Consider the following 72089-nt stretch of genomic DNA (forward strand, 5'->3'; position numbering starts at 1 on the left):
TCCCATATACAGTACATTGACCACAATCTCTTGTATTTTCTCTGCCTAAGTGGTCGGTCTGTTCTACTGAGTCTCTGTGTTAACAGATACCAAATATTATGTTTGTCAGATGAACGTACCTCTTCAGGAGCTCATCTGGCAGGGCACTGAATGTGCTACAGTTCAGATATCAGATACTCTCAACACACAGATACATAAACTTACTGCCATGCACAGAGAACTGGCTGGTTTGAGACAGACAAGAGGAGATGACACAAGCTTCCATTAGGATAAAAATCAGTAAAATTTCACTAATCTCAGTGGAGCAACAGTGACTGTGAACCACACTTCCTTATCTTGCAGTTCTTTGATTTTTCAGGTACATTTACATATATCCCTGAAGTGAGATATTATAACCCTGACCAGGTCTTTAATTTTATATACTGGTAGGGAAAACTTAGAGAAGAGCTTCTATGCATTATATACACATTTCATAGAAGAGAGGAACATATAGAAATGCTCCTAAGTGTGGGCCCAAATCCCTCTGCACAAATATGAATCTCAGTAAAATAAATGCGAAGAAGCCAGCTTCTTTATTATTTTACAAGCAGGAATGAGACAAAAAGCTTTTTAATCTGTCCCTTTATATAATAACTTTGGAAGGGGCATAATGAATGGAAAGAGGGAAAGAGTTCATACCATTCAACAAAATCCATTTAGCAAAGCTAAATGTTTGGTCTAACGCTTCATTTTGCATGTGTCAAGTAAATATAAGAAAATTGTATTTCCAGGAGGCAGCAGCCTGTGCTTGAGCCCAGGTAGCTACCTGACTGCAACCAGTTCCATTAAGTTTCTGTCCACTGGGACATTATTATGATGATCATCTGAACCTTTCAGCAGTTAATTTGATGTACTTTGCAGTATGGTGAGGGAGGCACAATGACAGGATGAAGTGCTTAGAGAGAAATTGGGCAATTAACGGCCTTTTGCTACAACAAGTAATTACAAAGTTGAGTATCTCAGATAGTCTGTGCTTTTGATGGTTATCATCAACATACAAGTTCTTTGTAACTGCATCATTTCTTAAGCACTGGATAAAGAATCAGACATGATGGGAGTCTTTTTGCTTTCAAGCATTCTCAGTCTCTACTTCTTTTGTCAAATCCAGGTGTAAAGCTGGAATTTGGGTGGATCTGTCCTTTAGATCCATTGAGCGGAGTCAACTCTAGGAAAGGGACTATCTTCTGCTCTTTCAGGAGCTAAACAAAGGCCAAAAAAGCATCGTTAATCTTTGTCATTTTAACTGGGATAGTCAGAGTAATAGAATGGTACAACGTTCTCTGTGCTATTAAAACCTTCTCCAAGAGACTCCTGTACACTTGCTTCTGCAGAAGGTCTGAAAGGACACATGCTCCCAAGAGTGCCATTTACAAGAGGAAGCTGCAGCAGCTATATCTGTACTAGCAAAGTGCTCCTCTTACATATTTGGCCTTGGATCCACACTCTTTTCTCCATGACTCAAGATGTTTCCACACTGAATCAAATGGATTTAAGATGCTACCTGGCTGATGCCTGAACTTGAAAACTGCTCCAAGGAAACTGTAAAATACATCTATTATAGCAGAGCCTAACTGCAGAAAGACTAAAAAAAACTAAACTAAATTAGAAAAAAAGATAGTTTCTTGCCATGATTAACATGCTCCACCTTTTCCATCACATGGATATCTGAATTTATATGAGAACAAAACCTACAATAAAATAAGTTCAGATCATAACTCAGTGAAATTGAGGCTGGCAGTAGGTGCCTTAGCTTTGCATCTCTGAGATGAAGCAGAAACAGGAAAGCAAGGCAGTTTACTTTCTTTCCATTATTGTGCCTGACAATGACAGGCTTTGCATACACATATGAGTGTGTGCATGCACATGTTGCTCCATAATAACAGATTTTCTGGCTTGGTCTCAAAGCTGACGTAAATTGGAATACCGGAAGTTTCTCTACCACTAGTCTATGGACTATGAATGAGATAGCTTCATAGAAGGCTCATTAGAATAAGTACAATCATTCATAACCATGAGATAGACTGTAACAAATAAAGGACACAGCCATACAAGTGAATCTGTCAAAAGGAGCCAACATATCACTCTGAACATGCCTGTGACACAACCAATGCCTGTTTGTCTCTCTTCTGCCTCTTAGTTAATCTAGTTTCTCTCTTTTCTAATTCCTTTCCCCTTTTACCTGCTCACTGGATGGAATCTGCATTGATAGGAAGACAGAGATAACAGCTGTTCTGCAGCTCTCTCCACTTATCTCTCTTAGGTCCCAAATCTGTCAGGTGCTTATGTGCATGCCTAACAGTAAGCACCTGCTTAAATCCATCCTTATTTAGTGAAACATTAAAAACTCATGTTAAGCTCCACTGATAACAAATGGAGTTAAGCACAGCTAGTGTCATGCTTAAAATTCAGCTCAGATGAGTATCCTTCATCAAATCTTTATATGGCACTGGATACCTTAGCAATGCAGACCTAAACCACATCCAAAACGCATATTATTACAGCTGTTCATAGCAATTAAAAGCAAATACCTTAAGGTGTAGTTAAGGAAATATACCTGACTTCAGATCTTGCTACTTGCAAGCAAAACTTCAAGGAACCCTAGAGAAGAAGGATTGATTGGCTCTCATAATCAGAAAAGCTCTAAGGAATAACGGTACAAAGATATTGCTTTTAAAGTTCTCAAGATAGCAGTTGGACATAGCTGCCATAAAACCCAGAAAGTTTCCATATATTTCATTCTATCTGCCTAAAAAAAAAAAATTTTACAAGTTGTAAAGCCTGAAGGCAACTCAGTGAGGCTGTTTTGTTTCTGCTGAGGTTCCCAGTGAAAACTAGTGTCTCATTTACTCTCCAGATCCATCATGACCAATAGAGGTAACTCATTGCTAACTCAAACAGTTCATTTGCATTTCAACAAAGATAAAAATAACCTCCTGGAGATTATAGTGGGCAGACTCTAAAAGGGTCTATGCTAAAGTACAGGGAATGAGAACTCCGAACTGTCCTCACAATTTATATATCCTCAGGAATATAAAAATAAACAAAACTATTTGTTTCTAATCTGAAGGAAATTTCATCTGTGGAATTCATAAAAGCCATCTGTTCCCCCAAAGTTCATCAAGCATTGCACAAATGGAGTGGCATGCCTAATGGGAGGCGTCTAATAGACACATGAAGAGAGAGCAAGGGGAACAGCTTGGTCTCTAACTATTAAAAACTGGCTTTGCTTGAGCTGCCTGGCTGAACCGCCAGTGCTTCGGCAGTTAGAGGGCTCAAGACGCTTATCAGAGGATAGGGCTCTTAATCGATTTTCAGCATGCTGAAGTGGCTCCTTCTAACAAGCTATAAATTCACCCTGATCTTTGAATCTGCCTAGAGCTTTGTGAAAGATCAGGCTAAAGCATCCAGAATGGAAAGTGTGCGAGAGTGATAGAAAAGCAATAGAACTAGTGAGGGAAAACATTTCAGTCTGTATTTATTTTCTCCCAGGCATAACTCTGAATACCAGTATCACTGGAAAACACCAAAAAAGTCTTTTCAAAATAAGGATTTTCTCAGGCCAGGTATTCTATGGCAATATCAGGATCCCAGCCCTCACTGTCGTTTGCAGGCCACATGCTTCAGTGCCACACTTCCTTCTATGCGGGAAGAAGTCCTACCCCCAAACAAGTTCACATGGAGCACAATCCCTCCACCTTGCAATACACTCACCATGAGCTTGCCAGGGATAACTCCACATTACACCACTCCTCCTACTTTCAAAATATCTGCTGAGATATTTATATTTGGCTCTTACTACCTGTGAAATCTCTCCTCAGTCTGAGTCCTAGTAAAGCAGCTTTGCTTCTTTGAGATACACCACTGAAACTTAGAACTAGTAAAACAAGGGTGGAGACAGGAGAAATGACTTTCACAGGAGGTAGATAATGACAGCACAGCTTGCAAATGATAGCAGAGGTCATCACACTCATCCCAAGCTTTCCAGAAAGCTCAGGGATGAGTTGCCTCCAGCACCTCTTCGCATGGACACAGCACAATTGCTCATGTACACAAAACCAGTGAACGACTGGATGGAAATACACATGCTAAAACCAAACTATGCTTCTCCTGCCAGCTGTAAAAGCAGAGTCAGAGTGTTAATTATTTTCCTATTTGTTAACACACATGGCAAACTATTAGGTCCCGTAACACTGAGGTGCCAGATAAGAATCTGTGTAGAAAAGATGGAGTAGTGTGAGGAAGACAAGAATACCTGAAAAAAGACTCAGCTGCTTTGCACAGGAAGAGCTGCTATTTCATTTCACTGCCTGCTGAAGTTGCAGATTCCTCCCTTGGTGTCAGCAGTGATTTTCTTTCCTTAATTAATCAATTACATATGTAACTGTGGTCCATTAGCAAGGCAGATGACTGTCCTCAGACACTGATTACTGGTTTTAAAATAGGCCAAAAATATTTTAGCAGGTTGAATAAATTTTTCTCTGTGACATTTTAATGTGACCGTTTATTGTGCTTTTTTTTAAAAAAAAAAAAAAAAAAGAATAACTGAAATGGGCATAATAAGCCAACTCCACCTGCATCATACACTTGGGAAAAACAACAGGCCCCAGTTTTAGACCTTGTCTGCTCCTAATTGTACTTGGAAGCGTTTATAATGGAGTACTAATGGTACCTATGCATTTAGTTCACTTAGCACCACAGAGGGGATGATTTCCTATGAGCAGTGTAGCACTTAGGTTTGCTGTTTTATAGGATAATGATCAGGACACATACATTAGTAATAGACTGCCTGGACTAGGGTGTCCTGGGTTATAAACCCCAGCTGGAATACTAGTTTTATAATATAGTTATTAATAATAACAGTAATCTACATTTCTAAAAGACCTCTGACTGCAAAAGCTACCAAATTCTGTTTATATAGTATACATATTACTGTAAGTGTAATTTGGTCTGTATATACACATATGAATATTTTTCAGTGTAGAGGCACATTTTCAGAAAAGCCAAAACTCAGAGCAACTTGGCATACTGTGCCGAACATGATAATGCAGCCAGGACAACAGCATTTACTTTTCTGACATCCTCCCATACTGTATGTTGTATATGTATTCATTTCATTAACCCATCACTGACAAGAAGGCATCAGGAGCTTGGTTTAAAATCTCATCTGAAAATCTGAAAGTCTCTTAGCAAGTGCCTGACCTTGGGTCACAGCTACTATTACATGCTGATTTGCATTTAGATATTTTATTTTGAGGCTGCACTATATTTGGCTTCTTCTCCTATCCACTTTTTTTCCTGACACTGATGATAAAAACAGCCATCAGTGTGGGATATCAGAAACAACTCACAACTTTCCAAATCCCTGTTACCTTCCCTCAGCCTTTCCTTCTTCTTTTTTTTTTTCCAGATTATTTTTTAAGCTTGAGAGGCTTAAAACCAGGAAATTCCTGTAAAACTAATTCTGTACACTAGTGCCAGAAGCATACATTTTATATAATGTTGAAAAGAAGACAGAGAGATTTCTATTCTGTATCTACTAAAGTATCTTTGTAATCCAAAGAAATTAAACAACTTTTTCCATAAGGATTACCTAGGAGATGGATACAAGCATCTTGTTCTCCTCCCATAGTGAGCATTAGATGACAAGTAAATCAGACATATTGTGGGATTCATTGTATTCTTTGTTTTAGCAATACTAAAGAAACACCAGTGTCTTTGAATCCTTGCTAGAGCAGTGTGTTCTACATCCCTGCTGGAACATCTCCAGAGCTTCTGGTGCTGCCCCAAGCTATGAATGCTGGGAAGCACAGCTGGGCTTTCACTCCTCTTTCCTCTGAGGATATTCAGACCACTGAGAAGTGAGAAGTCAGGAATACACAGATAAAATGGCCCAAAAGCTGGAATGAAGGCAGCTTAGTAAGAACTAATTTGCATTGTAAAAAAGTTTTATAGATATGCAGCCTATTAATAACTGCCTCTGTCTGTGACAAGTGTCACCAGGCTGATTTGAGTTGTTTTGGAGGCGAAACAGCTAGCAATTATGTATCACCACAGAGAAAGTGTCTCTCAACAAATGATTCAGATTGGGGGGTGGGAGGTTGTTTTTGTTTGTTTTGTCTTCTTGACTAGTAATTTCATTTCAATATTAAGTCCCGGTTTTCAGAGGCGTCAGACCTTAGATCACTTCTGGTGGCCATTTGCATCCCCCCAATCCATCAGCCGCACATTGTCTTTGCACAAATTTGAAAGCAAAACCTGAAAACAACAAAAAGGTAATGGAGAAGATTAAGTCTTCTGGTGTTTCACCTAGCTTTGGAGCTATGATGGCTGAGAAGTTGTTTGCTGAAACATCAGAAAAGATAACACTCAGCAGACAGGTCTTGCTCATTGGCTTGACACTAACTCTGGAGCTGGAAAATGGCCCATGTTATCACTGACCCCTCACAGAAGCTTTGCTTAGGTGTCTATTCAGTTCTGTCCTGGCATGGACGTAGATAGCAGCAAGGTGATGAAAGAGAAATACAGATACCAGTGTAGTCTACACACATCTTGCAATGAGTGCCATTGTATTGACTCAGGTTTTCTGGAGCTGTGTCAATATGTTATATAAAACTGACCCCTGAGGGGTTCCTCTTCAAACTGCAGAAACATAATCAAGAAAATCGAGAAAATTAGATTCTTCTCCATCATTTTCATTCAAAATTACATGAGCTATACACTGCACTCAATATGTTCAGTTTTGAATGTGTATTTTTGAAGATCTTCTGGAGATGCCTTTAGAGAGTCTTCAGAGAACTATACAAGCACTTGACCCTCACTGTAGTCTGTCATTTTTGAGCCATTTACCATAGAAGAAATGCTCTAATGAACCCAAGCATCTCTACTGGAATTTACAGCATTCAGAGAAAGAACCAAACTCCAACAGAAGGAAAAAAAAATCATTCTGATTCCCATGGTGGACTCCTAGCAAGGAGCTCACGAGACAGATCTACTGCCCCGTCCCTCAGTCCAAGACAGCAGAAATAGAATCAGTCCTTTATCTAAAAGTGGCTTTTGGTGGGAGATGGGCTGTCAGTCCTTGAGAGCACGATTCACAGAAGATAGAGTGCAAGGTCAACTGCAAAAGTTTCAGGGTCTTCCATCTGCAACAACACTTGCATCTTAAACTGGAATGATTGCAAGGAGAGCCTCATTCATATCTGCTAGTGACTAAATCTCCGATTTCCCAGTCAGATGCTGTAGCAGGTTGAGCTATTGCTTAAGTCAGTGGACTCAGCACTTTGTAGTACTGGGCTCTCTGCTGACAAAATGATCAGGCGAGATACTGTGACAAGCTTGTACCAGATTACATATGTATCTCACCCCAAGCAGACACTGACTACAGGCTTGAGCTGGCAAATTGTTTAATATCCTATTCTAAAGGTACCAGTTCCTCACTGCCATCCAATTCTCACTATTTCTCAAGCAGTTTAAGAGACAATAATGGTAAAGTTATCAACACCTTCACATTTTCTGTTTTGTTACCTCTAGTACAAATATCAATTACACAGTCTGACAAGAAGAAAATGGAATTGCAAAATGTTAGACTGCAGGTATTTAGTTTAATGATTGGAGCTGTCTTTAAAACACTATAATGACACCAACCCAGCCAGATAACAGAAAGAAGTGGCATTATGGGCATTCCTACACTTTGAATTTAATTTAAAATTCGCTGTGATTTAAGATGTTATCTGCTTTGAAGGTCTATACTTTCCTTGGAGAAAATAATTATTCCCAGCTAATAATGTGAGTCACTAGGCTGACAATTAGTGTTTTTGCAACAATGTAATTTTGCTTCCTATTGTTGAAGTCTTGGGTGCATTATTTACTGCATGATCATCTTGAGCTGAAATGAATGCTTGACTTGAAAGGATAGCTAGTCTTTAGAGCTCATCATCTCATTGATCTGCTTTCTGCTTATGCTTCAGATTGGAAGATGTATTTGTCTTTGTGATTTGCAGGAGTCATTGCCAAATGCTTAAAAGTCCATCAGCCAGGTTACCTTGATAACCTTTTAATGAATAGTAATAACAACAATGACAATAATGAAGCCAAGTTATGTCCAAAGAGAAATTATGTAGTCACTTGTGAGATGTCGCTGCAAATTTAAGTAGGAAGAAAGACAGAACTCCAGACTATAGGTACAAGCAATATCATACCCTATGTCTCATTTTGAAATCCAGATAATCAAGCTCCCAATCAAGGACTTTTAGGTCTAAGATGAGGCAACAGAAATTTGTTCCAGAAGAAAAGGGGAACACAAGAACTAGTAACTCAGGATTATGCAGCTCAGAACAGAAGATTCTAATGTTTTATCCCTCTCCCTAGACCAGCGAAGGGGCAGACAACAAGCTAACACAAAAGTTTGGATTTTCCCCACTGTTGGCTTTAATGGTTTGGGTGGTTGTACTCACAGGTGTAAGTTAAAGCAGCCTGGGAACTCTTCTATCTAACAACAGCAGAGAATAGTATCTAAGGGGTTATTTTAAAACAAAATATAGCCCTAACACTCTACATCTCCTCCTGCAGATGAACCTCAGCAAAACGGGGTTGTAAGATCAGCTCTCCATTTTTTTTTTGCTACCTGAGAGCCTTCCTGTACTTGGATGGTTATAGAGATATCATATACCGTAACCTACAGCTTCCCAGGTTCTGACAACAGGGCACCATTAGAAAGTAAGCTACGTCAGAGCAGGAAGTATACGTTCTTCTTATGCATGTGTATGGCTTGGCAAGGAGCAGAAAAATGCTTCTACGGTAGGAACAAAAATGTCTGTCCAAAAATCGTATTCAGGAAATCTTCCTCTAGCCCCTTAGAAGAATCCTGCTCCAGTATGCCTATTTTACTCTTTGAAAATCAGGGTGTTTGCTGTGGAAATCTCTGTTGTACAATAAATGTTTTACCTTGTACTGGTTCCGTGTTGTGGACGTAGAACACCTGGCCGAGACGTGCATAGCTGACCCCTTATTCTTTCCCTGGCACTCTCTTGCATACACTAGGAATTTCAGACTAAATGATTACGTTGCTGATAAGGGAATTCTGGGGACTACAAAGACTGGATGTATTGGATTTGCATAATCCCATGTAAAAATTAGTATTGCACTTGGATCATGTTGCCAGATTTCAGTTCTACCAAACAAGGTAGATCCTCAGAGATGTTATACTTGAAGATGAAGAGATAAAACAGAGAGAAAGAAAAAGAGACAGAAGCTCTTTTCCCAGATTTTGCTATGATGTGAATCATCTCAGCAGAGATCTGGTTCAGAAATTCTTTTGAAGTGAGAAAGAACTGTCAACCTTCCAGAAAGCCAGCATGATCCCTTTTTTCATTCAGAGAATCTTCCACCCATGCCTAGGGCTGGTTTGGAGTTGGCGTGCATGACAGAGATTCAGGTTGAGGTTTTTGTGTTCACTTTGCATCACAGTCAGTGTTGCACTGGGAGAAGCTATAACTTGTTGGAAAGCCCCATTACAGTGCCTAATATTAAACTGATGTCAGTGGTTAGAAAAGGGCCCTCTGATTAGCTAGATAATTGCTTTTGTTTTAGTCTCTTCTTTGAGCATAAGAGCACTCAGGCAAAGACTTTGTCAAAAATAGCCACCCTGTTTAAGCTTGCAAACTTCTTTAATTCCAAGTAGCTATCTTGTGCCCACAAGCTTTTGGTCTGTGTTGTTTCTGTTTTTGGAAATTATTTGAAATTGCTCTGTTTCTTTTGCAAGGATTCAGCTTTGTGCCAGAAAGACAATTCTGGAGAACAAAATGTTCTGTGCACCCAAAAAGGCCCAGACAACATCAAATTCTTCCTCTGCAAACTTGACTTTTAGTCTTAACCTAGCCTTCAGAAAGGAAGGGTAGTAGAAAGAGGATATAGACATAACATGGCTCATTCACTCTTTGAATTGCACCTCAGTTAGGGGTTGAGTGGAGCTGCTGTTAAAGCCACTCCTTTTGTCAATGAATTGACTCCTTTCGTCAAAACATTCTTGCCATGTGAACATGATTTCCAGCAAAGAGCTATGAGTTTCCCCTACAAACTCACAGTATGAGCTTCAGCAAGTCTTTCACCTGTCTGGTAACATCATTTACCCATGAAACAGTGGATATAAACTTCCCAGTTTGTCTCCCTCAGAGATGATAAGAGTTTTATCACCTTAGTACTGTTGATGGAGCAGTATGAGACAAGTATCATTAGTTTGTTTAGGCTATATTTGTGTTGCCATGGAGTGTGATGTCAAAATTTCCACACAATAATTTCTCCCAGGGTTTAAAATGGAATGACCATGAGAAGTAGCAACTGCAAAACCTCTGATGTTAAGACTAGATAATGACCAGAAAAGGATTTATTTTGAGTCTGGATTTTTTATTTGTTTTTTAACATCTTCCTGCATCATCTATGGATTACTTCTTCTTTGTGAAATCCTCTCTCTGAAGTCTATACCTGAGACAACTTTTCTTCCCCAGTAGCTATTGGAAGGTTGCAATGAACTTGATCATGGCTTAGGGACACACAACTTCATTTAGAGCTCCTCTGATTGTATTCTCTCCTGTTGCAGACATGAAGAGCTTTCCTTTGCTATTAAATAGTGATCTATTTTCTTACTTCTTTTTGTTTATCTTCAACCAATATTAAACAAACACAAGAGGCCAATCCTGCATTGGCAGGAGGGATAGACCAGATACTTCAATTAGACTATTTCTATCTCTCAGCTCTGTGACTCTAGAAATGTTAGTCTTTACAAGTTATTCTGCAAGAGAAAAGAGAGAGTGAGTGAATCAATGGATTGGTAACAAGACACTGAGAGTTTACTGCTTTAGCCCTGGGATTTTGAGGGATTTGGATCAGCAGTGACTAAAGATTGTCTCTCTTGGGATTGGTAATTTCAGAATCATTCCTGGAGTGCTGGTAGGTACTTAGGGCTAGTGCTTTAAGTATGCTCCCTGAATTGGACATTATCTCAGATCTACACTGTCCAGATGCTGTGACACTTCAATGCATAACTTAAGCAAACTTGAATTGGGAGAGAAAGCTTGGCCTCCAAGAGCAGAGCCAGACACATGTGTGCCTGCATAGTAGATGAGACAGACGCCGTCTCTAACCCTAAGCCCTGCCCTCCCCAGTGACAACATTATGTGTCCGCCTATGAGTATACAGTGCACATTTGCAAGAGCCAGTACTGCCAGTGGGGTATATCAGGCCCTAAAACAATTCTAAATATTTGAGATCAGAAAATTAGGCCTGTTCCCAAATCTGTCTAGTACAAAGAGAGCTGTGCTAGAACTTGTTATGATAAGGCACAGCACTACATACTGTGCCGGGAGAGGTCATCTGAGAGAGGGAGGGGGGAAGACAGAGTCTGGGCCCAAGGACGTTAAGCGATAAGTTAGTGACTGATGAGGCAAATGAAGGAAACTCTTTAAATAAATGAATAGTGGAAAGACTCTGAACCAAACTCATAGTTCTGCCAGAGGAACTGGATGTGACATTCACCGAAAGTTATTTTCTTTTTTCTCCTTGTACAGCCTTTGGCACCCTCAAGTTTTCTACTGGCCATTGACCTAAAAAGATAGAGAAGCTGGTTATGTTGAGTTAATTCTGCACCAGGTAAAAAGGAAAGCTGCTATAATTGATGTGGGATAGGAAAATGTTGAAATTTCAGAGATTAATTTCAGCCGAGTTACAGAACACTAGGACATTAGACAGTAATTGGCACATCAAAACCTGTGAAAATCTGCCTAAGAAGGTTTCCCAGGCCTCTAATGCAGCAATACAAATTATGCTAAGCAGTAATCACACACAGAGCAAGAGATCTACCCCTGCCCAGAGACAAACACAAAAGTGACATTATTCTTCTGCTCTTACAGACGGGACAATAAAGGAGACAAAGTGACTCAGACAGAGTCCTATAGCTGGTCTGAGCCAGAGCTGGGCGCTGTCTATGATCTCTTTGGATAAGGTCAAAGTGGGGCTGCAAAAAAAAGTTGTTCTGAAATATTTATAGGCCTAGGAGCTCAGTATGTGGTTGATTTTTGTGGAGCAGTTTGTTGTTAAGAAGTGTAAGAGAAGGAACAGTGCTGCTGGGAAGTTTTCAAAGCTCTTCTATTCCACTTATTGTAAACTTTCAATAAGAAAGGATAAAAGTGCAGAATTTATCATTCAAAGATATGTTTTGAAAGGCCAAGTACAATATTCTCTTCCCAGTCTGAAGCAGAAGATTTCAAAGCTAAGAAAGGGCTCCCTCTAGAGAAATATCATCATCCTCTTCTGAAATCATTCAGTCACCTCTGAGCCTGCTCCAGCTGCTGTCCCGCCTGAGGCAGTCTGCCACAGAGTGGCTGAAACCTCATGAAAAATATTTCATCCCTGGCATAATTCTCTTTATTTTGCCAGAGTTACAAAATAGAGGAACAGAGCCAGTTGAGAACTGGCTTTGTTCTCCTTATAATTAGATCTGTTTGTATTTACTGGATAGCTTTTTGTGTTTGTTTCCTACAGTGAAGCAAAAGCTTTCCAAGGAAACCTAGTATTCTGGTTCTCAGAGAGTAACCATCAATGCAAAACTCCTGGGGGGGGGGGGGGGCAGAGGGAGGGTAGCAGCTGAATTCACAAGTGATGTGAGCATGCTAGACAGAGTGGAAGTGCCTGAGACCAATGATAAAACCCCTCTGCTCTTGTACTAGACCCCATCACAATGGGACCCATGGTTTCTGGCTCAGACACAGAGCTCAGATCTTAACTGGAGGCAGCTACACTTGTACCAGAGGCTGGAGAAGGAGGAACAAGTGAGGTAGTGCTGGTGACATCTAGCCATGGTTAGCTCAGCTGGAGAGCTTGTCTAGCCAGAGCATCAACTGCAGCACCTCAACAGGCTTTCCGAGGAGTTACTGCTGATGCTGACTTGTTCCAAAGTCTCTCTTTAAGGCACTGTCCGACTTGGAGTTTTTCTTTTCCAACTGGAGTCCTAGCCACATTTTGACAAGAGATTTGCATCTCCACTGTGTAACACTTAGGAGCTGCAAGTCAAGAAAATTTGAAAATCATTGTACAAGTTGCTGAAGCAGAAACTCTCTTATCCATTCACCATAATTACATTTACTTTGCTTCAGATTTGCATATCTCTATTTCAAAAGCCTTGGCAATGGACAGTGATCTTTCCATTCGCTTTCTACTCCTTATCATCATTGCTATCTTTAGGTCCTTAGCTCCTCCCCGCCTTAGGATCCAGACCCCCAAAGGGCCAAGAAAGATAGGTATGATCTGTAGCTGCATGGCACTGTGCCTAATGTGAGGTCCTGCCCTGGCTGCAGCTCCTGGGTAATGCCATGTGCAAATAGCACGACAGCTGCTTATGTGCAGAGGCCAGCAGTTCCTTCTGTGTATAACTGCTGCCATCTTCTGGTACTATTGAGACTGATTTCAAAACTGGAACTGAGGCAGAATTAGTATGGTCATTCATGATAGTTTAGTTGGATGTGTAAATGCATAAGCATGCATATGTGTACGTGTAGGTACAAATAAGTTTGGCTAGGCCAAACAAGTACTGAGCAATTTATTTATATCTCATTTGCATTTTTTTCAAATAGAACTTTCGAGGATAAGTTGGGTAATAGCTATATTAGGCATAACTTTTTTTAAAATGACATGCAAGTCCTGTTTTCATTAGCATGACTAAGAAGACTGTGTGACATTCCTCAGTTAATTCTTCTGACTCATTGAAAAAAGTCCAAAAATAAATATGCTGCAACAGATTTGGTTAGTTCTTTTTGTATTGTACACATCTCTTACGACAAACTCATCAGAGAAATACAAACTCACTTAATATCAACCACAAAGCTGTACTGGGGTTGGTACATTGGCAGAATGTCCTAAATCCAGCAGTTTCTGCCACAAGCTGGAAAAACAGAGCTTCATCTCCCAGCATGAAGTGCCTGGGCCAAGTTGCCTTTCTTCCCATGCCTTTTGAATGAGAATGAAATCAAATTGCCAAATCTGATCTCAAGTCCCAAATCTAGTGAAGGTCTGAGATGTGGGATCACAGATAAAAGGAAGGGCCAATGTGATGCAAATCATATTCCTAGTGTCCAATCACCTCAAAATTCAAAAGCATCACCCAGACTTACTGCTGGATTTGGTGGCTGCTGAAAACACTTTGATTGTCATCTCTTTTCCTCCACCAAGAAACCTTTTGTGACAGCTTAGTTGAACCTGAGTATCCAGAGAATCCTGTCATTTATTGGTAATGTGAGAGTCTGCCAGAAGCTCCACATGCTGAGAAGCACGAGATGGTCAGGAGAAAACTATCAATATGGAAAAAAAATGGAACACAGACCTAGAAAGGGCTTTCTGGTCATCCAATCCATCCCATGCTATCTCAGGCAACCATGTTGTACAATCCCATTCCTGAGCCCTGCTTTAAAATTAGTCTTTTTTTTAATGTACAACTGATATCAAAAAACATTCCTTCACATTCAGATATGGCATTTCCCTATTTACTGAGATTTCAGCCTTATGCAGGATGTCAGCTAGCCTGAAGTAAGAAGCGCTTGAAAGCACCTGCAAGGCTTTCAGTGGAAATCTTTCTGACCTTTATTTAAAAGCCCACTTCTTGACTTTTTATAGTGGTTACTAATACATAGATTCCTGTATAAAGGCAGGATACACAGACGGGGCTTATGAACTGTTGACTTCATAGCTCTGTATTCTGTAGTCAGAAATAGCTGTTGTAAAATATATGGCAAGCAGCTTACCCCTGAGATCGGTCCTCACCAGCTCCCCCAGATTGCTACTGGCCTTTCTTAACCTGCTGAGACTGCAGCTTGAACCTGCTGAGACTTGTGGGATCCTACAGGGCCTGGTTGGCTCTAAGCTGAGGAAAACTCTCTAATTCAGTCTCCTGATGCCTCAGTTACCCTTACATTTCCTTTATGACATTTTCAATGCGAAATGATTCCTTATATCCGGCTTGAATACTAGCCTTAGTATGTCACATATGTAGTGTATGTGAAGATGGGACTAAACATTGAATTAAGAACCTTGAACCACCTACATGTCTTACCAGCAAGCCAGAGTTGAATTAGAGTCAAAACCATGCTGGTTTTCAGCCAGTTAGGGTCAGGAAAGATCAGTGCGTTTTATAGACTACATAAAGCTGAAGTTCATTCATAAACCTCAGAGGTCAGCCTAGCTATCTGCCAAACTATCCTCCACTGTTTGCACCATGAAATGGTGCTTTTTTCCTACTTAATTTACGTCACACAAGTCTTGAGCATCCTACTCTGAAAGCATGGGGTGGATAGTTGGAGTCATACACAGAACTGCAAATGAGAAAAGCGCACACATCCCCAGAAAAAACATCCAGATGAGGGTATATATTCTGATCAAATGGTGCACTTAGCTACAAAAAGAAATGTATTTTATTCCTGTTACAGAGTTTGGCTCACTGATTTTGTGGTATTTAAAAATATCCCACAAGTTTCTCCACCAGAAAACTTTTCATGCTATAGAGTTTTTCATGTAGTATGTTAGGAAATACACAGTGTGATAGAGTTGTGGTAAAAAGGAGACTTAACTGAAGGGGAATTGTTTGAGAGTGCAAGGACATACATATAGCAAACATCAGAGGAAGTCTCCACATTTTAAAAGTACAAAGTCACTGGCCACAGCCCTTCTAAAAGGACTCAAAGTGCACATTAAAACATGAACACGGCAAGTGGCGTTCTTTTTCTTCCAGTCTTTTAATGTGACAGACAGAACAAAACCAAAATCCATTGGAACAGCTGCACTTTCCAGTGACAATGAGACAGAGATTAAATGAAAAGAAAACAAAAAGAGGTTTCAAGTGAAAAAAAGGAAACAAGGAATTGAAACTGGCTATTTCACACAGACAGCCAGCAGAACAGCTGAATGAAACATTTCATTAATGCACAACACTGGGTATTATTTACAGTGGAACTTACAATGTGAATACGTTTAGACAGCACAAGCATTAAATACATCAAAGAAATTTCTTTTTTTTAGTTTCCTTCACAGTTTCCTGACTTGATTCTTTCTAAAAACAGCATTTGCTAAAATGAAGGTGAGAAACTGAGGGAGAAAGTTAATGGAAATGTAATGCATGGGTCTCAAATATACATAAATCTAAAAATATGGTCCCAGGTTTTGTGTGTTCTTTGAAGAGTCAAATGACATAAGCAGGCGACATAAATGGACCTAGAACTTCCCTAGCATTAAGTGTAAACTATATTGCTGAAAATCTTAAAGCAGGACCTGGGAGAGACCTTCACATCTGCAGAAAGCTCAGCTCCATGCAGCCTGAACCCCTCCCTGGAGCTGGGAGGCTCCCAAGGGCAGGGAATAGTTACTCACTGGTGTAACCAAGTGATATCTAGCTGCCTGACCTCTCCCCAGAGTGAGAGTGTTTGACTCTGGGCTCAATTTTCAACAGTGACCCTTTTCTGGTCTAAGAGAGCCATACACTGCCATGTATAAATCACACAGCATATTAAGGGGACAAGGATCATGTGTTCATGGAGGTCATCTACCCAATCCCAATCTGCACCACCAATATGACATAGCAGAACCAAAGGTGATAGCAAAAGCAGCCTGCATAACCAAAGCGAGGGGAGAGGTACATAGAAAACAGTCAAACCATCCAGGAATATAAAGAGGCAAAACTCTAATCGTAATACTTTGGGTCTTTTATAATAATAATAATGCTTTCCGTTCCTCCAATGGCTGTTTCTGGGTGCTTGAAAGACCCATAACGAACTGCTCCTGTGACCCACTGTAACTCTGCTGTACAGATAAAGACAATAAGACATCTTTTCCATGCCACAAAGTCCCTGGCTAAATGACTGGACAACAGTGCCATGGATGGATGAAGTCCAGCTGCTCTCTAGAAGAGATCTTTGAGATTTAAGGCAGGTCTGTCTTTTCATCCTCTGTGCCATTTTTGCAGTAATATTCATGAACCCAAAGAAATAGTGCTCTGCAGGAGTTGTCAGTGATGTGGGCCTTTAATCAGCAGGAGTTTTCCTCTTCTGTCCACTATATCAAATCTCCAAGACAAGAAAGTTGTTCACTGTGACAAAAGTAGGCAGGCGGAACCACTAGACATGCTGGTCTTTGCACTGCAGGTGTAATGTCAATTTGTCATCAGAGGTGGTGCCCAGTGATAAATCTCCTGCCCACTGCTCTGGGGCTTGGGCCCGGCCTAGCATATGATCCACACTCAAAACACAGCCAGTCCTAAAGGACTGCACCCAATATTTTGCTCTTGAGAGTAGCGTGACACCTAGACAAATCTGGATCACTGCCAGGACAACAAAAAATGTTTGGTGCACTGGCCATGTCTTGCTTACACTGAAGGTGGGCAGAAGTCATCATCCTTAGCACAAGCATCACAAAGATAAATGCCCGAACCTGAGCTGTTACTCTGGATATTTCTGTTATCAAAGAACAGGAAAAGGGACATCTAGGACAACCTATCTCCTAAGCATTGTTTCTGAGAAAGGTCCCATATTGCCTATTTCGTTCAACTGAGAATAATGGGAACCCAATTGAATAGCTCAGATTCAGACATCTAGCTAACTTTTAGGTATCTAACGCTAGGTTATGTGTTTTCCCCTTAGATTTTCTGTTCTGCTGTCTTTGTTCCTCACTGGACTTTCCCAGGCTCTCATGTTACCAGCTGCAATGTGTGTTTGCATTTTGTATTAGGTCATGAACTGACTAGTCAAATGTCAGGAATATGAGCATTATCAGGATAACATCCTCTGCCCTTGAACCATGCATTTGCAGAGGTGTAAAGGGTCTATTTATTCATGTGGGTAGCCAGGGTAACAGAGACAGCAAGTTCCTATTACTCTTTACCTTGTCCCAGCTAATGTCCTGAATATGAAGTTTACTAAATCAGACTCTGTGAAAGCGCGATTCTGTAAAGAAGAAAGGCTTATAAGATTGGATAACCTTTTCTAATATTACCTTACCATTTCTCTCTCCTTAAGACTTCAATTTCCTCCATCTCAGAAAATTAATTTAGAAGTTTGCAAAATAAATAATGCCATTAGAGTCATTATACAATGTCACTGGAGAACACAAATAGTCATGTTTGCTGTCTCAGCACTGGATACATACCTAACTAACAGTGATTAGTAAAATAAATAAAGATGAGTTCTGGCATCACAGAGCAGCACAACACTGTACTCCAGAAGATGAAACAAACTATTTTTTTTTTCTCCCAAATACAGTATGGTAACTGGCATGAGCAGCCCAACAAGATGAATGAACATAAAGCCTATGATGATCTTTGTAGTATTGAAATAATTAGCTGCTTCTCAGCATGTAAAGGGATCAGACATTCTTGGGGGGGGGGGAGAAAAAAAAAACATTCTGGGCTGTGATTCTCAACAGAAGCTGTGAACTTGTGCCAGACTGAAAGGACATAATTATACTCACTCCTACCTTAGAGAATAAACCTTGCTGTTTTGAAGGCAAATCAAATAAGTCCCTAAGCTACCCATAAAATGATGAAATGAGGCATAATAAGCCTAGTTATTACAACAGCTTATGATTTTATCAGTTTCATAAATCTCAAAAATCCCAAATAGCCTATTGTAGCCTAGCTGCTCTGTAACTGCTTATCCCTGATAGATGTGATGACAAAAGAGTGATGCTCACTAGAGAGTTTGTGTCATTGGCAAGGACTTGCTTCTTGTGATCTAGTGGTACTCTGTACCCTTCTTCTGTCCTCTACAGTACAGCCAAGACCGACTTCCACAGCTGTCTGAGGCTGGCCCTGATGCAAGCTGAAGGCAACTAAAGCAGTGATGTTGTTAGACATTTCTCTCTAGCCTTATTTGTTCTCTTAAAAAAAAAAAAAAAACTTTCAAGGAATGATTAAGAAGATTGTTAACAAAAGTATAAAACACCTTTTCATGCCACAAAACATCTTAGTGAGACAAAAATCCCTGCATTACGTGACAGTTTCCGGTCAGTTTAGTAGGAGACTATAATTAGAATTATCTGGGCAATTGTGAGTGTTGGCATTTTGTTTAATAGTATGCATTTTGTTCTTGCTTACCAAGAAAATATATCAAAAAATGGGTAACTCATTTTGCTTCTAGGTGCAACAGAACTGAAGTCATATGATAAAAAGGGCATATAATTTTTAAAACGATCTTTACAGGATATCAAGCTTAACTATCAAATTTAATAGAGAATTTAATGTTCTGTACAGTGAAAGCTTGCTGTGTGCATTCTCCGTATAACAGGTTAAATGGCTGTAAGTAACTGTGCTTAGAGTGTTTCAGCGAGACCCAAATATATAAGAAAATCAAACAACATATCCTTTAACTAATATGGCTAAAATGCTGGTAAATTCTTAGTTACCGTATTCTAGATATTAGATAAAAACTCCCCTATTTACACAAGATAATATGTACACATTTGGTTTGGTGAATGCTCCAATGTCTTATCAGTTTCTCCTCCAAGAAAGGTTGTAGGAAAAAAAATCTTAACCATCACAGAAATATAAACTCCCAGTGATCAATATATTTAAATATTTGGTGTCTGGCCATGAAGAATGATGTGTCTCTAAATTAGTCATCACTCAGATAATCTTGATTCAGTGAGATAAGTTTCAGTGTCTCTTTCAAAGTCTTCTTAAAGATGCAAAAATGAAAAATTACAAATTTCAATGGCTGATCACTTCAGTGTGTTTATGTATGCAAGTATGTGTAAATACACAAACACACATATATATGTATAAAATTATGTATATATATATATATATACCTCTCCTAGACCTGGAAAATGCCTAGTGATTCTGCATGCCCAAGTGAAGACAATAAAGGGCTTTGAGACCCAGCTTCTTCTGAGAGAGCTGAGCACACATCCCCATAGCCTTCAGAAATCAGGACTCTTTCTGGTGGGTTTAGATAGTAACCCCAAAATCAAGAGCACTAAGGTCACCAGTTGCATTTGGAGCTCTTGTCCCTATTGCTCGATCTCACCTAGAGTTGGTTTGTTAACTGCCTCCCATTCTACCTTTCATGACCAAGTGTGGTTTTACGAAGTGCCAGGGAGAGCTTGGCAAGGCAGGCAATATCTCACAATGCGGCAAAGTCGTGCACAGGTCAGGATCTGTTCTCCCATCGGATGCACTCACACCCACATTAGCGCACAAGCACACAAAGCTGTTCGCATCCTCTGTCTTTACACTGGGATGGAGAGGGAAAAGACAGACCCTCAAGAACTCCCCAGTGTAGGTAAGATTAAACACGAACAGCCAAGCTCTGCAAAGTGTGTGCCATAGCTGCATGCGCCCATCACAGCTCTAAAAGGGTCAGAAATTAGGGGTTAGGTTTTATCCCTTCGGGCTCTTCTTTCCCCCTGCCCCTCTCTTCAAGGTATCAACAGAGCATTGTACAAGTGGACGTTTTGATTTTTCTAAGCATGGCTCTTTTTGTTCTTCTTCTGCATTACCCTCCTCATCCCCCTGGTCTCGGTTGCTCACATCAGGACCTGGTCTCGAGTCTCTGGTAGGCGCAAAGCTAGCAGGCCACCTCCGACCAGAGCAGAGGAAGCCAGAAGGATGGGAACCACCTTGGTTATCCCAACGAAGGAGGCAAAGATTGAGTTCCCCAGGATGGCACCAAACTTGCAAAGCCCATTGAGAATTCCGAAGGCTGTTGCCCTGTGGAGAAGAAAAGCAGAAAGCAATGGTTTGGAATGAGGGTCTCAGCATAACTGCAGGAGATCTCAGTAGCTTATTTGGTGAATACTTTTATGTTGCCCAGGCTAAACTCCTGGTAAACAAAGCCAGCCAGAATAACTAAATACATTATTTTTCATGTCTGTGTGAATGAGGAAAATGTATGTGTGTACTTGTTTCTCCTTTTTATCTCAACTTCTCCCTAGCTCTTGAGTTGTCCACTATGACAGCTTTTGTCATCCAAAAAGAAAGCAGGACACAACCTGCTCTAGAACTTGTCAAAGCCCTTGCAAGCACTGGTTGGAATGAGTTGTCATCAGAGAAATAACCTGGCTGCTCCAAATCCTGCTTTACCCAGAAGCTGAAACCACGCTGCCTCCTGGCTCTCCCCAGCAGCCTGAAAGAGGCAGAAAATGCTTCTAAAGATGTTACCAGAAAGGATCTTATTTATAGCACGTGCTCCCAAAAGTTTCTGCAGTACCTCATTTCCCAAATCATTCTGTGCGTGTGATTGTCTTCAGGTTGTGGAAGGGAAGGCTGTTATGGTGATCAGCTATGACAAGACGCTGGGGGATACAGTCTGAAGGGCTAGACTTCCATGCATCTTTGTGGAAATGACAGATTATCCATATTTTATCTGCCTATAATTTACATATGCCCACATAAATTCCTGAATACAAGCTACAATGCACTGAGTTACAGTTGCAAATGTCAGTGCTGATGAAGCACAGCTATGGCACTACCCAGCCCTTAAGGATTTGTTAAAATAAAAAAATACATCTCCTGCATCTACACGTATCTTGTCTCTTTGTGGTAAGAAGCGAAAGGCCAACATCAGAGGGTAAGGACTGAAGAGAAGGAATACACTGAGCACCTTTTGTTGGTGGGATAGAGCTCAACGGTGATCACATCCAGGGCATTCCAGGCAGCAATGCTGGCCCCGCAAAACAGGCACTGCCAGCCAATCATTGCCGACTCGCTGTTGCCAAAAAAGAGAAAGAAGCAGCACACTGCAGAGATCAGCATTGAACCACCTACAGGAGAGAGTCAAGAAAAATATGTTAGCATCAGTTCCCCCAATCCATGGCCAGTCAGCCTCACCACTGATAAAGATGGCCTTCAAATGGCAGTGTTTCACCCCCAAAATGAACAAAATCCTCAAAACTCCCAAAATACCTTTATACTGCCTCTCTGTTATTCTCTTATGTTGGAAACCAGCCTGAAAATGTTCTCAATCCATCTGACCATCTGATCTTGCTGATATTCCTGCTATATAGACACTCTGAAGACAGGCTTTTCCAGGCAGGTTTCCAGCATCTCAGACTCCCAGATGGACCCAGGAAGAACAGAGACAAGTAAACATGAAAGTCAGTGAGGAAGAATCATTGTGAAGGTTTTTCTACTTGAGCTTTGAGTCAAGAACAGCAATTCATATCATATTCAAATCATTTGACACATTTCTAGTCTCAATTAGGGTGATTTACACTCAATTGCATAAAGCACTTGAAGTCTCTTTTAATTATAAGAATATCATTATATTTCATGGCACATTTGCACAGGAGCTATAATTTTATGAAAACCACTCAGGGAGAAAGTGAGAGTGTTCACGCTCAGCTACAGTTCAGATTCAGAATTACTAGTGGCTACATCACTACCTTCTTCCCTAACTGGGAATTTTCACCTGAAAGATGCAGGTGAATTGCAGGTTTGCAAAATCAGAATATCTTCCGCTGGGAAGTTCTGTGTTGCTGAAGTATTTCAGGCAACCAAAGAATTTATGTGCTTACTTGTTTGTTTTTGAGTTAATTTGACACAGACCAAAATAATTTGAATATTAAACTGCAACAAAAGTGTTTTATTTTGGATAGTATGTCTCTGCAGTGCACAGGCTATGGAAAGCTGCCATTCAGGACTCCATATTCTCTTCTGCTCCATACCACCTGGCCAAACTACATCTCACACCGTGCCCTGGGAATATTGCCTCTGCTTAAGAGGTACAAATGAGGGTCACAGGAGGTACACCAGAAGATCACAGGAGATGGTTTAATGGAACGTGAGAAACCTGAACTGAAGTCCCAGTGAAGCACATTCCACAAAAGAGAAAATCAGTTTTCATGTTAAGCTGACCAGAAATAATGTGTTCAGCAGGCTGGTATGGGTGGGATGCCAGAAGGCTCTGTGTCAATTAAGAATTCCATAGTGAAATGTTCCTTCATGTCTTTACCAATTTTTGTTTTGTACTTTTCATTCTGTAGAAGAAATAAGCATTTTGAATTCCAGCTGTCATGTCAATTCCAGATGAAAACACTGAAATGTTGACATGTTTGCTAGGTGGATAATCTGATTCTCTTTCAGCTTTATTTTTTTTTTCTCCTCACAAACCCTCTGTTTTTTCTGGGTCTTCCCCAAATTCATTACATGAACCCTATTTTTTTTTGCTGCAGTGGACATTGCTGTCACATATGTGGGGTCATCTTGCTTGCTTTTTTAAATCTGACTAACGATGGTCACCAGGCTAAGCTAATTAAACTCTTAGAAGAGAGAGACAGTGAGCTCAAGAGAATGATTCAGTCTTAACACCTCAACCATATCCCTCATTTTAGGAAACTCACTTGTCTGTCTCCCAAGGCATGATCCCCATTGTGTCTAGAAAGCAAGGTTTGAACCTTGGAAAAAAAGATACCAGAAACACCCAAAGTAATCATGAAATTTATGATGTGATAACTCAGTCCTGTCAGACTAAAGGTGGCTCTCTTTCTAAACTGTAATGTGGTCAGTTAATCTACTATATAATCTCTCAAGCTGTTTGTATTTCATTTGGAAATCAGAAACCTAAGAGAGAGAACTCCTGCACTGCCAAACACCCACAGCAAATAATCTTCATGAATATTCATTGCTACAAGCAAAGTCTTTCATTTATTTGTACAGAATATTATGGACATCAGCGTTAACTCAGCAGCACCAAGAAGTCCCACAGCAGCTCAGACCCTGTTGTGCTAAGCGCTGGGTAAACACACAGGCTTTGACATAAAAGTCAAAATAAAGGAAAAAAGCAAGATGACATAGATGCACAGAAAAGGGGGGTGGGAGGAGCAGATAACTTGCCCAATGCCACAGAGCAGATCGCTTGCAGAAACAGAAATAGAACCAAATTGTTCTCAGTCGCTGTCTGGTGCCTCACCCTCAAGACTTTTTACCTTTCTGCTCCATTTGGTACGGGAATGACTCACCTCCACCTGAGCCTGCTCTGCTTGCATTCATATGTGTAGAGGGAGAGAGACCTTCACACTGACCTTGACTCTTTGCTCATACTTACAACTCATGCCACGCGCCCATCATCCCCACTCACCGATCATTTTTATCCTCCCTATTTTGTCCATGAGTAGCGCAGAGATGATGTTGCCTGGCAGCACAGACAGACTGCCCAGGAAGCTGACGAGATAAATTAGGAAGTCATTCTCCTCCTCGAAGTCCAGGTGACAGCCTTCCTTCTGCTTCAGAAAAGTGCTATTTATGAGCCTGCAGTTGATGAATTTGTGTTCGTAGAGATCTGCCAGGGAAAGAGGCAAAGACTTGATTCCACACGACTCTCATCCCTTCACACAGCAGCAACAGGAGTCAGGATCAAAACCGAATTGAAATCTGAGAGGTGGTCTCCACGAAACAAAAATGACCATTTCTAATCAGTAGTTAAGTGACAAACTACACGTTCATGCTATGCATCTGGTGGCCATAAGCTCATGCAATTCCTTATATTTGTGGAATCACCTGGACCAGTGTCCTCATATCACAAGGACTGGGGCAGTTCAGGCTGTCGCTGTCACAGAACTACAGTTGTTCCCTACCAGAGGAGATATGAAAAGCTTTTCCAGGATAAATTAATGAATATTTTATAGCTTAGGATCAGCAACCAGAAGTTGGATATAAACTAAAGAGAGGACCTTTGAATAGATTTTAAGCCAAATTTTTTGAATTGAGAACTGGTAAACTGCTAGGCATTTTGCCACTCCTTCAACCTGCCAACATCTGAGAGCAGATTTCTGCATTTTCCCTGGGGTAACAAATAACATCAGAAGTCATGTGGTTAAAAAACTGATGGAACAACTTGAAACCTCCTTTCAAATGGATTGTTGGAAACATGGAATTAAGCAAGAATCAGAACCTAAACTATAGATGAGAACAGCCTCAACTTTTGGGGCAATGCTAGTGGCAGCAAGAATTTTTTGACAGGCTCATGCCTACGTGGACAGTTAAGCTCAGTTTGCAGGAAAATAAAAATGTCTAGCCATACTACAAGCCAAAAGCACTATGTTTTTTCCAGCTCTCTTCCAGAAACCAAACGGTTATAAAGGTAGCACAGTAGCTGGTTCCTTCACTCTCTTTTTTCTGTCACCACTGTTATTACCCAGCACACACATGGACACACAGATCTCTATCATCCTTTCTCACAGAGTCTGATACAATACTTTCTACTTATAGTGACTAGACCGTATTAGGAATGCCTTTACCTGTGTTATAAAAGACAGTGGACACGATGGTGCAGTTTTCAAAGAAGGTCTCACTGGATGTCACATCTTCAAAATAGCATTCCTCAAACAAGGAATCTTCAAATCTCACTTCCTTGAATTTCATGCCAATGAATCTGTGGTGCAGGAAACAGAGCTTCATTCTGTGCTTTGAGGTATTTCCTATACTATATAGTGTGTAACGGCCATCTCAAGAGACAAAGCAGTAATGACCGTTTCTGAGGTCATTTGCAGAAAAGGTATCTCACTTCATTGAACATTACTTCAATGTATAACTGCATTTCATTTTCCCTGCAAATTCCAATCCAATGCTTATGCATTTTATTAGGAGAGATGAATTTAAACAATTTTTTAAAAGAGATGTGGTGCTTTTAGGATTTCTGGCAGCTTTTTCATTCCTCAAAATAGTCACATCAAAGAAAATTTGCTGTTGAGGAAGAGTGGACACAAATCCTCTCACTTTCCGTACTAATCCGTCTGAAGAAGACATCATTTTGCTCAGCGCGTGACATTCTCTTTGTTAAGCTGACCTTGGTGCCTCCCATATCCTGCCCCTTCCTCAAGCATAAATAAAACCAGCCATTATCAGATGCCTATTGAGCCATTTGGTGAACATGACAGTTATTCAAACTAGAAGTGATTGTTGAAGCAAAAACGCATGATGATATCTAGATGGAGCAGGGAGATTATCTGTGTACCACTTGTACCCATCTCTGTTCAAGGACTGCATATAACGTAAAGAAAATAAATTACACTACGAATAGTCATTGGTGTCAGGTGATTGATTTCTCTTCTGATGGAAAGCTTGACATTTTTGCCCCTGCCTGCCTGAGGGATGACCCAGTATTGATTTACCAGTGAGATTTTGCAGGGACACTTGGAAGATGGATGTGTTAATGCACAGGTGTGTTTCAAAGATAGGAAGAGCTATTAAATGCATGTATTATTACTCAAGCTAACGGGGCCACAACTGTCAGCAAACAAAAAGGTGTCTAACATATACCCAGAAATTTAATTCATCTGAGCATTTACAAAAGTGTAGCGTGTTGGATATTTACATCATTAAATGGTGTAAACACTAGCTTCTAAAAGATATTGTTAATGCTCAAAATACAACATGAAGACTACTCAAATCTTTTGCTCCGTATAGAAGGTTTCTCAGGTTACAACAAAACATAAGCTGATCTGCATTGGCTCAGTAATAGCCTGTGAGGTATTTACTCTTAAAGGCTATTAAAAGCCCTTTTAATTTTCTTTCTTAATATGCATCTTTAAGAGATTCACTTAGCAATGGTCTGTGTTCAGCGGTGTTTTAACTCACAGCCAACGGCTAGAGGGAAAATGGAGCTATAAATCATAATGAGGCATGCACTAGGCATTGCTAGAACACAGCTTGATCAGGTTTTGAGTTATTGAAGTAGGGAGGGCCAATGAAGGAATATAGCGACATGCAGGACAATTTTAGGTCTCCATCCTGCATTGTGCTGATCATCTATTCTCAGTTAAGTTAGTGAAATCTGAGCACCTCATCCAGGTGCAAGACAAGGGTCCTTGGTCCATAAATCAGACTACCATTCATATCTCAGATACTTTGTTTGACTGCTCCATAGCTGGGGAAGTAGCAATTGTGGCCCTAGGTTCAGACCATCAAGGACAGCTCTTTATTGCAGTGAAGGTTTCTGGCAGGATTTGGGAGCCAGGGAAGACCTTCATCAGACTCCATCAGATAAACACCAAGGAAATGCAGACAAGTAGTTTCTAAGGTAATAGGAACAACTCAGATAGGCATTTGGGTATGGCTTCAGCTGTGAAGAGTGAAATAATGAGTATGTTGTGTAACACTGAACATGCAGGGGGACCTCTCCACACAGAGCAAGGGAGCCTGAGTAACACCATGTCTAGTCTATTGGGAGCTATAGGATCTCCATGGAGTTTACACTGAGGTAAATTTCCACCCATTACCTTGAGATTTAGAAAAGTACAAATGGTATGCTACCGATCACTAGGATTTCTACTGTATGGAGCTCAGAATGATTGAGTCTGGTTACACAGGTCCAGGTCCAGTTCAAAGAGGATAAAGGGAGTAAAACAATGACAGTAACATAATTTTCTTCAAAGCAGTAAAAGAGAAGGTGAAACAGTGGGGAGAGACAGAATTAATGTGGGAGAATCACACCAGTATAGCTGAGGGTCATGACACAACTCGCATCGAGGGGCTGCAGAATGGAGACCAGGATAGGTTGTATGAAGGATTTTAAGCGAACATAGCTTTTTGTTTTCAGAAAGCAGAAAAAGAAGTAGGTTTCTTGTAGGAGATGGTGTCTGCTGCCCAAAACCAGTAGATGTCAGTGTATCCTAAGGAAAGTCACCTCCACATCCAGAGATGCCCAACATATCCAGGCATATGCCCATTTCCTGCTCACTGCTCTTTGCAAGCAGCTGCCAAGGGGATCTACTGAGAGCGAGACTCTGCACAAACTTCTCAAATGCATTTCCTTGGGTCTGGAGATGCAAGTGGCTGCAGCAGAATGTGTGAAAAGCAGGATGAAAAGAATATTCGGTCTGTGAAAAAATTGCTACTGGAATTTGAGTTATAGACTGTGTCCCCAGAAGAACAACCTAGATCCTCAGTTTTGCAGAAAATGAGGAAAAGGAGTCTCCTAGAAATATATTTTAGTTCATTTGAAGCCAGAATTACTTAACCAGATGTGCCTTCTCCCCTTCAGTACTAATCAAAACAAATTATAGTCACTTACTTATCATTTTTATATTCCCCATTTCTGTGGATCTGGTTTTCCAGGGTGAAATTAAAGGTGAAGTGTGACACTTCTTCCTCATCAAAGATTTTCACACGGGATTCATATGCCTCCTCTTGGAGATACCGGATCATGTCAGGGAACCAGACAATAAGGCCATAGTAACTGCAGCCAGATGGGAGGTACACATTAGGCATACAAGATCCTGTACAAATGTCACAGCGCTTTTCCTAAGATCTATTTCATAACATGTAAACCTCTCAGGTTCCCAAGGTGAAAGCATTTCTGATGCAAATTCTTGCTCAGCTCTAACACCGTGCTAAGTAACCTGTTTCTCTAGTGTAAGCACCTACATTATATAGCATAAACACCTAGCTGCTCTCAGAATCGTATCGATCCATTCTAGCTAACCTGAAGTAGGGCAGTTTATTTAATTTTCACTGACTTTGCTATATATCCCAGCCAATGAGCCAATGTGCTATACTTGCTCCCCAAGAGATATGCAGAGCTGCAGGAAATATGGGAGCTTCTCTTGGATTGCAGGTTTCTGCAAGTATCAGGCCATAGTGAGGTTTAGACTGTTGGACAGCTGAGACTTAGGCAGATTTTTGGGGACACAAAACATGTACACAGGATCAAATGAAAGATCAGGAAATGAGAAACTCAGTATACTAGTACACACTAGTAACCACCTCTCAAGTCCTGGTCTATTCAGAGTACATTGTATTCTCATATAAGCAATCAGATCAATCAGTATTTCATAGGAGAGCAAGGCTCTAAAATAAGAGCAGGATTCATTTTGTAACTATTTATTTAAAAGTACAATGTATTTATTCAAATCTGAGAGCCCTCAGAAAACTCTAGTTTCCTGAAAAGTAAGGTGAGTACCTGAGAGGTACTGGAGAAGTACCTTACCTTAAGGCCATTGTAAACCAAACCACAGCCAGAATCAGTGTGTTCATCCTGTACTGGGCTGTTAAACAATATAGCACATTGTCCCAGACCTACAAATCCAAAAGGAGGAGTTAGTTGCAAGGAAATCCTAGAGAGATTTGTGAGATTAATTTCCGAGAACATCATAAATTTAATGTTTGCAGTAAAAACAGCTCATTTGGGGAAGGTCAGATGTATGGCTTAGATTCAGTGTTTGTTCAAAATTATATTTATCGAGGTAGATTCATGGCTTACAGAGAGATCCTGTATCCAGCTTATGTCCCTGGGTACTTGATCTGAACCCTCTATAATGAGCTGGAGTGCATGACTAGCTATGGGTTTCACTGATGGGCCAGGATAATGCAGTATCTCCCTCAGCTTACGTGGATATGAGCCTGTTCTCAGACTGTCTGACCATTCCATCTTTTCACATGTGTATATGGTCTCAGGGATGCTTTCAAACTGAGCTGTAAAGACAACTGGTGAACAAAAAGGCAAACACATTTGACACTTTAAGACAAGCAGGATGAACTCAGATGTGAATGAAAACAAGCACACCAAGAGAGAGACAGAACTCATGCTCTTATCCTTGCCATATATGCACAGTAACAGCACCTGTATTGCTAATAATTAGAAAGACTGCCCTTTACTTTAATTGTATCCTCCAAGACCAGAAGCATCCAGTATGATTTTCAACAAAGTTCTACATGGGCACACATCAACCTTATAGAATATGGGAAATTTTAAATTAGGTAAGGAGAAAATATAACCTTGCTAGAAACTCACACTCGGCAAGAGCAAAGAGCAAGCATTCTTAAGAATTCACTGGAGATGGTAAATTCACTTAGGTCTGGGTGTGAGGGAATCAATACTTATCCATTCAGAAGGAGAGTCAAGTGCTTGGGGTTCTATCTCATCCTGGAAGCTCTGCCATTAGCACAGCTTGACTACCATGGTGCTCATAGGACTGTTTCAGGACCTGGCTAGCACTGGGGCAATTTGCAGGTATATGTATATGTCTGAGAAGTGTAATCAGATTACAGGCTTTAGCAAACACTTGCAGCCTTTTTGAGTGAGGGTCAGGATTTTAGGATGCAATGGCCCGAAGCTATAGTGCACTGGAGCCCAAAATGCAAAAGCACTTCTGAGCTGGTTTTTCTTCTCACCTGTTTGAAAGTGGTTGTGAATCTGACCAGCCACCGCTGATACCATGTCCCTGTTGAGCTCTGGATTTCAATAAACTCATCCACTTGCTTTGGAGTTTTGATATAGGAAACCTGAAAAGAAAGGAACAAAAAAATGGCACAAATTTTTCAGGGTTGATCTTGGGTGGATTTTACACTTCACTGTCTTCTGGAAAATGCTTGCCACCAGGTATCCTTTATTATCTTGCCCTTGAGTGTTATCACTAGAAAGTGAGTTAATTGATCTTATTATGGTGAGAGATTTTGTTATAGAAAGAAGTCTCCCTTCCTTCCTTCCTGCCTTCCTTCTCTTCTCTCTCTCACTCTGTCTTTATCTCTCATTTCTTGAAACATTTCAGATACATCACATCCACTTCAATCTTTCATTTACTGGTTGATGCCTGAGCACTTGGTGATTTCTGAGCCCTTAGATTCCCCATCAGAGATCAGGGCTGGGCAGTTACCATACAAAGTATCTCCATGATTAGCTGATTGTATCTACATCAAACTGTGCCCTCAGGATCTTTTTTTCAAACACAGCTGGAAGGAATATTCCCCAATTCCACACGTTTTGTGTACCACCAGCAGAATTTCTATGACAAACGAACATACAGATGGGAATCTTTGCACCTGAAATGCATCCAGTCCTAAAGTGGAATCATACCATACAATCACTGACTCCATCAAATCAGTCTGAATTTTCAACACTGTACACCTTAACTGGACTGCACATGAAGCCTCAGAATCAGTCTTGGGGAATATGTGCTGAGTAACTTTGAATAAAGGACATATTCAAGGAAAGCAAGATCTGTTTGTAAAAATGAGAAAGAGGTGAAAATTTAGCGAATAAATTACTAAGTAGGAGCGATTTGCTTGGCTTGGCTGTACTGTCGGTGTGTTCTTTTTGCTGGCACCATTTAAATGTCATATCTGGGAACTGTCCCTGTAACAGCTGATTCATGACAAACTGGCAACTTCTGGCCTATCAGAAAAATACAAAATCTGACAGTTTATACTACACCAGCCGAACTGAACCTCCATCTGTGCCAAGGGATGTCAGTAAATTTCATTCAGCAGACACTTCACATCTCAAGGTGCGATATTTAAGATGAGTGCATCACATAGCAGTCATGCCTCTGTTGGCTGGAGTAATGAGCACTAACGGGTGCTCTGCTGCCTCTCCAGATTCCTGTAGCCAGCACAGATCCACATAGTGTCCTACTTGGAGATACACATTCTTGAGTCTCATAGGTGAATTCAGATTGACTCCTAAAAGCCTCAGGATACAGCTTGCCTTAGAAGCAGGAACAGGCCCATATAGGCATGATAGCGCCTGTTTCCAGGCAGCTTACAGGCTGGTCCTTGAAAGGCAACTGAAAAGCCTGCTCATATCCACCAGCCAAGTATGCATGACTGGCTCAGCACGCACATTCCCCATGCATGTACAGCTAACACGCCACAGCATCGCTTGTAATCTCCCTGCAGGTTGGGTCCATCAAGGACACACCAGGCTCAGCATCAAACCTCAGCCCAGCATTACAGAAAACCTCATCAGGGATTTCAAAAGATGCTGTTCTCAGTCGCCGTTGTCAACAAGGTTTGCAGGAGTTGAATGACCTGTAGCCTAGAAATAGCAAACACTCATTAAATTCCTACCTTTACATGGTTGTCATCTACATAAATTAATCTTTTATATTCTAGAAGGATCACTCCTGAGTGACCTCATCTTGTGACAATTCCTCTGAACAGGGTAACTTCTTTTCTTCTTTGCCTTAAAAGACATGTTTTACATACAAATATATCTCCTCTTTTCCCTTCTCTGCATCCTTCCAGAGCACGTGTCCTCTCATCTTTAAAAGCATAAATCAAGAACTATTCCCTGTCTGGCTCACTGACAGTTTACACCTGAATTATAGTAATTTGCAGCTAACCTCAGTGTACACCTTTTACCTGATTTAACTATTAATCTAGTCCCCTGGTGTGACCTTTTTCACAACAAGCTGCAGACTAGTGAGTAATAACCACTCATTCACTTTCCCTTGGAGAGATTAAAGATTCAGTATGAGGCAGACAGATAAATTTGGGAAGCTCATTAGGAGGTACATGAACTTTAATCAGAGTTTGATTAGAAGCCTAAATGGAGAAAGGAGTGATTCAGATCTCCCACATGACTAATCTCTACCCTGTTTGATTTTAGTCTCCTGGAGCAGACCAATTAAGTGCATGTGTAATTGAAAAACCACTGGCCTGCATGCTCTAGTTTAACATCAAGAATGAAGAGTATTCACTGCAACTGAGCAGGACTGAATACCTCTTGAAAAAACAGGCTGGTATCTGACTTTAAATGTGCAATGTGTTATCCCGGAGTCCTTTTTCAGATTGCTGAGGGAGGTCATATTGTGAGGGGGACGCTCTAGTCCCTGGAAAGAAGAATAATACTGGTGCTGTGCTGCACCAGGGAAAGTACGTCCAGCTTTTCATTTTACCTGCCAATGACTTTGCTAAAAACTCACCGTAAACACCCTTTCTGGCTCGCCTTTGGCCCGCATATTGGTGTCATGAACTTGCTTGAGGATCATCCAGGCTTCATCATGTTTACCTATCTGGAAACACCGAGGCAAGGGAGAATAAATGTTAGTGTTTGCAGCTCTGCATTTTATCAAAGCATACGGACAAACCAGTACCAGAGGCCCAGTATAGCAGAGATGTGCACACACATGCCATTGGCTGTGTTAAGGGAAAGAGCTGAGAGCATGGATTATATTCACAGGGAGCATGGCATTTCTGTGGCTGGAGAAAGGAGGTACCCTAAAACTATCTGGGGCAGGAGAGGAATCAGAGATTAAGTGCCCAGAGAAGAGTAGAGGAGTTTTATCAGCAGACCTAAGCTCTGTTCCCATCTCTGCTAAGGACTTGAAGGGTTAATGTAAACTAGGTATTGCTGCAGTGACAGCATCTGTGAAAAGGGAATAAAATATACCTGCTCCAGAGCTCTGAGGTTTATGTATTTTAGCTTGCTTGTCGGCTTGCTTTTCACTCTTCTTCCAAGATTCACTAGTTACAATCCCAAACTCTGAGAGAGATGTTTTCAAAATATTGGACTTAGAAAATCCCCTTGCTGCCTTCTTCTTGTGCGGCATTCAGCAGTAAAACACTAACAATTTTTGATTAACCCCATAGTCTGTAGCCTTTAGGTTGTAAGTGGTCCCTAGAGTTAGTGTGTGCAGGCGCGAAGGAGTGCTTTTGCTCTGGACTTGTGTTATGTGTTTTTGATGGGACAAAGACAGACAGACGGTGACACATTAGGGACCAGCTATCCTCTGCTACAATGTTCAGATGAATCATCTTACCTCCAGCAAAAACCGCGGGCTTTCAGGCATGAATTTCAGTGCCACCAGAGAAGCGATACAGGGCAGAGAGCAGACAAGCACAAAGACTCTCCAGCTGTGGAAATGGTACTTGGTTCCCATACTGAAACCCCAGCCTGAAAACAGCAAGAGGCAAAAAGTAAAAATACTGACCAGGCATTCTGATTTTTGTCTCTAAAACAGCTCTGAACTGGACTGTACAGCTCTGTACAGCATACGGACAGGCTGAAAGTTTGATATACTTGGTAATGACCTCTTTTGGAGGCTCAATGGTATTTTCAATAGATAATAGCACATGAGTTCATGTTCACTACAGAAAATGGAATGCATTCTCACTCAGGATTTATCTTTTTAAAAACTTTATCTTTAGGTTCAAAAATCATCTAGAAATAAGAATAACTCCCTTCAGCTGTATACAAGCAAGGCTGGGAACAAGGATAGGATTCAAACTCAGAAGAATCAAGATCTTGCTCCTGCATTTGGGGTCCGCTGTCTCCTGCCTGCTCCCTGCCACCCAAAGGGTCTGGTGGCCCCTGCCACGGAGCAGCAAGTAGAGCACCGTTCCTGTGCTGCTCCATTAGGGACCTGCACCAACGCAGATACTTCCTTAAAACACACTGAAAGGCAATTACAAACAAATACCACACGCAGACGTGAATGAAAGCACTTTTTTCCCTCAGTTTACTTTTTCTAGACTCAAATCTCAAAGAAATGTTTTATCTCCTTTTTTTTCTATAGACATTTTCATTTGCAGTAACAACAAAATAAAAGAACAGTGGCTTTGCAGAAGTCTCATTTCTCCCCGTCATGGGCCTGCACTCCTCTCACCACATCCCAAAACAATAGGGAATCATGGGAAATCAGAAAGAAAAGTTACAGCACACAAAATGTAAAAACACAAGTCACACAATATGAAAAGTCATCTAGAAAATAAATGTAAATATTATATTTTAAGTGCTTTTTAAAGCAAGTGTATTTGAAAATACTGAAAGATTATTTCAACTTGACATCACTAGGCTTCAATTTTATATATTTGTTCAAGCAATCTGTGTCTTACTGATCAAAAGCGTGAACACTTTATACTGAATACATTTCAAGATAGATAGATGGATATCTGTGCTTTTCTTCAGGGTCTTTGTGGCCTGCCCTACTTTCCTCAAACAGGATTCTGCAAACAGCTGGTGTCAGTGGATACTGAGGGAATTAATCTTTCCCAGTAGATATTTGCTGTCTGATGTTTTCCTAGGAATATGCACATGAGTTACCAGGAAGACCATGTGACATGCAGATTTTTGTTCCTCAGGGCACTCACATATTCCAGAGCCCTCCTGTCTACTGTTTCTCTAACACTTCCAGCGCTGCACAGGGAACTCAATTCTGAACTAGATTAGGTGAAATCAGATGTGGCCCCCCGCACACTGCATGCCCAAAAGACATGTCTCCAAAAACACAACCCGAAGAATGTTGGCATCTGGCTAAGGAAAAGAATATGTGTTACCCTCGCTACTAAAGTTCTTAACACCCAGCAATTCCCTCATTAAAGTTATTTATTTTTCATAACTGTCCCAGCTTCACAATCAAGATGAGCTTTGCACTCAACGTGAACATAATCTCAGTTCTACTTCCCCTGAATTCTCTGGCATTTAGACCAAGGGGTCAGGCTCTGACAGTATAACTCCAAATGATATATTTGAACCCTTTGATATGAAGTAGCCTTCATGCCACAGAGTCAGTCCTGCTTACAACCTTAGTATCAGTCAATCCATCAATCAGTCAACCAGTTTATCAGACCTTCTATTTTTCATTTGTCAGGTGTGCCAGGTGAGTTTCAAATGTGTTACAAATTCTGTTGTAGAACTGTTCTGGTAAAAAAGAAAGTCCTCCACCTTCATACAGGTAGGATTTTTAAAACTCCACAATTGTAGGGAAAAGTTTGATGTTGATAAAAGTAAGATTAACTGTGGTTTTAATTCTTGAAGAAGTTACATTGCCAAATTACAACCCTACTGTGTTGGAAACAAATATCTAACCAGACCTCAAGCCCTGCTCATTTAAGATATCTATTATTTTCAATGTTGTTTATGTTGGGATCTGTAAGGACTAATGATTCATGTGCAGGCTTGAAGCAGTGTAGTGACGCATGAATGTATTGCTGCCAAAAGCTGAAAGCACAAAGCAATTACCGTAATGTGGAATGATGCTCCAAGCCATGGCTGAAGCAAAAATGCCACCAATCATCCAGAACATGCACAGCCAGCTCAGGTGTTCCCCCCTCTTCTCCCGAGACAGGAATTCAGAGAAATAGGCAAACACAATGGGGAGGGATCCCCCAATACTGAGGAGAAAAAAACAACACATGAGAAGGATAAATCTTTTTTTCATGTCTTTGTATGTGTATCTTATGATGGCTCATACTAAAAGGCAAGGTCACACTTACAGATTCACTGCACTCATGGAGGAAAAGTTCAAATCTCTCTTTGGCTGGACTGGTTTTAGACATCAGAGATAAGCAAGATTCTTGTTATGCTCTGAAAGCTGATTTTACTGAATAGTTTATACAAAGGTAGTGTAATGCCCTGCTCTTCACGTAGACATCTCCTCTGTTGTTTTTTGGCAAATTATCGTTTTAGGGAGGCCAAAAACAGCTAGGTGATGGGAGCAGCAAGGGCTTGTTGGAGGCCCTGGCAGTCAGGTGAAAAACTGACATAGATATTTATCAGTCTCCCTGGCCTTCATCCACAATTTGGGCAGTACAAGAAAAATCTCAGTGATCCAACTTTCTTACTGATAATGCTTCCATTGACATGACCAAGGTACCTCAGCCACACTAGGTAAACAGCCAGGCAGTCCCAGCTTGGTGGCCGAGACACATCTCCAGAGGAGTCCAGCCAGTCCTTCCTTTTCACATCTGACAAACCCAACCATTGTACAGCTCCAGCTTTTTTCATGGGAAAAGGGAGTTCCTGGCTGAAAGACTACCCAGTTACCTACCCGAGGCCAGAGATAAGGCGGCAGAAGAGAAAGAATCCATATCCCTGGACGAAGGAGGAAAGGAACGCGAAGGCAGCATTGATTGCAAGTGATATGATGAGGCATTTCTTCCTTCCCAGTTTGTCAGCTAGGCCACCCAATACCACAGCCCCCACCATCATTCCTAGGTAGACTATCAAGCCTAGAAGAGAGAGAAAAACAGTGAGTTTGGTAGCAACCATTCTCCCATTTACTGAGTGGAAGTAGTTTGCTATCCCATACATAATCAACATCAGCTGCTGTTCCCCCAAATTACAGACAACTGCTGCCCGAGACCTTCCTAATGGAGGAAAATGGAGATGGAGCTACCACTGAGGGCCTTAGTCATATCCTAGCCATTTCTGTCAAAAGCCCATTTTGTTATGAACCAGCATGTAGAATGTAGAAACAGATATGACTTGTCTGGGCTCTGTATGCTTGAATTTGGAGAGAGCTATTTTCAGACATATCTAAAAAGCCCTTTGCATTTTGCAAGTGCCCTCAGGAGACACTGTTACTGTCCAAGTAATAATCATTAATATTCGTTAATAAGCAAAATAGGAGCTGTTCTAAAATTTAAAACTGTCTAGTAACTGGTTATTCATTCCTTCTAGGTTTTGTACCTTAGGAATTGTCATAGCCTGGTTTGAACACAAGGCAGATGCCTTAAAAAGCCTTAGAAAATTGCCCTTACACTGCACATTACACATGGAAGTAGAAATACTTCCGTTCACCCATAATGAGCCATCTCAGGTGCCAGAAACTCTTTTTTTTCACTGATTTCCCCATCTACGCATTAGCTTGGATCCCTACCTACTGCATTGCACCGTGCAGCATAGACAGCCCTCTTTCAGTCAGACCCACACCTTTCTTCCTCCAGCCTCACTGCTCACATATCCCCTGCACGTAAGCAATGGCCATCTATAAGCAGCTTAGCTTGCACGTGTCCCAGCTATGTGACATCAACTACAGAACAGAAGACTAATGTCTTAACGCCACTCATCCCCTGAGCACAACAGGACTGAGGGTGTGTAGGGAGGAGTCTCTCTTGTCACTGTTTACATGCAGAAAACCCTGACAGGTGAAAGACCACACAGATAAATCTCTTTGCAGGTTACCTATTCTACCCATGTTTCCTTTGGAGCATATCATCTCTTCCATTTTCCATAGCATTACTTGAAAGGATCACGCTATAAACTCAGTCTGACCTGTGTAGCACAGATACTTGCTCTGTTACAGAGCCAAGATCTTATGTCTAAGTAAAGGACAACTTATAGAAAATAGTAAAATCTTGACCTGAAAATTTCAGGAGAAGGGAAATTCCACTGCTTGTCTTAACAGTTTGTGCTATAGATTAATCACCCTGACACTTTTAAAAAAAAGTTTTTATTTTTAACTTAACTTGACTTAGATCTTTCACCATGGGGTCTTTTGAATACATTCAGTGCAAGGCTGAATAGGGGAGAATGATTTTCTTTAAGCACACTCTCTGTATCCAGCTCTTCATGTCCTCACAATGCTGGCCAGCAAAGCATGGCCGTTGTCCTTGGCCCTTCTACCAAGACTGCGACCAGGAGGATCACCTATTATATATCCTTTTGTCTTGTGGGGGATAATAGAACTAACAACCTTTAAGCTCCAAATTTTGTTTTTCATTTATTGTATTAACTTTCCAGATTTAAAGGCTTCAGTGAGCAAGAAGAATATTCCCAGAAAGACCCACAAGCTCTGGTCCTTCTGCTGGCAAAATTCCTGTTGAAACCTGCAGGAGTTATGATATGAAAAGACAGCAGGAGTAAATACTAAGCATTTAAAATATGATAGTATACAGTGCAAATCAGTACTTGAGGGGCTGGAAATGATAAGCTAGAGTGAAATGATTTGCACTGCTGTTAAGGGAAGACATCTGGGAATCAATTAGTCCAGCAGCTGGCAGAAAATGGAACAGGTCTTAGAAGAACAACAAGGTTGCACTTGGCCTCTGGGCTTCAGGGCTATTTTGCTTTAGGCTTGTCAGTAAACATATTCATTCCCTTCAGGAAGGAAAGATGTAAGGATAGAAGGAGCCAGGAGCATATGGCTCCAAGACTCCTTTGAATGAGTCCAGATGAGTTAAGACTGCAAGGAGATGGACTATCAGCAGGTCTATTCTACCAAAGCTGTATTGAGTTTCACCATGTGAAGGACAAAGCCCTTCACATTTTATCCATGTACAGTGTGTGGCTGGTACTGCCCCTGCCCACGCAGAGCAGGGCCAAAATTCTTTGTGACTAGGTGTCTTTCTTGCCCTTTCTGCTGGCCTGGTGGCCTGCTGCCACCAAGAACTTTGAACAGTACATCCAAGCAGATTACTATAATGGTATCTCCTTGACTAGTGAGTTGAATAGGTCTCAGACCTTTCTACTTCAAGCTAGGGATTTAAAGAGTAGGAGCAATATCACTATTGTCACGTTTCAGAAGAAATTGGTGGCAAGCATCGCACGGGAGAGAAGAGGAACAAAAGGCTGTTTCCAGAATACTTACTGTATTATCTTAGACATCATAGGCAGGAGAAATCCTACTGTGGAGATCCTGTTTTTTTCACATATTTTTGTAATACATGAATGTGTAAACACATTGATCAGTCTGATGGCTGAAGGCCTGTTCTGTGCCATCCAGCAAAGTTAGCTAAGGACTAACGCACAGAGTTATTTGGCAGCTGATTTTGCCTTTCTTTCTGGATTGCAAATGTCTTCATTTGGTTTGAAATGCATTACTAAATTAAAAGTTATGCAGCAGAAAGCCACTGTAGCATTTCACAGAATGCTGGTCTCATGTTAACTAGAAGTAGAAAAGTTCAGACTTCTAAAATGCCCCATTCCATAAGCAGAGCAGTAGGATTATATCTGTGAATTGTTCTGATTTTTTTTCCTGTCCACAAAATGTCTACAAGATAATCAGAATTTTGTGTATTAAAGGCAAAAGATCTGCTCAGATATACTCTTGCCTCTTTACAGCCTTTGTACTGGAACAATGACACAGGATTTTGCCAGCACCCTCCATGATCCTTTTGCCCTTTTGATTTATACATTATCTCTCACCCAAGTTTTTCTGGTGATGTGATCTAAAGGTCTATAAAGGTTTCAGATTCTGATTGGCAGCAATCAGAGAAGACTTGTATGTAGCTGAGAATTTGAGATCTGTTTTTCTATTAACTTTGGCCTCCAGCTGCTTCACTGAAGTGTAAATTGCAAGGGAGAACTTAGGATTTTGGATTAGTATTTTTTTTCTAACAAAAAAGGAATCTTAATGCAATACTCCGGGACTTAATGCTTTTACATTGGCTCTTGAGCCATATCTAATGGAGTAGCTCCGATCCCATCCAGTAGACAGAAGTTATGATGTAGCCTGTAGCTATCACTGGTGTTTCACAGCACCTATTCTGAGGGTGAGCCCAGCACAGATGAGTAGTTCACAGCACAGCTCAGCCTGCACTGCCAAATCCAGATGAAAAATGAATCATCAGAGAGTTTAGGGTTTTGTTTTGCCTTTTTTTTTTTCCCTAGAGAAAATCCCTGGATGGCAGATGTTCATACAAAGCCTCTTAATACCATAAAATGTCCTAGGTTAAGAGGAGAAGTTTGCTACTGTGTTCTAGCCCACGATTTATTATAACTGATTATCTTTGTTGGCAGTAGGACAGCCCACTGTCTGGCCAGGGATGACTCCAGCAGCTTCCCAGCTCAAAGGGAAGAGTGGATGCTCCATCCAGGTGAATATTTTACAGATAACTCCTTTTTGTTCCTGCTATGCCTCACTTGGCCATTTCAGCTGCAGCAAATGTTACAGTCCCTTCTGTCAGCAAAAGCTTTTAGTCATTATACTCAAAAATCCACCAAGCCAGGAGCTCATTTCTTGTACTGACATGCTGGTTTCCTTATTTTATTTAACCTGGGAGTTGAGTTTGACTTGGCCTGCACTGTATTGTATCAGTAGTGACTACAGGGATACAAGAGTACAAACTTCCCAATATAGCTCCATCTTGCAATAATTTCTGCACTAGATTTTCTCATCAGATCAATAGCCTATGCTTTCCAGAGCTTACCAGTTCCAAAATCCAGGTGGAAGGCTATGCCTAAAAAATATAAAAAATTCCTGGTTGGACAAAGAGTTTGAAGTCAAAGTTCATAGTGCCTGATTCTGATTTCCACTGCCCAGAATAGAGCAGACAGAGAAAAAACCTCTGTGTGGAGCACAGAGAGACTAATTACACAATATGAATGTTTCCAGGAAACTGCCTCATTCTTCTAGCAAGCTTCTCGCAGCACTTCCCTTCCTGTTGGCTCACCAGTGCCTTTATCCTGCCCTTCTCAGCTGTATCAAGAGTTTGGAAACCACATTCCAAATACTACAGCTACAGACCTGCTTCGTTAGACAGTCCGGCCACTGCAGTACTGCGGCATGCATGATGTCACTTCATTAGTTTGTGGAGAAGAAACAAGCTGATAGACCAACTGCTTCGTCAGATCCCATCAGAGTGCTGCCCATGCTTACAGAATCACTAGATCACTGGTTCACATACACTGTAGCCACTAAAATGCTAAACTGTTCAATAACATAGCTGATGCCACGCAGGAATGTAGTTACTCATGTAGCCTCCATGCCGGAGGGATAGTCTGCTGGAACACTGAGGAGTGCCACAACAGCAGCTCTTACCTCTGAAAAATATCTGGCTTCCAAGACTATCAAGTCTTGGAAAACTCAAATTTTAAGGAGAATTGAACAGAGTGAGTCTTTTGAATAACCGAAAGAAATTATATTTGTTCTGCTGTTTTACTTCTGTCCACAGAATATTCTAAGGAAAAACATTACAAGGATTCAAATCATAAACCTGGCTTCAGACCTTGCAACTATCCAGGCAGACTTAGACTGTGCTAGGAGAGTTCAGCTTCTGAATCAACATATGCAGCAGATACAGGTGAAATACTAAGGGCAACTTCACATACACCATTATTTGCAGACTGTACCACTGTAACATGGTACAATGAAGGCCTATGGGAAAGTTTGCAACAGCCTCACGTAAAATCTGTGGAAAACCAGAGTTGAAATTCTAATAAATTTCCAGTTATGACTCATTCAGCGCTGAAGTTAGAAGGAAAATATGCGGCCACTGAGCTATTCCCACCAGAAAAGAGGTAACATATAAAACATTTTCATATTAAGAAATTCATCAACCTTCATTGAAACTGTGCGCTCTGCATTAGGCAGGAATTGTGAATTTAAAGGCTAAAATTCTGGAAATAGACAGTTACAGTACATGGCTATGTACATGCTAAACCATCGTGTTACTATTTTAGCATAATTAGAAGTGGACTCATAAGGGCTTCAAATATGAAAAGGAAAAATGCAAGATCAATCCAAATCTCCATCACAATTGTAAATTGCTTTCGTTGACAGTCAATAGGATTAAAGTTCTTAAAATTCAGGCACATCTGAAAATAACACCTATCAAGTCATGACGAGGAATCTGGGAATAAAGGGAGAAGTCAAGCAGAAAAAATAGCCCAATGGGAAGAATTAGTCCCAGAGTGCTTAGCACCATCAGCAAGGTAAGGAATGCTGCCTGAGGTGTGCATTTATCAGGTACAAGAGTCTCTCACCTCTGTTAACAGGTTTACACAGAGCTGGTAACAACAGAAACGTGGATGTTCTTACCCACTCGCAAAGCACAGGACACCAATGGGACGTAAAAAGAAAGCCTTTGATGGAGGAAGAAGCATCTTGACAACCCAAAAGGATTATGACTTTATATAGCCTATAGGTCCTATTGCAATACAAGCCGAATCCAAACAACCTTACCCAAGCAGCATCTGTCATACGAGGATGAATTTCACAGACACAAAGAAAATTTTGTGAGTTAGGTCTGGACTATTTGAGATGAACGAGGCAAGGCACAGGATCAGATTATGTGCGAGGGATTTGAAGAGAGAGCAATAAAACCCAGTAGCCCTGACTGATTTGCTCTGTAACAGCCAGCGTTTTCCAGAGTGCGGAACGGCCCCAGCAGAGGATTAGCTGAGGGATGAGTGGCCTTTTTTCCCTCTTCTTGACTTTTCTTATCTGCTTCTACTTGTACGCTTATTAGTGTGTTGCCCACGAATCTCACTAACTTTGTAAATGGAAATCAAATGAAAGGGTTTGCACTTGCCATGTTAATCAAGTACAGGCAGAGATATTTTACCTACTGCTAATGATCCTACCACCAAGAAGCAGGTCATGCAACTGAAACAAGACTTCCCATTTCCAGAAGTTTGGGGGTGGACACCAGGCAAATTATGGCTGCTGAACTGGAGGGAATTTTGCATATTCGAGCAAAAGGTGGACGCATGAATCCACAAACTCTTTGATGTCACACTGGAAACGCACACTAAGGGTTTCAGCAAGCGCTGCCAGCATAGCGTGGGTGGATGTTAACACTTAGCTGGTTTTACAGTCCCCCCTGCAGGACTTGTCCATCAGTACAACATACATAGACCATCTGGTTTCCTCACACCCAACCCCTGCACTAAATCAAAGTTTTTAACAGCAGAAGCCTTTGCTGTTAAACGAAAACCTGTCCCTGCTGGCTCTCATCAGATGAGACTCCTGTCATGTCTACAAAGGGGGACTCAACCATCTCCATGTGGCACCTGCACAGCACTCCACTTCCATAACAGGGTGTCCCCATTTCACAAAAGCACCTTTTTTCTCCCTAAGATGTACTGCATGCCACTAGCACCATCACTGTCAGGGTGCTGCCTCCTCTTGTGACAGCCTTTCTGCCGAGGTCGACCGGCTACGGCAGAGTGAGGAAGCCGCTTCTGGGATCCCGAGTGCTTATCCAGACGAGGGGAAAAAAAAAAAAAAAAAAAGGAAAAAAGTGGAGAAAAGCTACTGAGGGGATTAGGATTTACTATCATATCATGTAAATTTGGGTCAATGAGAAGCTGAGGCTAAATTTTATCTCAGCTGGTAATAAAACAGCCTCTTCACACAAGTAAGAGCAAGGATGTTGTCACACGTCCTATTTAACTTGACTCACATGGCCAAGCTTGAATTTCTCCATAACTGCATAATTACTTACAGGATTTTTATTTTTTTGATCTACATTCCAAAGTCAAAAGTCTGTAAGATTTTATTCTCCTTAAAACTTTATTACTCTGTCATAAAGACAAAGGGAGCCGTGTGCCCAAAAGACGGATTTTATTCTCAGCGTCCATGTGGTTGTTCTGCAGTCATGGACAAAGTGCTTAAATTTTCCTTGTCTCAGTTTACGGGCTGCGAAATGGTAGTAAGATACCTGCATCTCTGGGGATCTAGGAAGTCTGATGTTTTAACTGTGCCTTGAGGTTTCATATGCAGGGTATAAAAAAAGTTTAAGATATGATTATGACACCATCTTTTATACGAGCTATGTACTTACTGCTTTGTGCTTGTAAATACAATGTTTAGCCTCCTGAGAGGCAATTAATAGCATTTACAGATTTATGTATATATGATAATTCCCTGAATAATAATTTTGTATGCCTCTCAGTACATAACTGAATATAACATTTACAACTAGTCATTTGATTGTCCTCAACGAATCAAAAAAAAAAAAACAGGAATATAATTTCAATAAGTTTAATAGATGTTTTATTATTATTGATGCTGGACAAAGCTCAGCAAAAGCAGGTCTATCAAATGAATGCATGAGAACAAACTTGTTACAATTTAACAAGCTTATTCTTAACAACTAGTGTTAAAAGTCAATAAAATCAAAGTGCTAAAATATATACAGTTGTTGGGGGGGGGTGTTATACTTCTGCACATGTCCTCAAAATAGCATTTCACATCACAGAAAAGCTCAAAATGTCTTTTGCCCCACTAGGGATAGTTAGGGCTAAAATAGCTGTTAATTTGCATCTGATGTAGAGATGTTTATTTTCAGAACAAAAATGTAAACGTTTTCTAGAATGTGTCATATTCATTTCACACATTTCTTAAAACACTGTGGGCATCTGTTTATTTGTAAGTTTTGAATAATTTGGCCATAATTTGCTTGATATTTTTCTACTCTTGCTTTCTGAGGGAGGAAAAATACGCAATACACAGAGTACTTAATGCAAAATGTCCTTTTAGCAAAAGCTGAACTTTTCCAAATTGGTCTGTAGGGAGCATCTATTTTAGCTCTCTTATTTGTCTGTTCCTATTTCTGAGAGAGTTTGATTACTTACCTGATTTATCTCCCATTTATTCTCTCCTAGCCTCACTAGTTACGGCTGAGACATTCTCATGTGTTTAAACATTAGCAGCTGCCTGGAGGCAACCCTAGCTCCATCTGGGGTAACCTCACCATGTTCTCTTAGCAAAAATGCAGTGAGATGAACAGTCACCTGAGAACAAACATGAGCTGTTGTGGTCAAATCTGTTGGTACATAGCAATAAGATAAGGGACAGTAACTCATGTATGGATAATGACCCCACATCCCTAGAGCAGCATGACAATTTGAGGAAAAGCTCTGCCCTCTCTAATCAACCCACCATTCATTTCATGCAGACACACACTTGCAAGATCATCACTGCACATTAGGCATAAATTGAGGCAAAGAGCTCTGATTGCTACCTATTACTGTGAAAAATCAGCCTATAAGTGTCATTGAACCTTGCATATTAACAAGATTAATTTGCAATAGTACAGCCCATAGAACATCAAGGAAATGGTATGAGATACTTTTCTAGTCACTGGTGGATGGGCGCTCAAGCTAATCCAGGAAAGGTATTGAGGAAGATTATGTTCTTGCTTCCATCAATAGCACTTTACCAGCCTCCCTCTCCAGTAGCTGATAAGTGACTATCCTTATCATGCAGAGCACCCAAAGCTGCTCAGACTGGGGAAGAAACCCTCTTGCAGAGTGCAGCACATAGGACACCAGGCTGTGCTACAGGCAGGTCTACCAACAAACCTTCCGTCTCTGCTGCGACTCACTGTCTGCCAAACCACCCACACACTCTGCTCCCTGCTGCTAACCTCTCGCCATGGCTAGCACAGCAGAAAACTGCCCTGTTCTCTCCAGTTCAGACTCAGAAATCTGCACTTTCCCTCTTGTACGCCTTCCAGCAGCCTCAAGCCCACACCAGCCTCCTCATAGCCTTGCTGGCCAGCACACTTCTTGGTGCCCTTGAGTATTCATTATTCGTATCAATGCACTGCTCTGCAATCTAATGCTTTCTAAGCCACTCTTAATCCCTTTTCACAAAGGGATCATCTCACAGAGCTCAGATCCAAAAGGAAACCGCCTACATGAGTTTAACCTGCTGCAGCAGAGAAACATCCAGCAGCTGAAAAAGTATCTTCAACAAAAAAGTCATACTGAATCAGAATCCTATCTCTGGCACAGTACCTATAGAGTGTTACCATAAATATCCACTTTACTTTCTGCTTTTCTAGTCTCCTTCAATCTGACATAAGTCAACTTTTATTTTTAGGAAAATACTTTTTTTTTCCTTCATATTTAAGCCACAAGATAGTGTGAAGGCAAGCTCCGAGAGCACACTCCCAAAATCAAATAGGCTAAGCAGAGAGGAAATTGTTCTGCAGAAACAGGTTCTTCAAAAGAGCTCTTTAAAAGCAGGCAGAAAAGACAGAAAGAAGAACGCCATTCCCTAGATTAGGAATTCAATATTAGATTTGTTAATGTGCAGTGGGCTGGAGCTGGGGTTGGATACAGACCCAAATGTCTCCTTGCTTATCCAGAGCTTATCAGAACACTCTGAACTTTCAGCTTTGCAAATATTGAGCTGCAGAGTGAGCTCTCATGAGATTTCTTGTTCTTTTTTTTTAAACTTGTGGTTGGGCCAGAAATACCTAAAAAATGGATAGATTTTCTTGTGATATTTGAAGTTTTCCAGTTCTGGTGCATACTAGAAACAGTTCTACAGAGATAGAAATTCATTGGGGTCAGAATTTCAGAAGATCTCTGCTTTCATTTAACCACCAAAATAAATGACCTAATTTTCAAAAAAGGGCACATCACTGAAAAGGCACCCAGCAGGGTGGCCCATAGCGAGCTAATGAATTCTGAAGTCCCTTTGAAATCAGGTTCTAATTGTGAGCAATTTGCTTTTAAAAATTAAATCTGAACTCTATCAAGTTGGGAATTTTAAGTGTTTTTTTTTAAAAAAAAAAGTTACCAATTTTTTTTATGGCACAAAATTTGATAGAAAGTGAATTAAACTGTGGGAATAAACATCCTGACCCCACGTTCAGATGAGAAACAAAAGAAGAAACAAAAAAAAGTGTCTTTGGAACACCAAGATGAGAGCTCTATATAAGGCTAATTGTCATCTGTGCCACAAGTAATACAAATAGAATTAAGTCAAGGCCCAGCATCTAATCCAAAATATGCATTTACTTTGAATCAGGCAGGGCTTCTAGGCCAGAATGCATGAACTACTGATGATTTCCCTATGACGCTTGTACGTATCTATCCAGACACTCTATTCCCCTCCTAAAATGTTCTTCCAAGAGCTGCTTCATTTGCTTTCCAGATGTGCTGTTCAGTTGCATGGCTTGCTCTCACTATGAGACATGCTGGATGCTTTCCTGATTCTTAGATATCTGGGAGACTTCATACCATATTTAGTTTATAATTTGCAGAGGGAAAAAATTGTTCCTCCAAACTGTTCCACCCAGTCTCAGACACAATAACTAAGCCTTTGTATTTTAACGACAGAGAGGTGTCAATGGTGATGTAAAGCGGATGTTGGGAGTAGCCTGACCCTTTAATCTCCATGCAGAACTTTTATTTTATTTCACAGACCTAAGAAGAAATCTCTATAGGCTACTTCTGCCCCAGTACACATTAGCAAATAGCTCTGGCTGAGAATTTAGCATGCAAAAGAAATTTACTACACAGCCAATTTGCTGATTGGGACTTAGGACTACAGAAAAGGGGAGCCTAGACAAGCGAAAAACTTTGAAGAACAAGGAAGCCCTGGCAGCCACAATGTAACAGCCTGCCAAATGATCCAGAGCAAACAGGCCTTTAGCTGTTGTATCTGTCATACTGGAACAGTACTGTTTGTGGACTTCTCATTACGGTTTAGTTGCTAAAAGCATCAAAATCCAACTCACTAGATGCTCAGGTAGGAAATGCCACCTTTAACCTTCCATGTTTGTCTCTGAGCAGTCCTAAGAGTTTTGCTTTGGGCACCAGCTGACTGCAAGCTGCCTGGTTCATTTAGCCATAGCTGCCAGTGCTGGCACCGTAACACATTCAGAAGATGGGCTGAGATGTGGTGCGAGTCTCTTGATTTTGAGTAGCTGCCTTCAACAGTATGCAAAACACATCTCAAATCAGATCCACCCATTCGTGGCTATGCATGACATACAAAACAAGAAAGCGGTCACCAGAAGATCCTGAAATCAGCCAGCCACTAGAATAAGATGTTTTAGGAATAAGGTGTTTTAGGTGTAAGAACAGCTGTTCACAAGCAGCACTTACCAAGCATCCCTTTGTTTGAACTGGATAAGCACATATCCTTCTCAGCACTGGGCAGAACAAATCCAACCACAAACACCTCCACCCCATCTGCCATCAGTGCCAACCCTAACACAAAGAAGAGTGTCCACTGGAAGCGCCCATGGCCACATTCCTCAATGATGTTCTCATATTGGTGGGCGAGCTGCTCCTCATCTTCCATCCTCTCTGCCATAAGATCAGCATGGTCTCTGTACTCATCATCCGCTGCAGGGGCTCTCTTCTTCTGCTTAGGTTTGATGTCATCTGGGTGTGGGATTCCCTGATACTCCCCCTCATAGACCTCATCATCTTCATCATGGCCTTCTGTAACATCACTCTGGGCATCTTCTTCATGAGTAAGTTCATCCCCACTACGGTAGTAGCCATCATTGGGTGCATACCCTTCGTAGGTACCATCCTGGTACCTATAGTCATCTGAGACTTGGTTTGTGTCCCTGCCTGTGTCCCTAGTCCCTTGATACAGGTTTGTATTTCTGTATCCATCATCCATTCTGAATGTAGATTTCTAAATGCTGTAGACCACTGTGTGTAGATACTCTAATATATACGTATGTATTTATGCAATTTCTGGTATTGGTTACTTGAACATATCTTCTCTATTCTTAGGAGTTGATGTCATATAGTTTCTCAGGCTCAGATGGAGAAGCACTGTAATTTTTCTATGCAAGACACTCTCAAAGAGCTTTTGATGTTTCACTTCTCAGCCGTGGTTTGTGACTTGCTGGCTTCTTCCTTACTTTGTGTGGGAACAGCAAGAGAACAGCAAATTGTACAGCCAGTGAGCTATTTGGCAGGTTTTTCCTGATTCATCTTGGTGGTGAAGATCTTATCCTGAGAAAGAGGAAACAATAGCAATGAGAATGTGGTAAGCTTGAATTTCATGCCTAGCATTTTGAAAACACACTTTTCCATCTCAAAAAAGGCAACTCAGTATTTGGGGAACATTATTGCACCTTCAAAACAAATAACCAAAAGCCTCAGTACATAAAAGGGCATTAAAGTTCACTAAGTAATCTAAGTGGAAACCTAAAGTAGGATCTAAAATATCGTCTAGTCCCAGACTGCTATTCCTAGAAATCCTACCTCTCAGATGTGATGGTGATTTCTACAGCAGAACAATACAGAGAAGAGTTGCTTGAACAGAGCTTTCAGGTTACTGCAGATATTCATCTGTCTACCCTAAGCTCACTCCTCCTCAGTAGTTATGGCTGGCTAACATCATAATGACACAAAATATGAGCTTGGTTTTGTATTTTATCCAGTGCCCCAGATTTAGTTTTATTTAATGTTTTCCCCACCACCACCACCAGGGTCTCCCTGTGTGACAGACGTGGAACTGATAAGCTGTGTCTGCCAAAATAAAGTCACCCAAAGTCACACCAAGCATCGTTCTTCCATCAATGCATGATTTTCAGAGTGAAAAATTAAGTTAACATGGAACCACTGCTCTCTACAAGGAAAACCAAGGGAAGCCAAGTCACAGCTAAACACATTCTCATTTCAGACACCTGACTTCCATAATCTTTCAAGAGATTTTCAGCCAGCTGGCTCTCCAGTGCTCTACTGCATTTGTTGCTGCACACAGCTGTTAACAAGGATTTTGAAAGGAATCTTGCATGGAAAACTGTAGAGTCATGTCAGAAGAGCCAGTATAGAGTACACATGCACAAATGTACAGTGTACTTTTGTAAAGTGCACAAATGCACTTTACATTTTGAGCTAGTTGCTTAAATAAACTGTAAGTAAGCTGTAAAAAAAGGAAGCAATAAATTAAACACACTTACATATATTCTGATCAAGTTAGAAAGATGAATAGACTATAATGCATGTAACAATAAAGAGCATCTAATAAAAAGTATTAATATACAAGGGAGTTATACATCTGTCAGCCATTAGAAGAATTTAAATGGGTTTTACAGGTATTGTTTCAATGCCAGAACTTCACCATGAATGGTTAAAACACTCCTTGAGGACTTTTGAGTCTTAAAACCTCCCCTTTTTGAGGTAACTTTCTTGATTACACAAGGATTTGTACCATGAGTGAACATTGTGTTCTCCACAGAGACATATTTTCATCTGAAAACTAGGGAAAAGGCTCTTTCTTAAAAAAAAAAAAAAAAAAAATGTGCTAAGGAATATTAGACCTTGCTTTGGAAGTCTTGAAGTGTCATTTACTGGCAGGTTATGTTTCAAAGTGACCTCAAATGACAAAACAGAAAATGTAGTGACCTCACTGTTCTTGTCCTGTTCTGGTTGCTACAAAAGCAGATTGAAAAATCAGTCTTATGAAATGAAATAATAATAATATTAATGATTAATCAATAGATTTCATAGGATTCCAAGTCATCCAGAGAACTTGCACTTAGACTTTTCAAAAGGTAAAAGTATGTCTTGGAAGACCAATCACTGGAAGAACTTTTTCTACTCTACTAAGATGCCAAAGGTAGAAACCAGGCTTTCTGCTTCCTATACTAACAGAACCACAGATGACAACAAACATAGAGAAGATTCATTTAAGCGTCTGTGCTCTTGCATTGATATACAACATTGTTTCTACTGTAAGGCATCATTTGCATCACGGGCAGCAGAAGAAATAATGGAATGATCTGATCAGTCTTGTAGACCCATGACAGCCACCTGTGTCAGGAAGAACATGCCACACTGAAAATACGTCCTGTCAAATAATAGCCAGCAGGTTACCATTCACTTTGTGAATGTTGTGACAGATGTTTGTGGGGTGCCCCTAGATGAAGGGGCAGTAACCATGAGGAGCAAGGCACCCAGAAGCCCCCTGCAACTTACAGCTCTTAAATACTTCAGTTAGACACTTCACACTACTTGCCTTCTTTCATTGTCACCTGTGCGCAGGCTGATTCACTCTAGACCTGACTCTTTAACACTCTTTCACTCAAGGTGAGCTGCACTTACTCATATTAGCAGCCTCATCTAGCATTTAGATGAGAAATCATAATGTCTCATAAGGATTCAAGGCCTGGATTTCTAATTACACTTTAGAGTGATGCATGACAGTTTGAGACAAATATACACTTCACATTGAGTCTATTACAGCCTTGGGCCCTTTAAAACAGACAGCTGCTGCTCCAAGACATACAAGTGAGGTTTAAACACAAGACAAATACAAGGTTCCCCAAGGCAGAAAGCAGAGGGCAGAGAGAGGCAGAAAAAGGAGGGATAGCCTCATTCTAGTTCTTTCAAAGTAATACATTCAAGGAAGTGTTAAGCTTTGTCCTCAATAAACCAAGCCTTACAGACAGAAATCTAAAGTAACTGGGAATACAGCTCCCTTCCTGGCTTGTGATTCTCCATAACTCCTTGTTTATTTCTCAACACATTACCTTGCTTTTTCTTCCCCTCTAAGTACTTTTGCACTATGGCTTTTCCTTTAAATTTTGCATCAGTACATACTTTAATCTTATTTCCCCACCAAACAGCCCATGTCACCAGCTATCCTGATACTAGTAAGCACATATCCTTCACTTAATTGCATCTCTCAGGCTATAATTTAGCCTGCATTAATTCTTCAAAACATGCTATTCATCTTACATTTTTCTTGCATCTGTTAGCTCTTTAGGCAGTTCAGATGTTCCATACTTACCAGCAATTAAGTCATTTGAGCACCACAGTTTAAAACAGCAACCTAAAGCTTGATATGCACTCACAACAAAAACCATACCACTCAGGAAAAGAGACCTTTAAGAAGAGCTGCTAAACACCTGCACCTGTGAAAATACATATAAGGGAGGTGCCCTTGGCTAAAGAACAGTAGGAGTTAGAGGAGGTGCAGGTAGTTTCTTGCAAGAGCAGTAGGAAAGCAGCCTGACAGAAAATGAAGAAAGTACAAAAGGAGTCTAGGGCTTGCTGGAGAGCTGAGAACAGTACTTAGAGTGAATCAGTAAGCAGAGTAGTTGTGGAGGGAAGACTTGCTATAACATGTTCAGTCCTGGTACATGAAGGAGTTCCCAGGAAAGAGAAGAGCATTACTTTGTGGGAGCCAGGGTTGAAGGGAGCTGTGAGTACACACCTGTATGCAGTGGGGAGAGAGCCAAAGGTAGGATCCACATCTTCTCTTTGCCTTTTTGTGCTGAGAAAGGAAAAACTTTTAAAGTCAAAAGCTGAAGAGAGAGGTTATATGAATGTTATTGCAAAGGAAGCAGTGTTAAGGAGCAGTGCAGGGGCATGATGAAAATGTTTTCAAGGGATATCTAACATTCACCAGAATAATCCCCATAAAGCAGATGGCAGAGCAGTTCATTACCCTTCCTGAAGGACAACTCCTCTAGCAAAACATTCTTGCTCCCAGAGCTGCTTTCTACTAGCAACAATGGGAAGGTGTCTGAATTCTACAGTGGCCATAAAGGCACCTTGCACTCACAAAACTAGTTGTCAGGAAAAAAAAAAAAAAAAAAAACAGCCTGGGAGGAATCTTCCATTGATGGTTAGGAGAAAAGAAATTGTGCATATAGGGTTTTGTGATGTTCTCATCTCAGGCTATTAATGAAGATGCAATAATGGATCCATTTGTATGCATAAAGGACCAGCTTTTGAGAGCTGCTTAAGAACTCACAGCTCCCAAGAGAGCAGTATCCTGGATTTCAGACAACTTACAGTTACACAAATACTATTAAACAGACCAAGGATTGTAGCAAGGTCTAAATGCCACTTTGCTAGGTAGAGGGAAAGTGTTACTGTGTTTGGGGTATAACTCTGTGCTGCAGACAGTTTGAGCAGCCTTTGAAAGTTGCTTGGCTTCCAGGATCCCTGTCTCCACTCCCACCCCACCCCCTTTGCGAATGGGAATAGCACAGCTTTTCCTGATGTGAATTGCAGATTGGTTATTTAAATTCCTTGCAAATGTGGCTATATGAGGAGATGGAAACTTGGGCCCCCAAAGCCCTAATGAACAATCTTTGGGAGAAAAGACATCCCTGTGTCCCCTACTTCACAGATGAGGCACAGCAAAATTAAGCAATTTCCCCAGAGTCATCATCAGGTGTTTCTTTTTCTAGCCATGTAAACTGTTATTTTTCCACTGCTTGGAAGAATAACAGCTTCAGAAAAATGCTCTGAAATAGGTTTCTCTGTAATGTAAGATCTGAAGTACTCCAAACCCTAAACTCTACATAATTCTCATGAATCTGTTGCCTTCCAAATGGAAAAGGGAGGAAGGAGATGGTATTTCTCAAAATGTTGTTAGTGTTAGTGATTTTGCTTGAAAAGCCTAATCTTAAGGGAGCTTCCTGGGTGCTTCAGATCACTTTTTCCATTTTGTTAGAATGAAGAATGACAGAATCACTTCCCTCCTGCTTGAGCTGCTATGTGTTTTCCCATTTAGACAGCAGGTGTATGTTTTGAAAGTGTTTGTGGCCATCTCCAATGTCACCCTCTGCCCCGATGACTCTCAGAAAAGTTGATATCAGGGCCTAGAGAAGCACAACCAGAGAGAGATTCTCCAGTATTTTCAATGAGGAGAGTGTTGCCTGGGAGAAGTCAGAGGCATAGCCTTAGTGTCAGGGGTGGCTTGGCTTCACACCTGTAGGGCATTGTGTTTAGTGCCCTAACAAACAGGTGGTTTCAATAAGATCTGCGGCATTATAACTGTTGATATAACCATGTGTAGTATGGGGCTACCATAGCTGAGGAGATTTAGGGAAGGCTGAAATTTTTTCCCTCTTTCCAAAAGGTACTAAAAAAATCTCAAAAATCAGACTCCAACTCCATAAACCACAAAAATACTTTCAGATCAGATACATTAAAAGGTTTCATTTCACTACAACCGCAAAAGGTTGCCCTTTTCATCACAACAAATAAAAATCAGCATGAAGAGTTGTTTCAAAATGGAAAACAAACAATTTAGGAAATGCTAGCATGTTAGCTATTCTATCTGCTTTCTTTAGAGGTATTTGTTGAAACAGATTTCCCCATGAAAAATTCAGGATTTGAAAAAAGGGTCTTTTCTGTCAACCTCTATCCTATAGGGTAGGAAACAGCCATGCTTCCAAGGGGCTCTGATTATTCTTTCCTGCTAATGTTAACATTGCTGCTTCAGCTACATCAGTCAATATTCAAAGAGAGCTGAGCAATATCGTCATTCTCCTGGGCAGATGGCAAGGCTGGATTCTTGGCAAGGATTCTGCAGAGGGAAAAGTGACAGGATCTAGAGGGAATATATATTTGACTGAAGTTAGAAAAGGGGAATGAGGAGGCTTCTAAGGCAGAGGAGTAGAAACCAAATGAAGTCAGAAGTCAGGGAGGAGGGAGAAGATTCAGTGGTCCAAGTGAAAAATTGTGGTTAGAGCAGAGGGAAAGGGTTCCCCTCACAGCCAGAGCTGCTCCTGAAATACTCTCCTTCCTGAAGGGCTTCAGGAGCTACTGACACACGTGGGAGACAAAAGCCAGCCAGTGGTCCTTGGTAGGATGCTCCTCTTGCACCCCTGTATGCTTAGAGCAGCAGGTTATCTCACCCTCCACAGCCTCTTGCAGGAAGGCAGAGGCTGCCACTGCCTCCAAGAGAGTAACTACTTGGCTGTACCTGCTTTTCTGCAAGGTGATTGCTGTCTAGAGCTTCACTGTCCACGCAAAGCAGCTAATGGGAAAACCGTTGCATGCAACCCCTCTTGGAGCCCAGGTTAGACAATAACAGCAGCTCTCACCTTCATATCTGAGCAAGATAAACCTATCTCAGGCCATCTGTTAGAGTTTAGCCTTAATCCTTACTAATTCTTACCTGACTTCTCAAACCTTATTTCTCTGCCAAAACAGTAATCAGACAGGTGAAAAGTCTTAGAGTGTATGACTCTGAAATACTTGCAGGTGAAGTTGACAGTAGGGAATACCACCTGGCCTAAAACATCATCAGCCACTAGTTACAGGGAGGAATTGTGTGTGGAATTATATAAAATTAGGTCAGGTTTTTCAGCAGTCACTTTCCTTACCTTCTCTTTCCATCAAAAAAAGCCTAATCACATGGCAGGGATGACAAATGAGTCCCTGGGGAGTTTCCAATAGGATGTTCTCAGCTCTGAACCGGAGTTATTGAACAGCAGTCAGTGAATCAGTGGAATATAACTAGCTGAAGATCTGGTCTCTTTTGGAAGGACAAGTTAGCCCTTGGGACACAGGTTTATATAGGGTGGTATACAGAGAACTGAAAATATACATCACTAAACAAACATTCCTGATTCCTCTTCTTGCCTCTCTAGTTCCACAAGATTTGAAGGGAAACCTGTTCTTGCAATGAATCTGACCTGAGTTAATGTCAAAAGGAAACCATAGTCATCAAACACTCTTGAGCGAAGATATCTCAATCCTAGGCTGGAACCCCTTGAATCTAGAGGAATATGAGTTCCAGACTGAATTTCTTAGGCATGTTTTCCACTACGCTTACTGTTCTTGCTCAGAAAATTCCAGACAAGCACATGAGGTTTTTTTTTAGTTTCTTAATTACTGGCATGGTAGCTGGAAGCAATGAGGAGCAACTTTGCCAGCAAAGATACCATTTCTATACACGTGGATATGTCAAGATACAATTATCAGGAGCAAAGCTATGTGTTAATGGCTACAACAATCAATTGTGGCTGCAAATATTTAAGGGAGGCTAACTGGGCCTATACAACAGGAGATTAGAAGATCAAAGTTGCATGATCCATTTCTATAACAGCGCCTACCTAAAAAAGAGTTTGGTTTGAACTCTGGATAAAGAGATGTCTTTTGTTAGAGCTTCACAGAGAAGCACTGCATTAAAGTGAAAACCAAAAATAAAAACAAGTTTCTCCTGAGACTTTTTTTTTTTTAATTAAGCAGTTATTTTGATAGAAGTACAGGTTCAAAACTCTCCATGGAGCTTATTAAGCACACTATCTGCACTACAGTGTGTGTATTAGTAGCTGTAAGTTAAAAGAAGAGCAAGATATTTGAAAGTCATTGACTTCATATCATCTGGTTCACTGAACTGGCTTTCAGCACTACAGAGAGCACCTAATGATTGCTCTCCTGCAGCATAGTTAGGACACGCAAGGTAAAAGTCTTCTATTCAGTGTAAAATCATTGATTTGTCCTAAGATGCTGTTGGAATCTCTAGAACGAGACTCATTTATTCACTTCGTCTGTGCTATTGCAAGGAAGAAGACTGGTGCTAATGCAACACTGGTTTATTGAGAAATGTGGGGAAAACAGAACCCAAGCAATTTAGTGTGCTACCAGTAGATCAGATTATTTAACAAGGAAAACATTTTAGTTCAGAATTAACTGCTATAGAGTCTATTTAACTTAAGTCATGTCATCTTACAATTTCTAGATAATCTCTATTGATCCATGATGGTTTTTACATGTTTCTGTGCCAGTGCATACTGCACATATTTTGTTCCACTAATGCACAAAACCTGCTCCAATGTGGCCTAGTGACAGTCATGCGTTACTGTGCTACAGCAACATAGCTTCTGCTGAGGCCTCATCTGGAGTATTGTGTCCAGTTCTGGGCTCCCCAGTACAAGAGAGACATGGAGCTACTGGAGAGAGTCCAGTGTAGGGCTACAAAGATGATCAGAGGGCTGGAGCATCTGCCCTATGAGGAACAGCTGCGAGAGCTGGGCCTCTTCAGCCTGGGGAAGAGAAGACTGAGGGGGGATCTTATCAATGTGTACAAGTACCTGAACGGAGGGTGTCAAGGGGACGGGGACAAACTCTTTTCAGTTGTCCCGTGTGACAGGACAAGAGGCAATGGGCAGAAATTGAAGCACAGGAAGTTCTGCCTGACCGCGAGGGGGAATTTCTTCACTGTGAGGGTGACAGAGCACTGGCACAGGTTGCCCAGAGAGGTTGTGGAGTCTCCTTCTCTGGAGATATTCAAGGCCTGCCTGGATGCAACCCTGTCTGACATGCTCTAGGTGACCCTGTTGAGCAGGGAGGTTGGACTAGATGATCTCCAGAGGTCCTTTCCAACCTTACTGATTCTATGAAGGGAAATACTAAGTTTGAAAATTAGGCTTTTACAGTAGCTCACAAATTTGGGGATAGAACTGGATGTGGTATGAACACCAGTAGTTCAGTTATTTTTGATTGAGCTATTCTGATTCACATGAAGTAAGAATCTGTCCATAGCACTCTAGTGCCATTACGCTTTTCCGTACTGGGTAACACTGTATAAGCTTCTATTCAGTACAAATAAAAATAGCAAAGTAGGTATAGAAAGGTGAAGAGAAAGCAACATCTGATATGAATGCGGATCAAGAGTGGGAGTCATTTTAAAAAGAAACATTACAGTTGCATCTTGTTTGAATTCTGATGATTCTAGAAATGTGGTTGAAGGAACAGAGATTCTCAATATCCACTGCTCTTTGTCACAGTAGAAGTAGTTTTTCTATACACACATTATACTTGAAGTTTTGTTTTATTGTTCCTGTTAGAGCCATGATCTGATCAAAGCACACAAAGAAACAGGCACAGAAAGATGGTTTGTCTTTGGTTCTTGCTGTAGTCTTCTGCATTAAGGACATGCAAAAGATAACTAAAAGATGAGGTATTGTCTTGATGCAATGACTAACCCATGAGACTAGAAAGCCTCCTATGCTATGCAGGAACATACATCATAAACCCCAAGGTCTGGTGCAGATTTTTTGCCTCCCCCATCCATAGAACATTGTGGCAAATTTCTAATTTCCAGCACATCAGGCCCTAAAATACTATTACCTTATGTGATGGTGACTTTCACAGCACTGTGGGATGATCTTAACTTGTAATTCACTATGTTATGTTTTGAGCTGAGTGACAGAAAGTCCCCTAGATTGGTAAAGAGAGATTGTACTTCAAAGTCTGCTATTTTGGTGCAGGTGCTTTAAAGGACATATCTAAGACAGTATGTGCTGCAGCAAGCTGGCACAGTGAATATGCAGCAAATGAAACAAGGAACAAGCATCAGTCAAGTAGAATTAAACAGCACTCCTAAAGTTAAGGGCACAGAAAAGTAAGCTGAGTGTTCATGAGATACAGAGAAGAGTGTTTAACAGTAGGAGTTGTTTAACAGTAGGAGTTGGAAAGCAATGGCTTAGTGGCATAAAGCTATATAAGGAGGGACAGACTACACATTAGGATTCCAGGGAAAGGCCATAAAAGGTCAAATTGACAAGCTGAATATAGATAATGAGTTGAGACAGATGGTATAAAAGTATGGCAGCTAATAAATAATGAACAAACTTGCATGAAGAAGCAAAAGGAAGGAAAAATCACAGCTGAGAGCTTAGTCAGAAGGGAGGAGGTGAAGGGGAAAAGAACGAAATCATGGATGATGGGTAGAGAATCACAGCAGGAGAACTAGTGGGAGAAGAGAGTGTCTGCTTTCAACTGCCAGAGTTTTGCGGTGATGATAATTTACCCAAAGGCAACTTAAAAATGCATATGCCTGAACTGGAATTTGGCCAGCTTATTGAGGTTAAAAATCTTCTCTGTGAGAAAAGACTCTTGGTCTCTAAACTCCTCTTAGATACCTTTTCTCCCTTTTCCTTCTCTCCCATTATCATGGTATCTAGGCAATGCTCACAGTTCCTCTGTTTAAGACTCCGCCTTAACATTTGCACTCAGCTGTCTTTCATATTATGATCAAGATAAAGTTGAGGACTGGCACCCCACAAATCTTTTCCTCATGGGGAGTCGAGCTGGATCTGAGGCACAAACCCTGACCTGGATATCAATGTCCCAATATAGATGTAACCCAAGAATCTTTCCTAAGGTCACCCATGTCAATGGCAAACATCCAACCCATGTTTCTCTCGTGTCCTGTCTTTCTGAAGATCATAGAGAGCTAAAATCTCCAAGTCTTTAATTCCTATTAACAAAACCAACATCTCATTGAACCTGGCAGTATAAACTAATAGGCAATTTAATGTAGGTTCAGAAACAATAGTGCCCTGGTGTCGTCTAACAAGGTTGAGGGTCTCCATGTCGATTTGCCCTTGGACAGCTTATTAGGCCTAACCTTATTGGGCTTGGAGACCCTGACAAGTTCCTGGAGATGTGTTAGCAGTAACCTCGGAAGCAAACTGCCTGCAATTCAGCAAATTCTGTCGGTGTCAGACAGCAACCGTGCCTGATTAACAATGAGCTGTGTAGCTTATTGGCAAAGATGTGCCTCTAGCTGTAAAGGGGACTTTTATTTCATCACATTTGCGGTCTGTGTTATTAAATAACGAGCCACTCAATTAACTAATTCATTAATACATGGCTGCGATGAATAGATTTGCTCCACTGACAGAAGCATGAAAGCAGATGCAACCCTGAGTGATTTCTAAATTTTGCTTTCTCTCAAAAGGGAATTTTATCTGAGTAAGTATCTTTATTAAATACCTCATTTTTTTATTGCCTCTTCCTAATAGAGCAGTTTGCTGTGTCCATTTCCCCCAGCACTCCCTGCTCCTATCCTTCCCATCTTTCTTCTGCTGACATCAGAAGCTCCCCCCTCTCTTTGGCTCCATAAAGTCAACGTGTCTCTAGTGTAGTTGTCCCACAAAGTTACACTTTCCCAAAGTTGCCACAGTGCTGTGGACAGGATGCATTTGATTCCTATCTCAAACAGGAAACAACTGTAGTGTTTTAGGTACTGAACAGCACTGTCAAACTTCCCCATGAACAGGATACAGGAGGACAAAATCATACTATGTATCTCATAACAGCCATTATAGAATTTTCCCTTGTTTTGTTCTAGAGTTTTGGTTCATGTTAAGGATGGTTTTGACATGGAGATTTCCGCAGGCTGAGAGCACTCCTTGTAAGGAATGGTTCCTGCTGTTGGGAACAGACTTTTCCTAGCCCAAGATGCTCAGGCATCAGTCTCTAGAGACAGTTGCTTGCCAGTTCCAGTGAAGTGTACCAAGGCACCAGCCACCCCAGAATTCAAATCCGTTCCAAGAAATCCTCTGTGCCTCAGCCTGTCGCAGTCACAGCCAACCTTATGCTTCCGTAATGCTCTTCAATGGATTTGTCTTTTTTGTTTCTCTGCAGGGCTGCTTGACCCTAAAGTTTTACGAAACACAGTTATTACAATGCTAAGATTTCAATCAAAGAAGAGGGCTAGTTCTCAGCCTAAATTCAGTCTCTTTCCTTTCTACACAAGCCCTCTGATACCATTGTTTTTCTGGCCACAAGAGCTTTCAAAATTGCAAATACACTATTCATTATGCACCTTGCCTGCGGAGAAATACAAGTGCAAACAGCAGCAGATTTAAAGAGATGTTCACTCTAAAACTCCTTTCAAGGTTATTTAGCAGGAAAAGTACTGGAGCGAGTGCTTTTGCTACATCTATTTTCATAGCATTTTGATATGCCTAATCATTTCTGGATACAAGACAGGGCTGAGAAGACCTGAGTTTTGTACTATCCAGGATCATTTAACAGATTCTGCTATGTGGTTATCAAATTCACCATGTGCGTTATATATACCACTGCAGCGTAAACAAAATGTACTTACAAAGCAATACTTCTTTTTTTCTGGCAATAAGTGACTTCCATAGCCTCTCCTAGCTGAGAACTGCGCTTCATATGTCTCAGATGGCCAGATCCTTGAAGAATCTGCTTTTGCAACAAGTATCTTGCAGAAAATCACAAAAATAGATTTTTTTTTTCACTGACTAAACATGCAAACTAAATTTGCCATAGGGCTTGGAATATGTTGGCACTGACTTAAAGGATAACACAAGACCTCACATACAGTGACGTTAAATTTATATTTTATATCCATATGGAGGCTTTCAAATCAAAAGGGCCTCTGGCACTTTCTGTACACTATATAGCAGAAAAAGAGTGCAGCTACTTTAAGAACACTTAGTGTAGGCTGCCCCAAAGCAGGGAAAGGTGGATTATTCGGGATATTTCTTCCCAAGCATCTCATATTCCTTTCTTCTTATTATTGATAATTTTAGGATATCTCTTTGGATGTCATTCTTTAGGACAACTCTTTGCTAGAGCAGCTCATTTATACAGGACCTTAAGCCTGGACAATGTCCTGACTGACCAAAGTCCTGTGGTTTTCCACCTTGCTATAGGTTGTCTGCTGTGTTACTGTCTTCTAAAACAATATTCACCCCTCTGTTGAACAGATGAGAAAATGGAAGGAAAGAGAAAACCACCAAAATAAGGAGCACATACTGCGGACCCAGAGAACAAGAGAAAACAACCACAGGATACAACGTATAGCAAAGGAGCTAGGACAAGGAGATGGATGTGGGAGTGTGGAGGACAGAAAGGAAGGGAGAGGAAAAGGCATAATAGCAGCTGTACTACCCAGGCTTGGAAATTAATGTTGCCTTTAGCTGGTAAAATTTCCAAAATAAGTGTAATTAGGCATGCCACTATAAAGCAGTGAGAAGGCTGTGCATTTAGCTCCCGAACAGCCTAATGAACTTCTGTGTTCAGGTTGGACATTAATGATGAATAGTCTTCACCTCCAAATATTAATAGCTACAATACATCACCAGCATATACCACCATAGTTCATGTGTATGTGGAGAGAAAATCCTCAAAATCACTTATCGAGGCAGGAGATGGATTTAGCTATTATTTATTGCTTAGTATGACTCATGCTTGTGGGTAGGGTGCAACAGTACAGATGGGAGTTAAAGTCAAATTGCCATCAGTGTAATTTATGCCATAAGAGTTGAAGTCTAACTATTTCTGCTTATGTTTTACATATAATTCTTCTGTACAATATGAAAAGGCTAAGAAAAATGAAAATATATACCAGTGTAGCTATTTGTCAGGACTTAGGCAGGTTTGATCAGAGGAAGGATGGCTGAATGTCTTGGGCAGCATTAGGAATTGAGTATAATTTTCTGTAATGCCACAGATTGCCTGGTTAAACTTAGAGAAGACATTTAGTCATTCTTTTCCATATGTTAAATAGCTCTAAGAACTTACTTTCCCTACCTGTCAGAGATTTCATAAGGATAAATACATCCATAACTGAAAAATGAATCTTGTAGTTTCTGATGGAGAGTTCAAAAGTTTCATTTTATGGTCTTTAGAAAGTCCTTGCCAGGACTACTGTGGTTTTGAAATTATCCTCACAAGGACACTGTGTCTCACAAATGTGTCTCAGATGTGCTGGTTTTAATCAGAATCAATGACACTTCCAGCCTGTTTCATACATGTGCTTCAGTTCCTCTTCTTACTTCAGCTCTGCCTGACAAAGATATGCTAAAAAAACAGATAATATTCATCAGAACCCCAGAAAAGGGAAAGGCAGCTGGGAGAGATCTTGAAACTCTGGAGTCCCTATGGACATTGCAGTCAGACTCTTCCGACTGTTCATACATGATAGCCCATCTCTAGAGATGATATCCTCACATGTCCTCATTCTCTTAATATTAGTCAACAAATACTAAAATAAAGGCCCGTTTCATGACCTGAAATGCTTGCAGCATGACCAAAGCATAGGGAAGAGACAATTCTCAGCTTCTCAGAAGTCTTTGTAGGCTGCAAAGGTGACTGGAAATGACCTTACAGGTCCAAATTGTTTGCTTTAAAGAAAGAACAGAGAAGAGTGATTAATACAGTGACCAAGTTTAGGGTTCAGGACAGAAGCAAGTCCTTCAGGCAATGTTCTAGCCACCAGTCCATCTCATTTCATTACATAATTTTCTTAAATAACTGCAAGGAAACATAGTGAAGTGTCAGCTCTTTCCATGGTAATAAAAGCAGGGTTAAGTTGTTATTAACTGAGTTTAAATTAATTGTAATTAATTGTGTTGAAAGACTTGTTATTAATAGGGGGTTTAATTACTTCTGAACTGAAGACAGGTTCTCCCAAATCTTCATTATTGTTATCATACTCTAATTATGTGAAGGGGACTCAAGCAGGGTTGGGATTTGAGTTGGGATTAAAGTGAACCAGCCAAAGTAGCAGCACTGGCATTCTCCAGTCAATGTGCAGGGAGAGCAGTTTTCACCATCCTCTGGCTGGGCTTGCCCCTTTTGCTAGGTACTGAAATGAGGGGAATCCTCCTCCCCTCCCAAAGTCAGTATTTTCATTTGAGCTCAAGCCTGCAGAGGGGCTGTAAAGGAGAAATTCCAGCTGAAGCAAGCTTCATGGAAGAATATGTCCCTTAGCAAGATTTAAGAAGCTACCACAGAAGAACTCACCATCTTCCTCTCTTGTGGGAGTCAATGATATAGAGTATCCCACTGCCGCCATCACCATGTGCTCTGTGGCATATCACCAAGAGATCAGGCTTGAGGCCAAGAGCCTGCTGTGCCTCTCCAGCAGGCACATATGCAGTCGCTTGGCCTCCACTTCTAATTAGCCTGCTTGCAAAAACAACTCAGCACAAGTTATCTGGCACCAGGAGACCCTCCCCACTTCGTGCCTCTGTAAAACTCAGCTGGAGCATGGCTTTTCTTCTGTCCGATGTTTCGTGGGGTGGTGGTGGGCAGCTGCATTTGACCCCTTCTGAGGATCCGACTTCCCGTCAATGTCCAGATGTGCTGAGATCAAACCGCCCCAGGCTTTTCAGGGCTACTTTGCCCGTTGTTTTGACTGTCATTTTGACAGTCTCAAGATTTAGGAGAGAGAGCTGTGCTTGGTGTACCATACAGCCAGCCACAATAGGCTGTAAAGACCATGGAAAGCTATTCTTGAAAAGCCTGGTAGGGTCTGCTCACAGGATTCAGGATTTGGGTCTATATATAGCCATCACTCCCTGCAGCAGTGTGCCTCCACCTGGCTTCTGATGAGCAAGTGAGTGGGAACAGTTCTTATTTTCTGCCAGTGCTTGAGGACAAACTCCTGAATCCAGCAGAACATGCAGGCCAGTGCATTTTGAAGTGTGTTACTCGCACTTACTCCTACTGCTGATACTACTCCTTCCCACCTAGCTTTACAGATCACATCCAGCACCACTGTGCAAAGCTCAATTTTCATTCTTCACTTCAACCATAAGTCAGCTGGCAGCACTTCTGCAGGGTGGTGCAGCACCTGTCCTTCCAAGGCTGGGTCAAGTCACATATGGGCAGGCAGCCCTGGTGGCCACCAAAGCTGTGTGTCCCCTACCCCGTGCCAGGCGGAAGGGAAGACTTGCAAAAGCAACAAGTTCAGTAGGAAGTCTTCATGTGTATCAGCCTTCCTCATCCCTAATGTGGGCTCTGTTTTCAAGCTTGCTCTGTGACAGGAAAAGTATTTACTGCCACAGGGAAAAAAAGAAGTTTGTCTCTTTGTCCTAAGACAGTGAACGAGATAGACTTGCTTGCTTTCTCAAAACAAAAGACCACGGGACGTTCAGGAAACTAGAAAGACGAGAGATTGAAATGGCACACAGGGAAATCTCTGCCTACGCATTAACCTGGGGAACTCCTTGCATAACACCAAGGCTGCAGCAGGACTGACAGCGGGGACTGATGTGTCTGAGGGGAAGGGGAAAGTTCAGTTTCACTTGACTCGATATTTGCTTTTTATACTAGGAGAAATAAGTTCTTCTGCTTCAAGACATCAGTCAAACATCAACAGAACTTCACTCTGGAGTAGGTTATTCTGTAACTGTCTACTGAGGAGTTTCTTGCTTGTGTTTACTGCTGTCCACTGTCAGAGAGAGGATCCTGGGCTAGAGAGATTCCTAGAGAGATCCTGGGTAGCAATAACAGAAAGGCTGTAAAACAGCATCCCCTTGACCAGCTAAATCAGGGCTATTCATGCAGAAATGACCCCAGAGACAGTGCTGTCAGACTAAGCGGCTTTTGCTCCTGAAAGGGAGAGAGAAATACAATCTGTCACATCCTGAGTAGGTCTAAGATAAAATAAATCCAAGACTTTTGCTGAAAGCAGGAATCTTGGATGATATACAGAGAGAAAGCAGCCCAGCAATGGAGTGTGAGAACAGATGTCCTCTAGATGATGAGGCTGGAGGGAATTAGCTGGGAAATTTCCAGAGGATAATGAATACTTCAAGACAGATGGCTCTAGTGACACTTCAGAAGGAGGAGGATAAAATATCACAGGTGAAGCAAGTGGCAGGAATGAGATGATGATCAGAAGTTATTTATCGAAGTGTAACATCAGACTTACTTGAAGGGGATCCAAGGAACAGCCTGCAGACAGCGAGTGGATATAAAGCCTTTAGTCTAAAGCAGACTGGCTGGGGGAAATGACTGGTCTTTGACAGCACTATAGTGACCTGAGCAAAATCTGCTGGTGGCTGTAACATCATTTCGGTTGCTTAAGGATAAGTAGCCAGAGCACTGAAATCTACAGTACCAAGACTACAGTAGCACCACTCACAACAGGCCTGGAAGAAAGGGCAAGATCTGGGGAGTCCCCTCTTGCTTGAAAGAGATTCCTGGAAGGAAGTAATGGTAGGAAGAGAAATATGGGCTCATGATTAACACACCAATTTAGGACTTTTTATATGTAAAGTCCTTTCTCTGCAACAGAATTTCTGTAAGGCACTGTGTGACCACTAACTCTGCTTTACTCCCCATTTTTTAGAATGGAAATGACTGAAGCCTACTTCCCAAATATGCTGTGTAATGCCTGGGAACAGAGGCTGGCAATGTTGTATCTTGGCTGGACAGCACCTGAAAGGTCGCAGCATGTGGAAAGTGGTATACCTGTGCTGTAGAAGAAGTCGTTTTGAAAACCTGTAAAGTTAGTGCTTTGCTTGAGCAGTTCAGTTTTTAGCTTTGCTGCAAGGCACAGATAGGTAGCAAGGACAGCTCCCAGTATCTGTAATTCCTGCACACATGGGAACCATAAATGGATCTAGCTGATGGGCTCAGAGCAGTGAGCAACACTCATTGATGTGTCAGTCATGTTTTGAGCTTAATGCTGGAAAAAGGCCAAGCACAGTTTGCCTCTATTCAGCAGTAAATGGGTTTGCTGCTGTGATTGGGATGAGATGGGTTTTGAAACTGGTCTGTGGAAGGAACTTTTATTTCTGAGTGAAACGTATTTCTTGCTTCCTCATGGAAAATCTGAGGATCAGACGTGCATTGGAGAATGGAGGCATACATCATTACTAATAAACCATGACTGGAGCTAGGCCCTGCCCAGATCTCCAATTCTGCTGTACTGGTGCCCAAACTTTCTTCTGAGCTTGGCCCAGGGCCTTTAATGGTGACACTCACAGGCCACATGTGACAGCTCTCCCCAACACAACACATGCCCCATAAATCCAGGGCTTGCTGCAAATGGCATTTGTTGAACTGGTAAAGGAGGCTGGGTCTTAGCAAGGGCATCTCATCTACTCCAGCTATGGATTGCTGGGAAGGCACTCCAAGCTAGACCTTCCTCAAGGTACCCAGCCAGACATCTTGCAATTGCATCAGCACAGCATCTCAGTGTATTCAGCCACACTCTGACCTACCCCAGCAGGAGACAGAGCCAGAGATGAGTTCAGGTTCACAGCCATCCAGTTGTCACAGCTTTAACTGTTTCCTGAGAGTCTGCCCAGCTGTTTTCATCAAGACTCTCATTCCAAGGTTGTTGGAAATTTAGGCTCTGCAGGAGATCTCTGTTCTGCAACAGCTGCACAGAATAGATTAATTTGGGTTCCCAGAATTTGATACATGGTTTTGGTTTCATATGCTGAGACTGGGCAGAACCAATTCCTTTTTTACTGCAATGTCGCCTGGCTCCATGCCCTCAACCTTTGCTTTGGGGGCAAGACAGACAAAGTTATACAGTGCTGTCCACTTTCAAAGAACTTTTGCTTCCACTCAGGCAGAGCAGACTGCCGGTTAGACATGCCTCTGAATATGCTCCAGCCTTCTGCCTCTCATGCTGTGGATTCTCAGATCGATTTGTTACCGTGTTTCATATGTTTGTACCCTTCAACTGAAAATCTATTTAACCACCAAAAATATTAGGCTATCCAAAGGAGCCAGAAATTGAGAAGGTTGCAGACTTTCCCTGTTCACAACAATGCACAGCAAGTCTTTTCTCTGGGAAATAGTTCCACTTACTTCTATTGAAATGAGCCTTTCAACTTGTTTGAAACTGAGAAAGTATTTCTTTAAGAGGGTCCCCACTCTGCTCCTATGTGTCAGACTATTATGAAGTCAGAAGGAACTCCACTGTGGTCAAATACGGGCACCAGCACATATGCTGCCCAGTACTGTGGACTGCAAAACACAGCGGGGCTTAGTGAACCCAAGTTCATCCCCGATGTTTGTGCATCTTAAGCTCAAGGGTGCCCCAGTGCTGTTCCCCTGGACTTGCACCCATTTCTGCCCAATGTCATTGTGGGTGTCCACCTCTCCCTGGAAGCCTATCCAAGGTTGCACCGCTCTCAGTACAGGCAGGGAATTTTTGCTTGAGTCTTCTTCACACTTCTCCCATCTGGTCTGCTTTGCAGTAGGGAAGTGCTGCCCACAGGTCTCTGCAGTGGAAGGGTTCCCCTGCAGCATGACATCATGGAGAGAGCTCGCTTGGCTCATGAGCAGCACTAATTTTTTTTCTGGTAGAGTAACCCTGGCTGCCTGGTGGAGGCAAACTGCTGATCTTTATGTTCAGCACCCTCAGCACCTCCCCCTAGCCACAGATTAGATCCATCTCAGAGTCATTTTAACACTAGCTGACAAATTGCCCGCTGTGCTGTTACAGATGGCTGAGACACTGCTGACTTTCTCTGCTGGAAGATGACAAAGCTTTCCTGCCCTTCCTGGTTCCTTTCTAGTTCAGTCATTCTATGTGTGTGTGTGTCGGGGGGGGGGGGGGGGTTCTTTTTTTCAGCACATTCAATACAATTTTAAGGAATTTGTTAGCCACGTTGAACCATGCTGCTGGTCCATCTCTCCCTGAGCCCGAGGCTACTGATGACTAGTATTTGGTACTTCAAAGGGTGATAAAAAATGTTCATGCTTTACTTGCCCAATAAGGCTGCATATGAGGTGAGAGATGGAGCATCCAAACCAGCCCCCAGAGCTGATCAACTGTCTGTGAATGGTAAGATCTGATGATATTTAATTAGGTTCATAATTACAATGGTTATTAGCAGTCATAGAATCGCCAGGCTTTGGATCCCAGAGCAATGAGAGCTGCAGATTTCATAGATATGCATTGCACAGATAAACATTATTATTCCTTTGGCTTGATCCCAACTAGAAGAATATCATGCTGCACTAAAAATGGCTGAAGATTTACCTCTGATGTGTCATTTGTTCTTTCCACAAAAGCAATATAAAGAAACCACATACACACAGTTCAGTTTCAAATAGCAATCAAGACTCACAGTATCTCAAATCTAAATTCAAAACAAGCAAAAATTGTGAACACCATTAGAAAACCCACAGATTACTTTAAAAAACACAACCTTATTTCTATATTCTGCATCCTTTCTAAAAATACAGCTCTACTGATATAAACGGACATTATTTCTTCTGCATGATTCTGACTAAGAGAGCCCAGCAAACAGGCAACCTACTGGAAACCAGAGGAATAACCTTGAATGTTAAAAATATGACTCTAAAGTGTTTTCTCCTTCTTGCTTGCTTACTTACTTGCTTCATTCAGGCAGATAAAGCAGTGAGAAAAGATCAGAAAGTCTAGTTTTCTATAAAAAAGATGCAAATAAACCTTTTCTTCATATTAGTCAATACTTTTCTTCAAGATTTGTCACGCTTTTTCCAAAGATTCAGAATCCTGATGTGATTTAAGTCTTTTTTCATTAAAACATCCCTACATTGACAAAAAGGAGTGTTTTCATCTCAAACACTCCCAATTTGTCAAGAACAGACTATTTGAATAAAATGTTTGGATGAAGATTCTTTGACCAGAGGGAGTGAACTTGTTTTCCAGAAAGACATGAGGACATTAATACATTGGCCTCATTTGATGGTGTAAATTGACTGTCCACATAGTCCTGCTGGAACCAGCTGCACTGAGAGCAGTGGAAGAGAAAGTGGAGGAAAAATGCTACTTAATCCAACGTGAACTACAAGAACAAAGCAGTGTGTGAACTGGCCAGGAAGACATTCCAGCTAGGAATAAAAAGAAAGTTTCTAAGCAAAGTGAGTCAAAAAAATATCTGCTTCTCAATTCTGGAATTTGCTTCTCTGTCTGCTTCTCAAATAAAGCTGGCTGGGCTTCTGTGGAGGAGTAAGCTTGGCCATGACAGATACCAGGGGACTGAGCTAGAGTGCTACATTCCTGCTGATCTATTCATGTTTACACCAAATGAGAAATCACCTTGGTCAGCTGCTGGGGCACTTGCAGAAGATGTGAAAGCCTGAAATTCAGCCTAAGGCTGAAGTTTAGACAAAGCCTCCTGACAGCAAAAGCTTTAGGGCTGAAGGACACAGTACCAGGGGAAAACATAGAAAACCCGTCACTGAGGTTGCTGAAAAACAGACAAGACAAACTGCTAGGAGGCCCCGCAAATACGAGCCCGATGCTGACTGTAGAGCTGAGCCTTGCTTTAACCACTCTACGAGTAAAAGAAGGAAAAGACACCAGAGCATGGCACAAGGCAGGTAGTACTTGTCTTTGGTGTGGAGAACAGCTTGTTTGCCAGCTTAGCCTAATGGTTGAGCACTCGCTGACTGGCTACCCACGTGTGTCTGACTGTTGGTAGGTTCTGCAAGACCATCCAGATGCCATCCAACAATAAGGGGATAAGGCCAAGGCAGTTAGGGGAGGTAAATCCAGACAGCTTCATCTGTTTGTGCATTTTTGTTGAGTCATTATTGCTTTTGCAGTTGAGGAGCTACTCGTTGCAGGCAAAGAGGAGTTCAGCAAGCCTCAGGGAGAGTTGAGACTCATGAAATACAGATAGGAGCTTGGCAGGTCCCCTAGAACTGGATAAATACATGCACAATTATTAGCTCTATCTTCAAGCAAGAAATGTTTTGCATAAGGATGCAGAAAGGGCTCATTCAGTAAACTGATATGCACATTTGACTCAACAAATGCCAAATAAGAAAATCCTTCTCCATGCTGAAGGCTGCCCAGTAACTGAATGGGCAAAGACCCACCTGGATCAGCACACACTAGTATGACACAAAGCAATTCTTTTACATCCTCGCTTACGTGCTTTAAATAAGCATGGCTGATTAGAGCAAGCCTCTGCTTCTCCAACCACATTAAATGATTTATTCCTACACACCTTTCAGGGGCCTCTCAGCCTGATACATATTCTGATCTCCTCACTTGGAATGGCAAGATTCCCCCTCCTGGTGGGGAGATGAAGTCAGAATGACCGCCTTCAGCCAGCACACGGCAGTCCAAGTGTGAGCAAACAGGGCCAGATGGATGCAAAATAAAGCCCTGTAGGAAGGCTTTGCACTGAAATCTCATACAGCCAAGCGATGCAAACAACCATGGCATTTTCTACTCAAACATTTATTTGGAAACAGATCTTGAAACTGATTTTTTCTAATGGTGGGAGCAAAATTCACCCTAAACTTTCCCAGCTCCAGGCTGCATTCATGGCCAAATTAGTAATACCTGTGTTCCAGTACCCTTGATTCTGCCACTAATTAATATGGCAGCAGTTGCCAGAGCTAATTATAGAAGCAGCTCCGTTATCCACTGTAACCCTATCGGGCAGAAATTCCCCAGCTGCCAGTACCTGCTCCCACTCGCAGGCATAAAGGCCGGAGTGAGAAGCTGTTTGTTTTGCTGCTGTTAAAGGCCTCTGCAGCACCCACCATCTCCTGGGCTGGAAGACGGCCCCTCTGCAGATGCACGGCAAGCTGAGTCCTCTCACCACATCCCTCCACAGCTGGGCTCCATGCTTTTGCTCTCAAAACTTCTGTGGCAGTCGCTTTGCAATAACCTTTTCCATCCAGGGGATATCCCTCCCTGATGAGTCTCTCCCACACACATTAAGGCGAAAGAAAAGAAGAACGAAAGCAAGAGAAGCTGAGCTACATCTGGACATACTATACTAGAACAAGAAAAAAGGGTGTCTTATCGCTGACGTGCAATGGCACCTGGAAAGAGAGATGGAGGTCTCCACCGAAGTTAAGAGCACCTTTCGGGGGAAAGCAATAGGATTTACATAGCTTTTGCCCTAAGCCACCATCCTACAGGTCCCAAAGTAGGAAAAGATGAAAATCCTGTCATTCAGCTAGTCATGAGCAACGAAGATGCACAGGAAGTTTGGCCCCTGTGAAATGTCCACGTAACAAGCTGAACTGTTGGCCCAGGCATCTTGTTTGCAACTTTTTGGGGCCTGGCAGAGCCAGCATTATTTCCTACTCATGCTGTGGCAGATTTAGTAGTCTGTTTTTTCTCTGCACACTTCTGCAGAGCTGCTTCTCAGATACTGTGAACCTGCCAAAAATCATAGTATTATTTCATAGCAGCCATGAAAAAAACCAAACAAACAGTTAATTAAATAATTCTCTAAAGGAATTGAAAAATCACTATCAGGTCCAGCAGTTGACAGTGCGCTATGTGGAGCTGAAAATTCTGGATCATTTTTAATCAAATGGCTTATCAAAATCTAATAAAAATGATTTCAGGATTTTGATTTTTAAATGTCAAAGAAAATATTTTGTTTTGGAAGTCTTCCAGCTGGAATAATTCCCAGTGCTAAGACAATAACTTTTTTATAAAAAATAGAAAAAAATAATTGAAGCTAAATAGCTACACTAAATAGTCTGAAAGAAAAAGAAATGCCAAAATCGTATCAGATGACTTTCACCATGAACAAACATCACATTCTAATAACATCAGCCTAGATTTTTAATTTGGTTTTAAATACAGTATGGATCAGAGCCTCAGGGCTGTAGACTAATCCCAATTTGATCAGCTGAGAATCTATCCATCAACCCTGTTGTGACTACATTCTTCTAATCAAGTATGATTACCGATGACCGTGTAACATCATCAAAAAACACTTAGGAACTGATCAATGGCTAGCATAAGCTGAACTGGTTGATGTAATTTTTGAAATTGAGTTTCAGGATTTTTTTAATTGGTTCTGAAGAACAGTGAAAATGTGTAGGGAACAGCAAATTCTGCTGAGGACTTACTATCGTCAT

General features: G+C 41.3%; 1 protein-coding gene across 2 annotated transcripts; it reads right to left on the bottom strand.

The window, feature by feature from the left end:
* Window positions 1-20589: 20589 nt before the first annotated feature.
* SV2B (synaptic vesicle glycoprotein 2B) lies at window positions 20590-48600 on the bottom strand. 2 transcript variants are annotated; one of them, XM_062583718.1, is made up of 12 exons: window positions 48072-48600; window positions 36550-36730; window positions 35742-35893; window positions 33541-33674; window positions 32704-32793; window positions 30173-30283; window positions 28989-29077; window positions 28074-28238; window positions 25300-25433; window positions 24141-24341; window positions 21666-21825; window positions 20590-20773 (listed from the first exon to the last, which is right to left on the bottom strand). In XM_062583718.1, the coding sequence occupies exons 1-12, from the start codon at window positions 48598-48600 to the stop codon at window positions 20590-20592; spliced, it is 2130 nt and encodes a 709-aa protein (XP_062439702.1). The 2 variants fall into 2 exon arrangements, with proteins under 2 accessions (XP_062439702.1, XP_062439703.1); XM_062583719.1 differs by lacking the exon at window positions 24141-24341.
* Window positions 48601-72089: the final 23489 nt, after the last annotated feature.

This window comes from Rhea pennata, chromosome 10, assembly GCF_028389875.1.
Source record: "Rhea pennata isolate bPtePen1 chromosome 10, bPtePen1.pri, whole genome shotgun sequence".
NCBI classification, from domain to species: domain Eukaryota; kingdom Metazoa; phylum Chordata; class Aves; order Rheiformes; family Rheidae; genus Rhea; species Rhea pennata.

Bases quoted from the DNA above. Each gene is read 5' to 3' on its own strand.
- SV2B (XM_062583718.1), bottom strand. From the start codon at position 48,600: ATGGATGATGGATACAGAAATACAAACCTGTATCAAGGGACTAGGGAC. The intron at 29,078-30,172 runs GTGAGAAGAAAA...TTGGATTTGTAG, and splicing joins TCACAACCACTTTCAAACAG to GTCTGGGACAATGTGCTATA. The intron at 28,239-28,988 runs GTAAGGTACTTC...ATCTGGCTGCAG, and splicing joins TGGTTTACAATGGCCTTAAG to TTACTATGGCCTTATTGTCT.